Here is a 60948-nt window from a genome sequence, read left to right as displayed (position 1 = left end):
CACGTCCGAGTCGGCCTTTGTTTAAACTGTTTCATTCAGTCAGGAGTTATGAAAAACTATAATATGATAATTGACAAGTCGCAGATGCCATACTCAGCCCGTTCGTTTGGTTGTGGCTTGTCGTAAATGATCGTAAATTTCCAACCGAAACAGTATTTTTCTCTCACACAACCCAGCCAGCAGTACTTCTTCACAAACCAGCCAACCGAACATGCTAGTCTTCTACCATAAGTATATATATTCTCAACTTTGACTAGCTTCCTTATACTCCCTCCGTCCCAGAAATTAGACACGTAGAGGTTAAACTTTCTCAATTTTGACTAGCTTTATAGAAAATATGTGCAACCTTTATATCTTTAAATAAATTTATTATGAAAGCATATTTAATGATCTATCTAATGATAATAATTATATATTATAAATATCAATATTTTTTATATATAATTGATCAAAGTAAAAAAAAAACTTCTCAGGAAAAAAATGAAAACTACTTCTGTCGGACAGAGGGAGTATTCTGGTCGTACTGGTACGTTAGAACGCATGCATTTAATTATTGAGTTATTTTGATATAGGCCATTACAATTATATGAGCTTCGAAAAACACGCCATTATAATTTACCCATTCAGAGATCTGCCATTATAATTTCATCTCTCCTACATTCATACCATTTTATATGGCTAACGCGTACAAGGCCCACTGTCAAACACGTATACCTACGGGAAGGCATACGGACGTCAAGTCCCCGTCTCCTCCGTCAGACCGCGCGCAAGGGGGAGCAGCCGCGCTCGCCCGCGGCGGCCTGCACGCGAGAGCGACGGGGCGCTCCTGGTCGTTGGCCCTGCGGGCTGCAGGTTGTCGCCGGACGTGTCGTCGTGGTGGAGGTAGCATAGCCCGCGCGCGATCCGGGTGCGCGTGCGAACAGCTGCCGCGTGGGCGAGCAGCCAACGCCACCACCACCGCGGGCGCGCGCGAGCACCTGCAGTCCCAGCACGCCGATGCGGAGAATGAAGGAGAGGGCGCTGATGTCCGTGGGCCTCCAACCCCGTCCCATGCTGCCCATGGAGGAGACGAGGAGCACGAAAGAGCAGGTTGCGGCACCTGCTCCAACGCACCAAGAGGCCGCTGGAGGAGTTCGCCGCCGCCATGGTCCGTGGAGGGCACGTCCAGGCCTGTGGAGCTCTCTGTTCGTGCCTGTGGACGCGGAGTCCCCGTCCCTGTCTCCTCCGTCGAGGACGCGGAGCTCCCCGGTGACGTCCTTGTGCTGATGGACATGACGAGGAAGTCGACGATGGTGGCCGCGGTGGGGAGCTCGCGCCAGTTGTTGAGCACGTGCGCGATGGCGGCCGCCGTGGGGTTGCCCAGCGCGCGGCCACCGCCGCCGGCCCGACACCACCTCAACGGATCCGCCACGGACGCCACCTCCACTCCGGCGCTGAAGAAGAGAGGAGGCCACACGCTCTTAGTCCGAGCAGCGATGCCATCCAGTCCTTCAGCGAGGTAGAGGAGCTCCAAGAGGTTGGTTGGGTGCACGAACACGAGCTCGCCTATGCACATTTCTTCGTTCTTGTTACCTTTTCACAACGCTTACGATCAAGGAAATTATTCTGTTGTTGGTTGGTGGCGGCAATGATTTCGAAATTCTTCATGTAGTCATCGCCTTCTGAAAATCTAAGAATTTCTTTGTGGTTTTTCCGTGTTTGTTTTGTCGGAGCATTCCAGCGAGGCAGAAACTCCAACCTTCAGCAGAATGCGAAACTAAGAAGGAAATTCATCAGCCCAGGAGCGAGACACAGAGCTCCCTGAAGAAAGAGGCAGGGACTTGAACTCTGCTGCTAGCTGTTCTTCACGGATCCTACATTTTGTTCTACGCTAGCGCTCAGTGGCCTGCTTGAAAGAAAAGCTCCGATCCAACACAAAAGTGTGCCTGAATATCGCAATGTTGCAGATAACATGATGAACTGAACTGAACCTGAAGTTGTTTCTTGCTTTGTTTTTTTTATTTTTTGAAAGATAGTGTCTTGCTCTGTTTCTCGGACTGACATGATGCACACATGCTGGAAGTCATCTGCGGATGCGCGAGAAGAAGGGTGCCCGCGTCGCTAGGTCGTAGCAGGGGACCAGCATGGGGCGCCGTGTTGCGGAGCAACGCTAGCGCTGCACATGCGCCGCCCGCGCTGCCCGCGCGCGAACAGCAGGGCGGCCAGAACGCCCCTCGCGCCGGACCCCGTAGCCGCGTCGAAGAAGTCGGCGAGCCGCGCCGCAGGGCTGCCGGCGCGCCGCTGCAGCGCGGCCTCCATGCGCATCTGCGCGGTGCAGGCCAGGAGCCCGTCGACCGCGCGCGCTGCCATCTATGGAGATGACGCACTCCTCTCCCGTGCTGGTGGCTGCCCGTGGGGGCCAGAGGCCGAACGGCGGCGCTCGCCCGCGGCAGCCTGCGCACGAGCGGAGCGGCTCTCGTCCGCGGTGGGCACCACGTGAGGTGGAGCTCGCGCGACGGCGGCGACGCAGAGCGACGGCAACTCCTTCTAACGGAGAAACCGGGACTTAACGTCCATACACGTTTCTGTACATATACTAGTCTGACAATGGGCTCATGTACATTGAAGGCATAGAAAATGGCATGGATGAGGGAGAGATGGAATTGCAATGGTAGTTCTCGAAATAGACGGATTGTATTGACGTATCTCCAGACTTTAAAATTTGTAATGGCGTAGATCCAAAAAGCCCTCAATTATTTGGTTTCTGACTACTCTCGGCCACCGACATGTTTGGTGGTGTAGTCGACAGTCGTGTAGAGAGAAGGGGAAACACGGACTACTATGGAGCCGTTCGGCTGATCAAGAAGCCGGCTTGTTCGGCTTCTTTTTTTTAGCCGGAACAGTATTTTTCTTTCACAATATTTCAGTCAAAACATTGTTTTTTAGCATGAACAATGCATTTTTCACACCAGCCGACCGGGCCCTATATGCTCTGTTCGTTTGGCTTATAAATCATACTTTTTCAACTAATTAATAATATTTTTCTCTCACAACAAATCAGTCAATAATATTTTTAGCCATGTTTATCAGCCAAGCGAACAGAGCAATGGTAGTAGCACTGTATGGCAGATGTTTGTTCAAGTAGTAGTATTCCGTATATACATCCGGATTTATTACTTTCAGTTTCAGCTTTATTCGACTTGAATTCTCTAGGGACGATTTGAACAGTTGTAGCACGTTCATGACGGTGTGTTTTTAATCTTTTTTTTATATATTAAATCTACATCAGAATCTAGTATTAAAGTAAAGGGGGAATTATTTATTTGGCACTGAAACAAACCAGTGTTTCGTATTTGGCACTCAAAAATTTGAACTTTCTTATCTGACATCAAGTTGAAATTTCCTTTCGTAAATGGCACTGCCGTCCATTTAGGACAGTAACGGTGTTAAGTGGCTGGCAAAAAGACACGAATACCCTTGTTTACAGTAGAAACCCACGATGCCAAATAGGGAAATTCAAGTATTTTCGTATGGACGGCGCCGACGAGAAGGCAGCGCGCCATGGCCGGCGAGCGCGCGCTAGCAGGCCGCCACGCTGCTGCCGGGCAAGCGCGTGAGCGAGCTGTCGAGCCGCCGCCGGTCTTGCGCGCAGGGGTCGGGGGCGCTACTGTCGCGTAGATGGTGGTCGGCCTCGCCCCCGGCTGGCCATGGCAACGGCGAGCACGCGCGCCTGGAGCTCCGCTCCGCCATGGCCGTGCGAAGGTGAGCATGGCCTACATGAGCACGCCTGCTCCACGCCCTTCGTCAGCGCGCCGTCCAGCCCCACCCGTGACCGGGACCCGTACCCGTCCCCGTCCCACTTCTTCTTTAGCGCGCCGACCAGCCCCGGCGGCGGCGGCAAGGACACCATCCCCGGCGTCCTCGACTTCGACTTCGACTTCTCCTCGCGCTTCCCGTCGCCCTCCGCCACCGCCATGTCCTCCACCGACGAGCTCTTCCACAACAGCCAGATCCGCCCCGTCCGCCGCGCTGCTGCAGCCGCACCCGGACCCGGCCTTGCTGCTGGACTTCCCCCACGCCGCCGCGGACGCGCGGCGCGCTGACGCCGAGCTGGTGGAGGAGGAGGCTGCCGACGACCGCGGCCGCGTCCGGAGCCGCTCCCTGCGCCGGAAGGCGCGCTCGATGTCCCCGTTCCGCACACACCGGCGGACCGCGTCGCACGCGCCTGCACAACCCGTGCCGGAGGCCGAGTCCGCCGACGAGGCGCAGCATCCAGCGGCGGCGACCCCCGCGGCGTCGCGCTCGTCGTCGTCCTCGTCCACCGCCTCCTCTGCTTCCACCACGTCGTCCTCATCCTCCCGGGGATCCCGCCGCTGGGGCGGGTTCCTCAAGGACCTGCTCCACCACAGCACGTCGGACGGCGGCAAGACCACCCACCACCTGCAGCAGCATTCCCACCACGCTGCTCCAACTGCGCCAACCGCGGCGGCGAAGCCAAGCGCATCGTCACCATCTCCGTCTCCGTCACCCGCGAAGGGGAGGGGCGGGGCGCCGGGGCACCGCGGCGGCAGGAGGAGGTCCGTGCACGAGCGCCTGTACGAGGCGCGGCGCGCCGCGGCGGAGGAGAGCCTCGCACAGTGGCACAGAGCCGGGGAAGAAGGTCCGGGATCTGGGATTATGGGGGCTCGGCCAAATTTCAGGTTTCGTATCTAGCAGACGGATACATTGGACATACGGAGAAAAAACTGACACGGTCGAACCAGTCAACTAACAGATGACCGATGAAAACGGACGGTAGTGCCATTTACGAAAGGAAATTTCAACTTGATGCCAGATAAGAAAGTTCAAATTTTCGAGTGCCAAATACGAAACACTGGTTTGTTTCAGTGCCAAATAAATAATGTGACCTAGACTAACTATTTGCGACTGCACAAGTTAGAATTAGGAGCATCTATGATCGACAGTACCAAGTCCGAATCAAGGTGTGTCCAAAAAGTACGGCATATGCGGAGTGCAACTCCAACTCTCCAAGACGTATCGGAAGAAATGGCGTGATCACCGAATTAATCTTCGAGCCGTAAATCTTAGCGTGGTATTGCATAATAATTATGTATTTAAATATCGCCAAAGTTTCAACAAAAATTTTGGTATTTTAAAGTAGGATGGATATAATTGAACCCCATATATAGCGACACAATTTCGAAGAGAGCTATGAGCCGGAGCAGTCGGAGCCCTGCCAAACGGGACCTAGCTCTTTACCGTGGGATGGATTGATCATGTGGACAACCAGTCGACATCGATCATCGACATCGCTCAATATATATAGTTTGAGTTTGCACTGCACTAGAATTGTATTTACATAATTATAAGAAGTGAGTGAGACAGTGACTAGGAGTATATATACTAGCAGAATCTGAGGTGATGAAAACATGATGTTAGCGAGGTGACGCTTATATATTACTAGTATAGTGCCCGTGCTAACGCCACGGTTTTATTTCAGGAATGCACGTGAAAACAATAAAACAAATCAAACCAACATATTTTTCTTGCAGGGGGGAGGGGGAGTTTGATGTTTGATCATGCTAAACCAGTCAACATTGTTATTCAAACATTAAGATTCTTAGAGAAAGTGAGAAACCATATCTACTAAGAATATTAGTAGATGGGAAATGCATACAAATCGTAATCCTATACTGCCTAGCTTCTTATATTTCATCGGACACATGAAGATATCGATGGATAGGCAACCGTCCTTTGCACGCTTTATTTGAGCTGTCAGCATGCACATGGCTGTTCTTCGTATCAGTTTTGAATTCATATGCTTTCTTCATGGAAACGTAAGCCAATTACCTGAAATATGTTAAATAATATAAGCACTTATGGGTGCCATATACATCTTTCCATCTTGTCCAGTTAAAGTTTTCAAAGGCGTAAGGTACAGTTAAATTTTTTTTACGAATATGTACTCGATAATCACCAACAATTGAACTCAAACAAATAATTCATTTGATCTTGAAGAGTGGCAATAAAAGCAGACCGGTGGTACGTAAAAAAGGCGTGATCTCAGGTTTGGAGCTTAGAAAAATAGATTTTTTATTCATGAAAATGAAAAAAAGAAACAGTCTTTGCAGCTAGTAAAAAAGCACTGCTACAACCCACAGGCCGCAACCCAAATACACTGTACACAGTACCGAAAACATTACCAGAACATGACTTACCACCTTCACACCATTGCTTACTATCAAGGTAGGCGTTAGGGTATCCAAACCCTGAAAAACAAGATTCTCACAACTTAATAACCTAACATAAAGGCGATGAACAAAAAATCCAGAGATTGCTGTAAGTCATGATATTCAATGATCGAATGACATAAGACATAACATCATAATGTGCCATTGCGCCATCTAGAATAAGCCGTAGATCACTGTCACTTGCATGAGCATTCACTGCAGTCCTCAACTCATTTATCTGTTTATTTTGGTCCTCTAGCCATCTAGCATATTCAGTGTCAAAAGTCAACACTCCTGCAACAAGTTTATAATTTCAGATGCACTTCTAAGGATAAAGATAGCACTCAATCAAGATAGATTAATTAAATCCAGAAACACATAGAGGTACACAGATATAACAAATTAAAATATTTCCATTTCCACTCATGGCATAGGTTTGATCTTCAGAGCTCGAAATGAAGATTCCCTGAAAGTAATATCAAAGAGAGTCAAAATAACAGCACAAAGGTACTTTTCCAAGCACTCAGTAAACATACATGCAACTAAGAAAGTGTTACCTGCTGGTGAGCTTTCTGGAGTTCCTGCTCCAGTTGTGCAAGTTTCAGCTTACTGCTCTCCGGTTGCTGCACATATGCCTTCACCAAAGATGAGAAGCAAATTGTGATGGCTAATTTGATATATGGAGAACAGACGTGCATCTTGTTGCTCCAAATTAATTTGACATGGATAGCTCAAGGTTGCAGGTGAGTCTCAACGACGATGCTTTTGATTTGAGAACTATGAAGATGAAGCTAAACAGTATGAAGCTAAACAGTACGTTGTTAGCGTGTAGTTGGAGGAAAGCAAGATCATCTTATCTGAACTCAGTCATACACAGCAGCAGCAGATATACTTTATAAGAACAAAAAATATTGAATGATCAAGATTGACTGAAAAAAACACAAAATTCGTTGGTCCAACCAAATGAATCAGATTAAACTTCATTCATTCCGCCCCTGAGGACCAGTCAGTTTTAGGAGCATCTAGATTTCCAGAGGAAACGCTTAGTTATCGCTCTAATCAGAGCTTTATTTCATCATATGTTGTGCTATCTATAACATGTATCTTCAGGCTTCAACAAGTCTGAACTCAATCATACACAGCAGCAGCAGATACACTTTTATAAGAACTAAAAATATTGAATGATCAAGATGGCTGAAAAAAACACACAAAATTCTTTGTCCAACCAAATGAACCAGAATAAATCCTTTGGTCCACCAAATGAATCAGATTAAACTTCATTCATTCCCCGGAGGACCAGTATCAGTTTTAGGAGCTTCTAAATTTCCAGAGGAAACGCTTAGTTATCGCTCTAATCAGAGCTTTATTTCATCATATGATGTGGTATCTATAACATGTACCTTCAGGTTTCAACAAGAATTCCGGTTCTTATGTGTGCTGATCAATGCCGAGAGCAGGCCAGCTGATGCCATCAGCCGAGCAGCATGGAGCTTCCGAGCAGACCTCTATCAAACTAAAATCAATGAGCCAATTATATCCAATTTGACTTGCAAATTAACAATCCAATAATAGTAGCATCTTATGCAATGCAAGCAATCTCACGGAACAACACCACACCAACTTGCTGCGAAAGCTGAAGTGAAATCGCTGCAGGACAAACACGACACAGGACGCGTAGTGCTGACAGCCTGACATGGCATGCATAGTGGGGCAGTATGTATAACCTGCTGCAGCGTCTGGCCATCAGAACAAATAGTAAGGAAGCTAACCTTGTCGATCGTGTGTATGGCAAGAAGATTTGGTTCTTGCTCAGCTCCGCAAGAAGATTTGGTTCTTGCTCAGCTTGGCGAAATCAGAATTTAAAGGTGAGGTTTGTACGGCAAGATCAGGAGCTTCTCTGCTCGGCGAGATTAGGTACCTGTTCTGCTCGTCGAGGCGCTTCTCTGCTCGGTGAGATCAAGTAATTGTTCTGTTCGGCGATGAAATCCCAATAGCACCTTCTAGTTTTATATAGAAGATCCAAACGAAGAAAAAAGCAAAAGGAATTCGTGTAGAACGGGGAGTTTAATATAGAAGATCCAAACGAGATTAATGTTTGATCCAAACGGGTCGCGGCGCAGGCCGGAGGAACGTCAGCACGGGCACTATACTACAAGTTAACTGGAACGATCAGAGATCACTCCGTGGTAACTGGTAAGCTGCTGCTAGCAACCTACGCCAGCTGTTGTTTCCCAGTTCTCACTGGAAGTTACTCCGAATACTCCACAGCTATACTTCCATAAAAAATATTTTGTTTATTTTGTTATACAAATGCAGAAATGCTCGAATTAGCAACAAATTCATTTTAATACGAAGCGACAGGTCAGTGTCTTTGTGATTAAGCAATCAAAAGGACAAGAAATGTAAACACTCTGTAAATTATATTCTTGGAAAGGGCGAACAAACAAGAAATTGGTTAAGGCTTTGGCAAGATACGCTGACTGCTACTAAGCAACTGGAATATATGGCAAAAGGAACATGAACTTTGCTCTAGTTTGATATGGTAAGCTTTTAACTGCATGAATAAGCAATTCTATGATCTATTTACCAATCAGCAGGATAGATAGATAGAAGAGGAACTATGTTCAAAATTCTTACAACTTCATCCGGAAGAATCGATGCAACTTCATATGCAAGTAAAAGAAATGAGAATCTTTGCAACCAGGCAGATTATTATGCTACAACTACATGCCTGGAATCGATCAAAATTGCGTAGTAGAAATTTATCTCAAGAATTGGGATGTCAAAACAGCACGGAACTCACCTCGTGTAGGGGCACTGCGGCGGGGAAAGGTGCACGCCGTCGCCGTGCTTGCGTGCGCCAAGCCTTGTCGCGTTGTTCCTCGCGAAACCTCGCTCCACCACGGCGGCAACGTCGTCCGCGGACGCGCCGTACCAGGCGAACTTGGCGGTTCCGGCGGCGGCTCCGCGCGCGTCGGCGAGCAACCGCGCCTGCTCCTGGAACGCGGTGGTCCTCACGCCGTGCGCGATCTTGCGCACCGCCGTGATCGCCGCGCCGCGCTGCGCCATCCCGTAGCTGAGGAACAGCTTGCTGACGACCTGGTAGTACTTGTCGTTCTCCTCGAGCCTCGCCGCCGCGTTCCCCCACGCCTTCCTCCTCTTGGCGTCCACCCCCACCCCGGGGCTCTCCCCTGAGCGCTCGTCCACGCCCAAGGACGACTCGGCCTCGTCCTCCGCTGCCGGCGCGCCGTCGTCCCTCTTGCGCTTGTTCCTCCCTCCGCCGCAGTCGGCGGGCGCCGGGAAGAAGCAGCCCCCGCGGTGGTCGATCCACGCCAGCCCGGTCTCCTCGCCGGTGGCCTCGTCGATCCTGACCATCCGCAGGAAGTCGAACAGGTACGCCTTTCCCCCGCACGAGGCGTCGGCCATCGCCCTCCTCTCCTGGAACGCCCGCCGCAGCCGCGGCACCGCCTCCCCGGTGACGTCGACCCACTTGCCGTCCTCAAAGCAGAGGAACCTCGCCGGCGCGCCGCTCCGTCGGAACTCCCGCCACCCCCGCAGCAGCGTCGACGTGCCGGCGGCGGCCGCGGATTTCTCGTGCGTCAATTTTTCTCGCGTCAATATTTCTTTTTCCGCGACCCAGGGAGGGGAGGAGGAATACCATATAAAATATGCTAATTGTTGATCGTGCATGAATAATAAGAGAGAATATTGAGGACAGATCTAGGCGATGGATTCGAATGTGGTTGATTTTGTGTGTAGAATTTTTAGGATGTATTTAGGATGGCCATCTCGGCGGGGGACGTTTTTTTGGATGGACTAAGTGAAGAAAACTTGGTGCATTAAGAGGGTAGACTAACAAACAAGCGACGAATAATTGCTGTGGTTGTTTAGCACCACCGTGTCATGCATGTGTGGTGGTGGCTGGGGGGGTGTGCCGTCGCAATTCCGTCCTTGAATTCTTGCTCGTTTGCCGGCCGGCCTGTTGGACAGGATCGGTGTTCGGTGGTGCCGCGAGGGATTATGGTTTTGGCTCTATTCGTTTGGCCGAAATTTGGTTGATACTGCCGTTGATGGTGATTTTTTATGGGAGAAAAATATTATTCTATCGCTAAAAAATACTAACGAAGTAAGCTTTTGTTTAGTTGGAGGAATTTGGATTTTGGAGTTACTGTAGCACGTTCGTTTTTATTTGGCAAATAGTATTCAAACATGGACTAATTAGGCTCAAAACGTTCGTCTCGCAATTTCCCACCAAACTGTGTAATTAGTTTTTCTTTTCGTCTACATTTAATGCTCCATACACAGACCGCAAACATTCAATGTGACAGGTACTGTAGCAACTTTTTAGAAGTTGAGGTGGAACTAAACAAGGGCTAATGCTGAAGGAGAAGGGTCTTGTTTTGGTTCTCCTACGCCCGCGTGGGCCCGCTCATATTAACTTCTCCTAATAACTGCGCGCGGCAGTTGTTGTTTCTACATCGCTGTGATGAGTGACTGGCCATGGGCGCCTGCAACTCGCTCTCAGCTACAGGGTCGTCGTCGACGACGAGGATGAATGACCATCGGTTGGAGCAGCGGCGGACAAGTGCCGCTGCCGCCCACGCGCCTCCATGGAAAGTGGCCATCAGCGCCGCGCCGAGCCAGGGGCCAGCGGCCTGTTCATTTGCGCTGGTTTGGTTTATAAGCCATGGTTAAAAGTACGGTTGACTGGTTTGGTGTGAGAGAAAAATACTGTTCATTAGCTGATAAGCCAAATACGAGCAAGCGAATAGGCTGCATGTCCAACCGTCCAGGAACGCACGCACAGACACAGTCCGTTTGAATGGGAGCTGGCCAAACTTACTTGACTGGATGCATTCAGACAATGGCCATGTTCGTTTGGCTGATAAGACAGGCTAAAAAATATCGTTGACTAATTTATTATGAAAAAAAATATTATAAAAAAATACGGCTCATGAAGCCAGCGAACAGAGCCAATGCCTGGCGGAGATGCATTCAAACAGCCCCTGCCTGCGTGCTTGTTTTCACGGTGAGCCGAGCCGCGTGCGTGCCCAAATCAGGCCTCAATCGCCCGGTGCAAGACGGACAATAGTGGTGCACAACGGACAAAATTACTAGAGTTGTTGGATCACAGCCACAGCACAGCCGTCGGGCCCTGTCTGCTGTCATTATAAACCAACTTATCAGATATATACACGAGCAGCTCATACACAAGCCGCGTGTGCGTGCGAGGGAGAGACACGGCGCACGTGTTGCAAGCAGCAGTTAGCTACTCCACCGACGGGCGACGGAGTACCTGTGCCTTTGGCTGTGCATGGGCCCCACCGACGGTACAGAAGGAGGGGGAGGCAGTGGCACCCACGAACGGCAGGACGGCCACGAACCAAACCAAAACCCCTCGTCGGCTCGTCGCTCGGCCTCTCACGCCCTCCTCACCCACGCAGATGCAGAGGCCACGGGCGGGCTGGCCACGTGAGCAGTGACGGAGGCGACCCGGCGCCCCTACCCTACCCTACTCACTGTTTGGTGGCCTCCTCTATCATATCATTATTATATTATAGTAGTGTTTGTTTTGAGTCTGATGAGAAAGACTGTCAAGAAAGAGCCACGGACACGGATGAGCACGTCACGTGATGCTAACTACTCCAATGCCGCCTGGTTTACTTCCTCGCCTAAAATTTACTCTCTGTCCCATTAAATACTTAGACACATATATATAGATTATTAAATATATACTAAAAAAAATAACTAATTGTACAGTTGGTGACCAATTTACGAGACGAATCTTTTAAGTCTAACTAGTCCATGATTTGAAAACGTGGTGCTACAGTAACGCATGTGCTAATGATGGCTTAATTAGGCTTAATAAATTCGTCTCGCGGATTAGTGATGGATCCTGTAATTTATTTTTTATTAGTATCCAAGCACTCCATGTGACACCCCAAAACTTTACTCGTCCGGTTGTTCTAGTCTGGGAATGTGAGGCGACCGAGAGATTCTTTCCGGACACTGGATGGAGGTGGTGTCGGTAAATGGTCATTAATTAATTAACTAGAAATTTAATTTAGAGCCATAAATATAAATAGTATTCGCTAGAAATTTGACCTAACTTAACATGTAGGCAGCCGACGTCGCAACTTGCTCGAAACTTTCTCAATTTTTTACCAGGGCCTCCACATGTGATAACAAGACACATCGACAAGTTTCGTGATTTTCGGACATCGTTTGGATTTTATATAATTTAAATAAACTTCCCCCGCGAGTACATCGTCATGTTACGACAACATGATGCGCGACATTTCATGCCACTTCCTGCATACGGCCTCGACATAGCCTAAATATCATGAATACTATTTTTTGAATGACCAAATTCCATTATTTCATGTACCTGCAGTTCAAATTTGGAATAGTCGGAAAAATTCAATGAAACGGAAAAAATTAAGAAAATATAGTTAAAAAACTCATAATTGTCCAAAATTTTGAAATAGGGATATATTTACTGTAGCAAGTCCCCACAAAAAAATAGGGTAAAAAAACAAAAAATAATAATTTGCCGGGTGCCACCCCGGGCACCCGGCAAAGAAGCCTTTGCCGGGTGCCAGGTCATGGGGTACCCGACAAAGAAATTTAAAAAATAAAATAAAAAAATCTTTGCCGGGTGCCGTCGTCACCTGGCACCCGGCAAAGGCCCATGACTAAAAAGGTCGGCCCACGTCCAACCCTAACCTATTCCAGCAGACCCGCGCCTGCGCTCCGCCGCCGTCGCCCTCGCGCTCCGCCGCGCCAGCGCCTCGCCGGTCCGCCGCGCCCGCGCCTCTCCCGCGCCTCGCCCACGCCTTGCTTCTGCGCCTAGTCCCGGTGACCCCGCGGCACCGGCCACCGGCGGCCCAGCGCCCGCGCGAGCCGCGCCCACGCCCGGCGGCGCTCGGACCGGCCGGCGCTCGGCCGGCGCTCCTGCCTGGCCTCGGCGCCCCAGCCTCGCCGGTCGTCCCCGACGAGGCCGGCTGCCTGTGGTCCGGCCGCCGGGCTCCTCCCGCCGCCGCCCAGCAAGTAGAGGAGGTAGGTGGAAGAAGGGAGGAGGAAGGAAGAAGAAAAAGAAGGGGGAGGAGGAAGAGGAAAAAAGAGAAGGGGAGGAGGAAGAAGAGGAAGAAAGAGAAGGGGGGAGGAAGAAGAGGAAGGTGCCGACCCGACCGCCTGTCGATCCCCGCGCCGTTTCGACCGGCCGTTGATCCTCGCGCTGCTGCGGTCATCCCCGCCGTCGTCGCCAGCCCTCGCTCTTGCCGTTCTTGCTGCCAAGGTAAGCCCTACCCTTGTAGTGTTAGTAGTAGTAGTAGTTAGTAGTGTTAGTAGTAGTTAGTTGTAGTGTTAGTAGTAGTAGTTAGTAGTTTTAGTTGTAGTGTTAGTTGTAGTAGTTAGTAGTGTTAGTTGTAGGGTTAGTAAATAGTAGTAGTTAGTAAGTAGTAGTGGTTAGTAATAGTAGTTGTTAATAGTTAAGTAGTTCTTACTATTAGCATTGTTAGTAGTAGTGTTAGTAGTAGTTGTAGGGTTAGTAGTAATTGTTGTTGTACTACTTCAATACTTTCATGTGCATGGAAAGAGAACTAAAGTACATGACTCCTCTTGATATATTGGTGGTTGTTGGCCTTCGTGTCCATGTTTGGTATATATGTGGTTGTTGGCCTTCGTGCCATGTTTCGTATATATATGGTTGTTGGCCTTCGTGCCATGTTTTTTTGCAGGTTTTGGGAACCTCCCCGTGCAGGGGAGGTGCTGCCAAAATTTTGAGTCGACACTAACCATTTTTGCCCTTTTTTGCAGGAGGAGGGCCTGTGGGAGGGACTCGGCGACCCCAATCATCTTCGTCGGCGCTGCGAGTCTTCCTGCACCGCGTCGACTCACCACTGCACTGACTCTCCACCGCCCCGCTACCCGGACCTCACCGCCACCCTAGGTATAACCCCTCTATCCGTATGTGGTCTTTGGTCGCGTAACCTAGTTAGGTGTCTCCCGTTCGAAAGAGATACGGTCAGAGATATGCGGACCTTTGCATATCTGCGACCGTATCTATTTCGGATTGTCCACGCTTTTTGGACAGCCCACGGATGCGTAGTTGAGGTTAGTTTTCATGCTCCGCTCCGGTTCGAGACGATGTTTCGGCATCACCTCTTCGTTGTTCTCTGGATACACACTCTCCCTTGCAGGACGTGTATCGAGAGAACGGCGAGGAGGTGCTGCCGAAATTCCGTCTCGGATAGGAGTGGAGCATGGAAACTAACCTCATCTACGCATCCGCGGGTGGAATTAGGACCTATCCTCACCTATTAGAGAGTAGGGACACCGCGTAGATGCAATTGATGGTCACCTGTGGTGATGTTATATATGCTAGAGGATGGAGGACCGTAAGTGGATGTACACGGGCTAGACAAGTCAGGGTGATGCCAGCTATGAATGGATGCAGAAGACCAATCGTTTCTTGAATCGTGCATTTGGCAAGGCCGCAAAATTCCCAAAAATGGCTTTGTCCCTGCAGCAAGTGTGGTAACAGGAGAATGCTAGACAAGGAACTCATGGGTACACATCTGCACAAGAATGGGTTTACGCCGAACTACACCCGGTGGGTCCACCATGGTGAAGCCGATCGTATGAGAGAGGACGTGGTGAGACAACGCGTCGAGGCTTTCGATGCTGATGCTGGGGTAGCAGACATGGTAGAGGACGTTCACTAAGCACAGTTTGCTGAAGGACGTGAGGAGGCGGAGATGCAGGCAGCCGTAGATGCGTTCAAGTACATGATGGACTCGGCACAGAAACCCCTTCACGCTCATTCTGAGGTCTCCCAGCTGGATGCCATAAGTCGCTTGATGGGGTTGAAGTCCGATTTAAACTGGAGTCGAGAAGGCTTCGATAAGGTGTTGGCCGTGGTTGGCACCCTGCTTCCAAAAAACCACGTGTTGCCGAAGACCTTGTACGAGGCACACAAGCTCCTTAAAGCACTAAAGATGCCATATGAGCAGATACATGCTTGTCCGAACGGGTGTGTCCTATTTCGGGAAGAACTCAAGGAGGCAAAGTACTATCCGAAGTGTAAAGCCTCCAGGTTCCTGTAGGTAGAGTCTAGTGACGGTGGTGGCCAGAAGACCCAGCTTAAGATACCCGCTCGAGTCCTACGGCACCTTCCCTTCATGCCGAGGATTCAAAGGCTATTCATGACCGAGGAAACCGCGAAACAGATGACGTGGCACAAGAATGGCAAACGCTACCATCCTGACAAGATGGTGCATCCATCTGATGGTGAAGCATGGACTAGCTTTAATGACAAGCATCGTTTGAAATCCGATGAGGCTCGTAATGTACGTGTCGCACTGGCAACAGATGGGTTCAATCCTTATGGCATGATGTCTGCCCCTTACACATGTTGGCCCGTGTTTGTTATCCCCCTCAATCTCTCCCCTGGCGTCGCCTTTCAACGACATAACGTGATCTTGACGTTGATAATTCCCGGGCACCCAGGGAGTAAGATGGGTGTGTTCATGGAGCCTGTGATTGATGAGTTGATCAAAGCTTGGAATGAAGGGGTATGGACATACGATCGAGCTAATGTACGTCTGGTACCAGTACTCCATGCATGACTTCCTGGCGTATGGGTTATTCAGCGCCTGGTGTGTTCACGGGAAGTTCCTGTGCCCAATATGCCAGGAAGCTGTGAGGTTCATTTGGTTGAAGAAGGGTGGTAAGTATTCGTCGTTCGATCAACATCATCAATTCCTAGATTCCAACCATCCATTCCGACAGGACACCAAGAACTTTAGGAAAGGTGTCGCAGTTACGGACCCTAGACCGCACTTGAAGACTGGTGCCGAGGTTCATGCTCAGATAGATGCTCTCTTGCCCAATGAAGAAGGTGGTTTTATGGGATATAGTGAGCAACACATGTGGACTCATAAGTCCGGCTTGACGAGGCTCCCCTATTTCGATGACCTCCTACTGCCCCATAACATTGATGTAATGCACACTGAAAAGAATATCGCCGAGGCACTTTGGGCAACACTCATGGACACTGACAAGTCTTTGTCCACGTTCATGGCGTATGGACTGGCCCGTAAGGGAAAGACAACTTCCGCTGTCACCTTCAGCCCGGATGACCCACCCAAGTCGTACAGCAACCCAAGCGCCCACACCCGCATCAGCTCCTACGCGTCGGAGGCAAGGTCGGTCCAGGGGCCAGACTGGGATCCGAGCACCGACGACATTGATGGCATGACTGTCATGAGGATCGGACAGGGCAAGAAGCATGGGCGGTACTGGCTTGGCGATGGCATCCTTGAGTCCGGCTCTGTTCCCTCCCTCTCCTAGATCCGAGCAAGTACCCCGAGCGGAGGCCCGGCCATACGCCAACGGCCGTCCCCTTCACAGCAATGGGTCAACGCACTCCATGTTAGTCCAGTTTAACTCTTCGTACATTGATCTTTACATAACTTAGTTACCTTTACATTACTAAAACATTCGATTGAAATGTTGCAGGCCGATAACGAGAGGATGGCTCAGGAGCTGCGGGACCTGATGGCGAGGACCGAGGTGGCCGAGCGGGAAAGACAAGCCGAGCGGGCCGAGCGGGAGAGACATGCCAAGCAGCTGGCGGAGATTACGATGTTCCCGTAGAACTTTGGGCAAGTGAACGGTGTACCTGTGCCGATGTTCGCTCCAGCACCGCCGCCAGTTGTATCTAGTCCAGTGAGTATGAATCCATATTGCTTCGACTAGTGCTTTCATTAGATGACCCACTCTAAGCGCCTGAATCTCTTATCCTTTATGCAGCCTCCGTCGGCGGGTTCGAATAACCCATCTCAAGCGCAAGCAGGCGGTGCTGAGTTTTCTTCACCAGGCACTCAGTTTTCTCCCCACATTTAGTTTGTATCTCTTTTTCACCGCTTGATGGACATGTGATGCACTGTGATCCACTATCGACTTGTTTCAATGGTAATTGGACCTATTATGTTTGTGATGTCGTGTATGTGAGGTATCGTATTCACGATGTGATATATATGTGTGGGATTAAGTTTGTGATGAGATGGATGTGATATATATGTGCTATATTGTCTTTGTGATGCTTCAGATGTGATATATATCTTTTATATGCTGTGTTTGTGATTATAGAATCAAAAAAACAAAATAAAAAAAAATTAATTTTTGAGGCTTTGCCGGGTGCCCTGGCCCTGGCACTCGGCAAAGCTGGGAACAGCTTTGCCGAGTGCCAGGGCCAGGGCACCCGGCAAAGTTTTTTCAAAAAAAAATTCTTTGCCGGGTGCCCCATCATCTGGCACCCGGCAAAGAAATTACGAAAAAAATAAAAAACTCTTTGCCGGGTGCCCCCGCGGTGCAACACCCGGCAAAGAAATTATAAAAAAAAATAAAAAAAATCTTTGTCGGGTGCCTCCCCGGCACGGCACCCGGCAAAGAAATTTAAAAAAAAAATTAAAAAAAATCTTTGTCGGGTTCCTCTGACATGGCACCCGGCAAAGCAAGGGATGACGGAGCCGGCATTGTAACGACCACTTTTCTTTGCCGGGTGCCGGGTTTGCACTCGACAAAATCTTTGCTGGGTGTCTGATAAAAAGCACCCGACAAAAAAAATCTTTGCCGACTAATTTTTTGCCGGAGGCTCTTTGCCGAATGCTGCACCTGCATTCGGCATCCGGCAAAACGTCTGAATCCAATAGTGCACGATAGTATCCGAACAAGTGTCGATGTCAGCGTATTTGTTTCAACGCAGCTCTTCCACAGCGATGTCAGCGTATTTGTTTCAACGCAGCTCTTCCACAGCGTGCAAGCATCACTGCGTCACGACTCTGTAGTCAGTAGCCTCGCAGCCAGAGCCATCCACCTGCCATATAGTAATAATAATAATATATAAAAAAAAGAGAGCCATCCACCTGCCGATGTCAGCGTATTTGTATCAACCGTAAGTCTTCACAGCTTGGAAGCATCACGACTCTGTAGGCAGCCAGTCATTCCTCCCACCAACCGGAATTAAAAAGCCCCGATCGATCCAGCAAAGTGCGTGCATCACGCCATAACCTTTCCCGAAGTCCCAAAACCAACTCCTCGTCGTCGTCGTCTCCTCTCTCAGACATCGTCCCAGCCCACCGTCGTCCCCAGTCCATCGGCGGCCGTCGTCGCTCCGTGGATTCATTAACCCGGACGGCCGGCCGGCCGGGCTGCCCGTACGCGCGGCGGCGGCGGCGGCGGCGGCAAAGGTATAGACCGAGGCCGGAGCGGCTGACCATCTCGATCTGTGTGCACACTGGAGAACCCCACTCGATCAGCTCCAAGAACACGCCAACAAGCTAGCAGCAACTGATGGTAACATGGTTTCTTCTTTTTCTTACTTGTTAAAGTTTACGTCTTTATACCATCTTAATTCACCAAGGGTGATTATACTCCCCTAAAGTATCCCATAGGATGTTTGACATATGCATAAAGTATTAAATATAGACTAAAAAATAACTAATTGCACAGATTGTGACTAATTTGGTAGACGAATTTTTAAGCCTAATTAGTCCAGCTTTTGACAAAGCGGTGGTACAGTAAATACACATTAACATATGCTAATGACAGATTAATTAACCTTAATAAATTCGTCTCGCGGAGTAATAATGATTTCTGTAATTTGTTTTATTATTACTATCCGAACACTCACACGTGACACCTCAATGTGACATCTCTAAACTTTAGCCCCAGATTTAAACACCACCTAATAGAGTCATTTCTGTACTCTTTATATGTTCATCATCTCTTAGGCTACATCGTTCTACGATCTTATATCTAAAAATCCTCCGGGGTTTGAATCTCTCCGGTTTTGACGTCCTTAAGGCATGCCGTGCTCCCTATTTTATTCGTTTTTTAGCTTTGCTACAATGGTTCACAAATCTTATTCTCTTTACCGGGATTGGATTTGTTTTTCTTTCTGAAGCAAGCGACAGGAACTGAATAAAATACTGGGGATCAAAAGGCAAAAATAAACGAAGTTGTACAGAACTGAATCAAATAACTGAAGTTGCTGGCATGATCGTGATCCCCCAGAAACCCCTGCCATGCACTTGCACCATAGCAACTATTTTGGTATAGAATTTGAGTAACTATGTATAAATAATTTTAAACAAATGAATAGCAAGTAAGGTGCCAACAATGTTTCGCAAAAGTGCTGACAGGATAAAATGACCACATTCCCGTTCCCTATTAAAAGAACACCTTACGCAGAATCGGAGACGGCTTATTGACATCTCTATACATGATTGTACTAAATCGAAATGATACGATGATACAATATATCTAAATTTTATACTTCCTTGGTTCCATAATAGATGGCGTTTTAGTTTTGGCATAGGAATTAAGGAGGAGTAAAAAAATGTAATACAGAAGGAGAGAGATAGAGATGTATTTGTAAAAGAGAAATACTAAATATGTTCCAAATTATAGTTTGTTTGACTTTTTTTACCCCAATTTTGACCACTCGTCTTATTTAAAAATTTGTGTTAAATATCACTTGTTTTGTTGTGGCTTGCTTTATTAACAAAAGTTCTTCAAGAATGGACTTAAATTTGACTATATTTGCATAATTTTTTGAATAAAACGAGCGATCAAATTTGGGGTCAAAAAAGTCAAACGAATTATAATTTGGAAGGAGGGAGTATGCATTTTAAGGTGGGAATGACAGCTAATAATTCAAAGTGTAATAAAAGGTTAAAATACCAAGTATTATGAGTTGGAGAGAGTAGTATCTTTATTTCGATGCTATGATCGTATATACTATATAATAATTGATATAAGTAATTCTGTTAAAATGATTCAGCCGTGATAAAATTCTATTTTTAAAATTTAAGAGAAGTTGCAAATAATAACAAGAATTACACTCAATAAAGTTTAAAAGGTAAATAAATTAATTAAAATCAATAGTATAGGTTTAAATCTTTACTAGGTATCACAAACCTTATATAAAATAAAATATATATTTTGTAGTAAGTTTGATAGGATCCCGATACAAACGATTATACCTGGCATCCTTAATTCTGTCGATTGTAACAACTTTGGGTCGGCTCGAGATCGATTGAGAGGGGCACAGAATATTATTAGATAATCCGAAATCATCTACTGTGCAACCTAACAGCCGAACACGCCGAAAAGCGCATGGCTCACTGGGAGTCGTGTAGTGCTTTGGCCCATGGGAGAAACTCCACTGGGAAAGGTTCCTGCTGCCGCTATTTTTTGTTTGCTTCTTCTCCTAGCAGGCGTGGACCACGAGGGTTTGGGGATTCTTGTGTTGACTCCCCCTCCGGCCTCCCCCTCTCTCCAGAAGTTTGGGGTTTTCTCCTGCGCAAGCGCCAGCCGCCAGATGCTCCCGCATTGTTCGAGTTTGGATTATCTGGGGCCGCCGGGGCGATTTATTCCACGCGTTTCATCATCTTTATTTCCTGTCGCGGTATAGGCTTTTTCTTCGAAACAGATTTCATTCTTTATTTATTGTCACGGTATAGGCTTTTTCTTCGAATCAGATTTCTCATCTTTTATTTTACTAACTAGCGGGAATGATTCCATTTCCACGGGTGGATGCGTGTTTCTTTTTCCAAGGGAAAGAATGATAGATGCATGCTGCATTTGTTTTTGTTTTTGTTTTTCCCCTCTTTGGATAGTGGAGGACCATGAAGAAAAAAATGCAGTTATTGGATTGGTCCTGTCATGTTCGCTTGTATTACAGTTTCGTTGATCATGAATCTTACCCTGCAATTTCCTAAACCTTTTCATGAATCTGATTTTTTTTCTATAAAAAAAATGTTCTTTGACCTGACTACATTCCTGTGTTTTATTTAACAGATGGGCTTGAGGAGGACCTGACCCAAGCATCAGTGCAGTAAACATTGGACACATGGCTTCCCTCACAAGTTAGTCCTCTTTTTCGCCTCTCTCTCACAGCATCGTTATTGTGCTGCTCGTTGATGAGAACTCCTACAAGATTGGATATGCATGTCAGTTCTGTAACATAAGTATTCTGATGAGGGATTGCATATTCTTTGAAATTTATTATCTGCTAGGCTCTTGGATGGCAGGGCATGTGCGGGAGCCCATTTTGCTCCAAGGAAGCTTCAACGTCATGTGGATGGGAGGAAATATTCAACACCTCCACTTGCACGAATCATATCCTGGCGATTGGCATCGCTGCTCTGATCGTCATCGTTCTTGCAATCCAGCTGCTCGTCAGGATTGCAAAGAGCAGACAATATGCGCGCCAGCTCGTCGCGCTCACTTCGCCACTGCAGTTGGCTGCTGTAGTGTTCAATGGCTGCTTGGGTCTCATTTATCTTGGCCTTGCATTGTGGATGCTGGGGACCAACTTCAGCCAGCATGCTTCTGTCTACCTTCCACATCGGTGGTTGGTGAACTTGTCTCAGGGACTCAGTTTGATCCTTATCAGCTTTGCTTTCAGCATCAGAACACAGTTCCTTGGAGCAGCATTTTACCGGGTTTGGTCAGTTCTGCTAACCACATATGCTGCATTCGTTTGCTGTACCTCAGTTGTTTACATGATTGCAGATAAGGTACTAGGCATGAAGGCTTGTTTGGATGTTCTATCCTTACCAGGTGCACTACTGCTCCTTGTTTATGGGATTTGGCACGTCAGGGAAGATGGTAATGGAGGAGTTGAAAGTGCTTTATATAAGCCTCTGAACATTGAGACTCACGGTGATATGGCTGACTCTCAGAGTCATGTAACCCCGTTTGCTAAAGCCGGGATTTTCAGCGTGATGACATTTTGGTGGCTAAATCCTATGATGAAGATGGGTTATGAGAAGCCTCTTGAGGACAAAGACATGCCGCTTTTAGGTCCGTCAGATCGAGCATATAGCCAGTACTTGATGTTTTTGGAGAATCTGAACAGGAAGAAGCAGTTGCAGGCATATGGCAATCCGTCGGTCTTTTGGACTATCGTTTATTGTCACAAAAGTGCAATCTTGGTCTCAGGTTTCTTTGCATTGCTCAAAGTGGTTACATTGTCTTCAGGTCCAGTGATTTTGAAAGCATTCATCAATGTTTCACTTGGGAAAGGGTCCTTTAAATACGAAGCCTATATTCTAGCTGCAGCAATGTTTGTTATTAAATGCTTTGAATCTTTGTCACAGAGGCAGTGGTATTTCCGTACTCGGAGGTTAGGACTCCAAGTGAGGTCATTCCTATCGGCTGCCATCTATAAGAAACAACAGAAGCTATCGAGCTCTTCAAAACTGAAGCATTCTTCTGGAGAGATCATAAACTATGTCACTGTTGACGCCTACCGGATTGGTGAGTTCCCATACTGGTTCCATCAGACATGGACAACAAGTGTCCAACTTTGCATTGCTCTAGGGATTCTGTATAATGCAGTTGGTCTTGCTATGATTTCATCGCTGGTTGTCATCATTCTCACTGTAATCTGCAATGCTCCTCTAGCCAAGTTGCAACACAAATTTCAGAGTAAACTTATGGAAGCACAAGATGTGAGACTGAAGGCGATGTCAGAGTCCTTAATTCACATGAAGGTCTTGAAACTTTATGCATGGGAGACTCATTTCAAGAAGGTCATTGAGGGGTTAAGGGAGACTGAAATCAAGTGGTTGTCAGCATTCCAGCTTAGGAAATCATACAACAGTTTCCTGTTCTGGACATCACCTGTTTTAGTTTCGTCTGCAACCTTCCTAACATGCTATCTTTTGAAAATTCCTCTTGATGCTAGCAACGTATTCACATTTGTGGCCACTCTGCGCCTTGTTCAAGATCCAATTAGGCAGATACCAGATGTAATTGGAGTCGTTATACAAGCTAAAGTTGCTTTCACTAGGATAACAAAGTTTCTTGATGCGCCTGAGCTGAATGGACAGGTTAGGAAGAAATACTGTGTGGGCAATGAATATCCTATAGTGATGAACTCTTGCAGTTTCTCATGGGATGAGAACCCATCAAAACCAACTCTGAAGAATATAAATTTGGTAGTCAAAGCTGGAGAGAAGGTTGCAATCTGTGGCGAGGTCGGATCGGGAAAGTCAACACTTTTGGCTGCAGTTCTTGGAGAGGTTCCTAAAACTGAAGGCATGGTATGCATTTTATTAACTTAACATTTATGATACTTCTATATAGCTTTTTTTATTGCGGAATTTTTTTTGTAACTTCATAATCTTAACACTCAGCTGCAAGTGCATAATTGCCATGTAGTTAAGCAGTACAACACTGCTATGTGCACTTCATAACCTCGGTTTCTAGTTTCTTTCTCAAAATACAACATGCAACAACAATATCTTATGCTTGACAAAGTTGTTATAGTTAATTTGTTTGATGATATTGGAAAATTAAGAAAATTAAGCATGTTAATTGGTTCCTCCGAATTAAAATTTTCAGATCCAAGTTTGTGGGAAAATAGCATATGTTTCTCAAAATGCATGGATCCAAACAGGAACCGTGCAAGACAATATTCTCTTTGGGTCTTCGATGGACAGGCAAAGATACCAAGAAACACTTGAGAGGTGTTCTTTAGTAAAAGACCTTGAAATGTTGCCATATGGAGACAATACTCAAATCGGGGAGAGGGGTGTAAATCTTAGCGGTGGTCAGAAGCAGCGTGTTCAGCTTGCTCGTGCATTATACCAAAATGCAGACATTTATCTTCTTGATGACCCTTTCAGCGCTGTTGATGCTCACACAGCAACTAGTCTTTTTAATGTAAGTGGCTAATAACAATTGTGAAATTGCAATATTGATCATAGGCTGTTTAGAAACATTTATTTATTTATTTGACAGGAATATGTCATGGGAGCTCTGTCAGATAAGACTGTCCTTTTGGTGACCCACCAAGTCGATTTTTTGCCTGTATTTGATTCTGTTCTGGTATGTTTTCATACTTTATCCTAATCTCTCTTTAACTTTTCATACCTAAGACATTTTGTGTTTCGACTTTCTCGCTGATCAAGCAATATCCATGTTTATATTTATTTTAGTGACCGTATTTGTTTGTTGATGCCATCTGAAACAAGTGTTGTTTTTTTGTCAGTTAATGTCAGATGGCAAAATTATTCGTTCTGCACCTTATCAAGATTTATTGGCATATTGTCAAGAATTTCAGAACCTTGTAAATGCCCATAAAGACACTATCGGTGTTTCAGATCTTAACAGAGCCGGCCCCCACAGAGCAAATGAAATATTGATCAAGGGATCGATTGATATTCGTGGAACCCTATACAAAGAGTCTTTGAAGCCATCACCAGCAGATCAGCTGATCAAGACAGAGGAAAGAGAAATGGGTGATACTGGTCTCAAGCCTTATATCCTTTACTTGCGTCAGAATAAAGGCTACTTCAATGCCTCTCTGGGTGTTCTTTGCCATATAATTTTCTTATCTGGCCAAATATCACAGAATTCATGGATGGCTGCTAATATCCAGAATCCTGATGTTAGTACACTTAAGTTGATTTCTGTGTACATTGCAATTGGAATCTTCACAGTGTTCTTCTTGCTATTTAGATCGTTAGCACTTGTCGCTCTTGGGGTCCAGACATCAAGATCTTTATTTTCCCAGTTACTCAACTCATTGTTCCGTGCACCAATGTCCTTTTTTGATTCTACTCCTCTTGGAAGGGTACTTAGCCGGGTAAGGATACTTAACAAATTGTTCATCTCCCTGAGATATATTGGGTAGTGAGGTTGGTTTTCAACTTGCACCTCCTACATATTAGTTGTAGTGTGAACGACTCTCCCAGCAATCAAAGCGAATCTTTAAACTACTAGACAGATAAAATATGATAAAACCAAAGTTCTATTTTACATTTGGATATTTCCTATTGATGGATGAACTTGGAATTTTTTTATGCAGGTATCTTCAGATTTGAGTATTGTTGACCTTGATGTTCCATTTGGATTGATGTTTGCTGCTGGTGCCAGCTTAAACGCATATAGCAATCTGGGGGTATTGGCTGTTGTTACATGGCAAGTTCTGTTCGTCATTGTGCCGATGATGGTTTTGGCACTCAGGTTGCAGGTAATTTTGGGAAATTTGGTTGGATACAATTTGCTGTTATATATTATATATATATCATATACCAGTTAATGTGCTTTGCTGCTGTTTTCTACCAAGGAGTGAAATAACATGTCTTAAGTTCTTAATTACGACTGACTGAAATCTAATATGCTTGGTCATGCAGAGGTACTATTTAGCCTCAGCTAAGGAATTGATGAGGATCAATGGCACTACCAAATCAGCTCTGGCTAATCACTTGGGCGAGTCAGTTGCAGGGGCTATAACAATAAGGGCTTTTGAGGAAGAAGATCGTTTCTTTGAGAAAAATTTGGAACTTATTGACAAGAATGCTGGTTCATATTTCTATAATTTTGCAGCAACTGAATGGCTGATTCAACGTCTGGAGACAATGAGTGCTGCAAGTTCTTTCTTTTTCTGCCTTTATTATGGCTCTTCTTCCTACAGGAACTTTTAGCTCTGGTGAGCATTATAGAAGTTGCAATTTGCATGTATCACTAGTTCACCACATCTATGCAAAAACATTGGGTAAAGTTTTTTTTTTCTGAAAAAAGAGCCCAGTAAGTTCTGTGACAAGTTCACATCTTGCATTTGATGCGCAATAAATTATGCAATGTACTGCAGGGAAAATTTTACTTTGTCTTCATAGCTTCCTGAAGTAAAGCCATGAAATGTTAAGGTCTTTCTATGTATACCTGATAATGATGAATCACAAGTAAAATTATATTTGTTGCAAGAATGCTAGGCAGGATATTTGGTGAATAATGCATAATGTTTCTTAATCACATGATTTTGTATAAGAACTGCTGAACTTTGAGCCCAAGGAGTCGGAATGGAAACACCAAGATTAATTCATGACTATTTAAAACCAAAACTACATGCATTTGGTATTGTTCATGTTATGAATATTTCAGTATTGTCATCAGAAACACTAATCACTCCATTTTGTGCATGTGCAGGCTTTATAGGAATGGCATTGTCTTATGGTCTATCCCTAAATAATTCATTTGTTTTCTCTATCCAAAACCAGTGCCAGCTATCAAATCAAATAATCTCTGTGGAAAGGGTGAACCAGTACATGGACATACCAAGTGAAGCAGCAGAGATTATTGAAGAAAATCGACCATCACCAAACTGGCCACAAGTTGGTAGGGTGGATCTTAGAGATTTGAAGGTAAATCTATATAAACATTTACATGTATGCCTTACAACGAAACCTTTTTGTATTCTAGGTTCTAGAAATTAACATGAATGATTTTCACTCAACAGATCAGATACAGGCAAGATGCTCCTCTTGTACTACATGGAATCACATGCACTTTCGAAGGTGGAGATAAGATCGGTATAGTTGGCCGGACAGGAAGTGGAAAGACAACTTTAATTGGTGCATTGTTTCGTCTTGTTGAGCCAACTGGAGGGAAAATAATTATAGACTCTGTAGATATCACTACAATTGGCTTACATGACCTGCGTTCACGTTTGGGTATCATTCCGCAAGATCCGACACTCTTTCAGGGAACCATAAGATATAATCTAGATCCTCTTGGGCAATTTTCGGATCAACAAATATGGGAGGTACGATTGTCTTATAATATGCACGAATATTCATGATGTTTCTAGCCCCATTGTATTAGTTTACCAGGAAAAGAATGTTACTTTGAACGAACCTGTTGTTAAGTTGAAATACTGAGGCCCCTTCCTCTTACTGGGAAGATTCGGCACAATAAGTTTAATATAGTGCCCAATAATTTTAGAAATTTCAGAACATATTTTGAATGACCTGATGAGTAAACTGAATCATGAGAATATTGGTAACAAGCTCTCTCTCCTTTTTCTCGCCAACCTGCGGGACAATTATCTCTCGTTTGAATGACGTATATACCAGCTCAAACTTCAAAGCAATCACTTAAAGTGATTACTTTCTATTCTTATGCAGGTTCTTGACAAATGTCAGCTTCTTGAAGCTGTCCAGGAGAAGGAACAGGGGTTGGACTCACTTGGTAGGATTCCTTGCTATTTATACTTTGTTTTCCGGAACTCATAGCAAATTAAGGAATTCTGGATGGATCATTGTCAAACCAAAAAAATGTCGTGACACTAAATTTGCCAAAATATCCAGAATTCAGACTAGGGGTGACAATACATGCTATGGAGTACTATTTATGATGTGCACTACAACAACAACAACAACAACATAGCCTTTCATTCCCAAGTAAGTTGGGGTAGGCTAGAGTTGAAACCCACCAAGAGCCCCAAGTCACGGTTCAGGCACTTCAATAGCTGTTTTCCAAGTACTCCTATTCAAACATAGATATCTAGGTAAGCTTTCAAATCTCTTTTTATTGCCTCCCCCATGTCAATTTCGGTCTTCCTCTACCTCTCCCCTTATTATTAGCTTGGTTTAGGACTCCACAATGCACTGGTGTCTCTGGAGGTCTCCTTTGGACATGGCCAAACCACCTCAACCGATGTTGGACAAGCTTTTCTTCAATTGGTGTTACCTCTAGGTGATCACGTGTATCATCGTTCCGAACTCGGTCTATTCTTGTGTGACCACAAATCCATCGGAACATACGCATTTTTGCAACACTCAGTTGTTGAACATGTCGAATCTTTGTAGACCAACATTCTGCTCCATACAACATAGCTGGTCTAATCGTCGTTCTATATAACTTACCTTTTATCTTTTGTGGTACCCTCTTGTCACAGAGAATGCCAGAAGCTTGTCGCCACTTGATCCACCCTGCTTTGATTCTATGGCTAACGTCCGCATCAATATCTCCATCTCTCTGTAGCATCGATCCCAGATACCGAAAGGTATCCTTCTTAGGCACTACTTGACCTTCCAAACTTGCATCTCCCTCCTCCTGTACAACTCCGTCAAAGTCGCATATCATGTATTCGGTTTTAGTTCTGTTCAATCTAAAACCTTTAGACTCTAGGGTCTACCGCTATAACTCTAGTTTTCTATTTACTCCCTCCTGTTTTTTCCCTCTATATTGCATGTGCAAAATCTGCCCTACTTGTTTTTGGGAAAAAAACTCTTTAAAAAAATCATGACTGTGTCTTGGCAGTCTTTCATTAAGTGGAGATAGAAAAGTAAAATCAGTTACCCTTGTAAATGAGGTTCAAGTAAAATAAGTAACTTCTCTTTGAAAAGATAAATCGTTTATTTGACTTCCATAAAAAATATGTGTTTTCCATTCGCAGACACACAATGAATATAATATTCTTAGATAGCATGACATATGAGTTTGTCTTATTCTCTGTCCTGACTGAGACGTTGCTGTATAGTTGTGGAGGATGGTTCGAACTGGAGCATGGGTCAAAGGCAGCTCTTCTGTTTGGGACGTGCACTTCTAAGAAGATGTCGTATCTTAGTTCTCGATGAGGCCACGGCATCTATAGACAATGCTACTGATGCTATCCTTCAGAAAACAATCAGGACAGAATTTAGAGATTGCACTGTGATCACTGTCGCACACCGTATACCCACTGTTATGGACTCCAGTATGGTACTTGCAATGAGTGACGGTATGTTTTCTTCATGAACTTGCTATAGATACAGCCGTATCCAAAGTTATTGGCTATGAATCAACACGACAAGATCTGCAAAACCTAGGGATTATAGTAGTGATCTTTGCATGCCTGCTTTAAAAATAAATCAGAATTAAACTATTTAGATTGTGAAAGTCTGTCTCAAGATAGTATTTCAGCATTTACATGTGAAGATCCATGCTAATGGGTTCAACTAACTTCCAGGGAAAGTAGTGGAGTATGACAAGCCTACGAAGCTCATGGAAACCGAAGGATCTCTCTTCCGTGACCTCGTCAAAGAGTACTGGTCATACACATCGAATGGAAATATTTAGGAGAAATTATGACAGTTTACATGTTCCACTCGCTGCAGTCTCTTGAAAGGAGATACAAAAACTTGTGCTCGCACATCCGAAGAACTCTTTTATCTGAAGTCTGAAGAAAAGGCGTCAGGCATTGTCAGGAAGTGCATGTTATCAAGTTTTCACCTTACCTTTTGAGCAACTTTCTGATAGCTTCTGTTTTGGGTCATTGCTGCCCTTCAGGCGCTGAACAGAAGGAAACCTGTTCCTCGAAAAAAAAAAGATAGAGGACATCTTCAACATTTCTTTGCTCGCATAGTGAGCTAATAAAAGGATAAATGGGAGGTATGCGCATCAAGTTTGCAACCGTGATACTGCAGCAACTACAAAGTCTTTTCATAAACAAGTTGGGTAGGCTAGAGTTAAAACCCACAAGAAGCCATCAAGGTCTAAGCATGTGAATAACTGTTTTTCAAGTACTCCTATCTAAGGCTAAGTCTTTAGGTATATTCTATCCTTTCAAGTCTTATTTTATTGCCTCTATCCAAGTCAATTTTGGTCTTTCTTTATCTCTCTTCACGTTACTATCCTGGCTTAGGATTTCATCACGCACCGGTGCTTCTGGAGGTCTCCGTTGGATGTGTCCAAACCATCTCAACCGGTGTTGGATAAATTTTTCTTCAATTGATTCTATCCTTAATCTATTACGTATATCATCGTTCCGAACTCGATCTCTTCTTGTATTTTCAGGTTTCATCTCTATTAGAATTGTTAGATTTAATGTTGGCTTGCCACGTCTATCACAATTCTCTTCCTTTACCGGTGCTTGGGACGTACTAAGTTGAGACAACATAGGTGGAGTTGCAACCGTGATATTGCATGTTCATAAAGATGCTTAGGCTATTCCATTCAAATTTTGTGGTGTATACCTACATTGTACATTCCTACTACTGAAGTATATATGATGTTTGTGGGAAATAATGTCTTTTTCAGCACCTCTTGTTCATGTTTAATGTATATCCATCGGTGACAGGAGGCAACCAATTTGGTGGTAACTCTGTTTTCACTGCATGTGATGATTATAGTTTCTTCTGGCTTATATTTTTACACCACTTTTTTTTTTAGAATACGTCCTTGTGGCTTATGTAACTCACAGATTTATTAATAGGCACAGTTGGTTGAGTAAGATCTCACTGTTTATTTCCTTTTTTTTTTTTGGTTATATGGCGTAAACATATTAAGGATGGAAGTGAATGAGGTGTTTCGCGGTACTACGAAGTCGCATTTTACTGCAGTTCTGTTGTACAATAGCACTCCTATGTAAATATTTATTTCAATGAAAAAACTGTTAGTATCTGTTTTGATTGCATTCGTCATCGTTATACCGCACCTCGAGCAGCTGTACAAGTCTTTTGCGCCGCAGAATCTGAGGGGCCCTTAGGAACGCATCAACTGTATGGAAATTTCTCAGAAATTCATTCATTTTCACAGAAAAAGCACAGGAAAATGGAAATTTTCCCTTGCATTCCAAAGGGTCCTAAAAGAGAAGATTTTACCTTACATTTTGCTAGAACAAGAAAGTTTGATAATGAAAGGGACCGTGATGTCTAGGAGGAAAGTCAATTAGGCAACTTAAAACTCTAACTAAGACCTCTAATTTTATCTAGTCAAAACCTAGGCAAAAGATAAACTATCTAAATGTGTCACTACGGTTTTGCTAGGTGTGTTGCTATCTCTACCGTAAAAGAAGTTATGCAACATAGGTTCCAAACCTATCAACTAGCCTATTACTAAGCTATGAAAGTAAAGCACATATCAAGATTGTAATGTAAATGCGGAAGCTAAAGAGTAAGGTAGAGATATGTAAACTCCCGTCGACGACTCCGGTATTTTTATCGAGGTATCGAGAAGCGCGCAAGCTTTCCCTAGTCCTCGTTGGAGCCCCTTGCAAGGGCCAAGCTCCCGGCGGGGTAACTCCGTGGATAGCCTTGGGCCTTCCCCACGCGTAAGTGGGTCTCTGACGTGCCTTCCGGCAAGCCTCTCCTGGATGCTCCCCGTCGTCTTCACTATCAAGCTTCCGGATGAAATGCCACGGGCCTTGTTCCCTCCGGTACACGGTGGCGGCCACACCATAAACACGATTGGTGTGATCTCGCAAGACTACAAGCCCCTTCGATGTACAACAATGGTGCGCGCAAGCACCGAGTGGTAAGAGGTATGCATACCTCACTAAACACTAGGCCTAAACCTAGAGCAAGCGCATAAGCGGTGGTCTAATCAACCTAAGCACTTCGCAAAGCACCTATGCTAATCACCTAATGAATCACTAAGCATTATGCAAGTGGAGATCACTAAAATAGTGTATCAACACCTTTGGTATGTTTTCTCAACTCTACACCCCTCAAATGGCCGGTTGGGGGTCTATTTATAAGCCCCATTAAAAGCTCTAGTTTGGTTTTGGTGAATTAATGAAACCCTAAGTGATAACCTAGTTTATCAAATGATCATGACATAGGTAGCACATTCCAAGTGGTGAAGCAAATGAAGATCATGACATGATGATGGCGATGCCATGATGGTGATTAAGTGCTTGGACTTGAAAAGAAGAAAGAGAAAAACAAAAGGCTTAAGGCAAAGGTATAAGTGGTAGGAGCAAATTTATTTTTGGTGATCGAGACACTTAGAGAGTGTGATCACATTTAGAATTGATAGTTGTACTATTAAGAGGGCTGAAACTCTTATCAAAATGCGGTTATCAAAGTGCCACTAGATGCTTTAACTCATTGCATATGCATTTAGGATCTAGTGGAATGCTAACACCCTTGAAAACATTTGTGAAAATATGCTAACACATGTGCACAAGGTGATACAATTAGTGGTTGGCACATTTGAGCAAGGGTTAGGAACTTCACCGGCAGAGTGTTCGCCTGTAGAGTGCGAACAGTCCGACGGTGCCACCGACACCCTATACAGAAAAGACGGGGGGTCACTGTAAGTGATCGGACGCTGGTCTCGGTAGGACCGGAGCGTCCGGTCAGTGGTTGCGGTGAGCATGCGGTTTCGGTCTCATGACCGGACGTTGGCACAAGAAATGACCAGACGCTCAGGGTCTGAGTCCGGTCAGTATGACGTATGATGACATATGCAGCGCACAGGGGAACGATGTGTGACCAGACGCTGGGTGAGTCCGGTCGTGATTTTTCGCTTCTGGTATCTTACTGGAAACGACCGAACGCTGGTGTTGGTGCGTCCGGTCACTTTGAGCAGCGTGTCCGGTCACTACTTAAATGTACTGATGACCGTTGAGATCGGACAATCAACATTTGAAGCCGATGACACACGGCAAGCATCGGGCGACCGGACGCTGGGGTTCTACGTCCGGTCGATCTGACCTACGCGTCCGATCGCCCCGTGTTTAGTGCAGTGAGGAGCCCAACGGCTCTATTCATGGAGGCTCTCTATTTAAGCCCCATGGCCGGCTCTAGCTTACTCTCTTGGCCATTTGCATTGACATAGCAACCTTGTGAGCCTAACCAAAGCCCTTCCACTCATCTCCATCATAGATTCAACATCTTTGTGAGATTAGGAGTGAATCCAAGTGCATTGCTTGAGTGTTTGCATCTAGAGGCACTTGATGTTTGTGTTTCGCTGCGTGGTTCGCTTATTACTCTTGGTGGTTGCCGCCACCTAGACGGCTTGGAGCAGCGAGAATCGTCGAGCGGAGGTTGGTGATTGTCTCCGACTCCGATCGTAGTGATTGTGAGGGGTTCTTGACCTTTCCCCGACGGAGAGCCAAAAGGTACTCTAATGAATTGCTCGTGGCTTGTGTGATCATCATCTTGTGTTGGTTGTGCGGCATCCTATTGAGGGTTTGACGTGTGATGCCATTTAGCGTGTGAACCTCCAAGTGAGTGAATCACCACAACAAGAACTAGCTTGTCGGCAAGCAAGTGAACCTCGGTAAAAAATTATTGTGTCATCATTTGATTCCGAGGTGATTGGTCTTCATTGGTATTCATTCTTGTGATTGATTGGTTCACTCCTCGACTCGGCGGTATAACTATCTTGCTCACTCTCTTTATATTACCGTAAACTAGTTATCAAGCTCTTTAGTGTAGCTAGTTGTGAGAGCTTGTTAGTTTGGTTAGTGTGGCTCTTTAGTTAGCCTTTGAGAGCACACTAACTTAGTATAGTGGCATAGCCATTGTGTGATTAGAAACTATAGAAACTAGAATTGTGGTAGGTGGCTTGTATTTTTAGTAGGCTAGCGCAACACTTACTTCGCCTCATAATTGTCCAACCGGTTTGCTAAGTGTTATTATAAAAAAATTTTAATAGGCTATTCACCCTCTCTAGCTATTAGGACCTTTCACCCATGAAGAAAGTAGTTGTTGGGGGCGAAACCTAGCTTTCTGCTACTGACCGGACGCTGCTGTCGTCCTGACCGGACACGTTCGGTCGTCCCGACCGTTAGAGCGCGCGCGTTGATCGGAATCTGGACCGAGTCCGGTCTCACTCGATCGGACGTGTCCAGTCGCCCTGGCGCTGCTCTAGAACCTCTCTGGACTTGATCGGATGCTGTACTTTGTACGTCCGATCGTCCAGTGCCGCTACGTCCGATCACGCTGAAAACATTGACGTGATGAAGAATAGTGTCATCGGTGTGTCCGGTCACTGCTTCGCTCAGCGTTCGATCATAGCTGTTGATGCCTGCTGTTGCCGAGCAACTGATCGGACACGTTCGATCACTATAAGGGCCGCGTCCGGTCACCTTTACCGAGCTCGTTTCTTTGCGATCTTGTGTCCGGCTTGGTTCCCATCTTCGTGCTTGGACTATGCTTGATATATTAGGTCTTCTCTTATGCTTCTAGGGTCTTGCTTATGGTGTTGATCATGGGATCATCATGTCGTATTCGTCCAAGTCACGTCTTGTACCCTATTGAACTACAAAACAATTACTTGCAAATTCATTAGTCTAATTTGATTGTGTTGGTCATCAAACATCATAATCCAAAGTAAATAGGCCTTGGGTCCATTTTCCTTACAGGTAACTTACCAACCAAAGCATGGCAAAACAAAGAGGGAAGCGGTTAGAATCCTGAAGCAGTTGACCCAGTGCCAGCAACAACTCGGATAAGAGCTCGCCCGCCGACTGTCGTTACAGCGGCAGGGGCTATGCTCCTCCAACCCTTACCGACGAAACATGCTCAGGCACTGTCATCCTCCTTGGCCATCATCCATTGTTCCATCTCCTCCCTCCGTGGCCTGGCGTTGGCCACAGAAAAAGGAACTAAAGAACACTAGGAGCGAGCTCCGTCGCATCCACAGCTGCAGTAGGTCCTCCCCTCCTCGCCACACCCGCCACCTCAGCAGCCTCCCAGCCTCGTTCGCCCACCACAGCAGCCTCCCAGCCTCGTCCGCCCACCGCTGCAGTAGCTCCGCCCCTACCCGTCATATGCACCACCGCTGCAGCTCCAGCTCGACACCCCATCCCATCAGACGCCTGATCTATGTTCCATTTCCCGCTTATGGTCCTGCGCCTATGTCCCATGGATACAGGTTGAGCGCCCTGCGAGAGATTTGTCGGCACTGCATTTATGAGCCGGTGACATGGGGAAAAGCAGCAACACAACTACAGAGGGTATCAAGATCGCATCAGGAGAATCAGATTACAAAGTAGTCAAGCCGTTCCTTCGAGATCTTGCCAATGATTCGAAGCATGAAGCCAACCAATTCAAACTTGAACAGGCTGAGGGGAGGACTGTGGATGCATTTCAGGACCCCTTGCTGCAAGATATCCTTCTATGACATAGACCTCCTCCCCAAGCTTGGGATCCTCTTGCTGACAACAACATCAATCAATTTGAGCCCAACATTCAAGTGTTTGAAGATAACAAGAGGAAGGAATGCTCCTACCTCCAAAAGGACAAACAAAAGGCTACCTACTCAAAGGATCAACATCCAGGCCAGTCTGTGGGAAAGCTTTCAAGCTAGCATCTTTCAAGTTCTTTAGATGTTCGTTTTGCCTGCCCTAATCATCACTCGGCGTGGCATGCCTTTGGCTCCCACCTTGCCACCATGTAGGAGGAGACTTGTCAGTCTGCTCAACCCAAGGAGTCTCTGGTCATACCAAGAAGTTTGGCTTCTCCATTGGGTCTCAATCACTTTCATAAGTCACAAGATATAGCTACAGCAGGGCCATCTCAGCCACCCTCTCCACAATTCCATGCCATAGAGGCAAATTATGCATGGTCATCGATCAGAGCTCCTCCCACCAACGGGTGGAAGAAGGAACAGTGTCAGCCAAACCCACTTTCAAATATGCACCAATCAGATAGACAGAGAAAATTCCTTGAGCACGTTAAAGGACGCTGCCTTAATTGCCTATCTACCGACCATCGTGTGGCCACTTGCTGTCATAGAACAAGATGTTGGCATTGGTTAAATGAGGGTCATAGATCCTTCTCCTGCCCTAGGCGCAGACCTCACCACCACAACCGAATTGTGGAGGACCATGACTTGCGTCGGCGAGGGCCCATGGACGACTTCTACAACTCTATGGGTCATCGTCATGGCAGGGGCGATCTTCATGGGTCCCCTCCTCCTTGCTCTAGTCCTTCGTCCCCCCCTTTATGTGTACTGGGTTGCATAAGGAGGCCTTATCTACTTTGGCTCATGGAAACGACTATGGCTACGATAGGAGGAAAAGGAAGATAACCAAGCACGTCACCTTTGCAACTCCACTCTTCAAGGTTTGCAATGATGAGTTGCCAACACTTTACGATGACAGCAACTTCCTTTTCTTGGGTAACGCCTCTACTCCTGGCCAGAGCATTTACTCATATGACCCTATATTGTTTGAGTCACATATCTCTATGTCACCAATAGTCATTCCCTGTTCAACATCATCACCATTAGTACAGGTTAAGAGCAGAATCCTTAAGATGCTAGAGGTTGCAGCTGATTGTGCATGGTTTACTCCAACAGTGGGTGCCGTATCAACCATGGAAGTTGACCAAGTGACCTTGTTTGAGAGAGAGAAGGTTCCATTGAGCATACAAGAGGGCACTACAGCAGATGCACCTGAAGAAGTATAGATAAATGACTCCATCACAATGTTCCCACCACCACTAGAGGAGTTTACTGATCATCTTGTTCACCCACCAACAAATGAAAAGATAGAAGTAACTAAAGAATTGTTGGTGTATAGGCGCAGGAAAAAGAGCGTGAGCGAAGAGGAGCATGAGACACGCAAAAGTGATGATGGCAATATGGTGCCATCACTAACTCCACAAGAGGTTCATGTTGCGGCAACGCCTCTACTCAACAGGGCTACTGGGCTACAAGACTCTGAGCAAGTTGTGCAAACACAATCACTAACAAGAACTCTAATTATTGAGAAGCTACCTGAAGATATCATGACTATTGAGCAGTTTATCGACCATATCACTTTACCGATACCAGCACCTTTGTTGTAATTGCCACCAAACTTATCAGAGTATCATACGACTGAGCAAACACAAACACCCACAAGAACTGAGATAGTGACAATGCAAGATAGCCAACGAAAAAGTTGCAAACTAGCAGAGAAAGCAAAGAGAACACCAGGGAAGAACTCAATGCAACTAACACAAGATGTGGGTGCTAAAAAGTTGGGGGATCCATCTCCTTCCTCAACTGATGCCTCAAGCCCTAATGAGTTTAATCACTTAGGGCAGTACTTGGACCGTCCGCTAACCAAACAAAGCATGGAGGCACTCACGGCCCTAATCGAGCACGGACAACCCAAGAAGGTGAAGAAAACTCGAATGAGTGTGGCGTAGTTGGAAGTTTTTTCTAGGACAGTCCGGTCAAACTTGCCTTCAACATGTTAACTCTCTACCTCGCTTCAGGGATTCTAAGTCTGGTGTTGCTTTCGGTCAGAGGTGGTGGTGTTTCTTCTTAGTTGTTGTTGATCTCTGTGTTGTGTTCCTTTTTCTAGTTGTCAGTTAGTCATTTCCTTCCCATTGCAGTTGCTATACTTGTTTTTTCTTGTTTAGTTTGTGCAACTGAGTTGCTAGTTGGGTCGCTTTTGACCAAGTTGCCTTCAACATGTTAACTCTCTACCTCGCTTCAGGGATTCTAAGTCTGGTGTTGCTTTCGGTCAGAGGTGGTGGTGTTTCTTCTTAGTTGTTGGTGATCTCTGTGTTGTGTTTCTTTTTCTAATTGTCTGATAGTCGTTTCCTCCGCATTGCAGTTGTTATGCTTGTTTTTTCTTGTTTAGTTTATGCAGTTGAGTTGCTATTTGGGTCACTTTTGACCAAGTTGGCTCAAGGTCGAGCAAGTTATGGGGCAAAGTCATTAGTTGTTTGGGCGATGTTTCGTTGGTCAGGATTAGTGGTGCACTTTCTCAGTTGGTGGTTTTTTTATCCAGTTTCCACTTAAAAACTAGGTCGACACTATATTTTTATTTTCTTCGTCTAATAAAAATCGTGGTAAAGCTTTTGGCGTCCCTTCTTAAGAAAAGAACACTGGGAACCGGTAAAGCTGGCTTCTGGGGCTCTTTGCCATTAAACCAAAGGGAATAAGGGATTATGCATGATTACAGAGGAAGGGTACTGCTAACCTCCGATACCTCCGATCAGCCCAGAAGTGAGCCTTGGCATTTCGCCAAGTGCAGGCGTCTGCCATGGCCGCTGCAGCGCTGCTCACGCCTGCCATTCGCGCAAGATTACAAATGCATGCCCACGCAGAAAAACAAAGACAAGCAGGACACAAAGCTACTGCAAACCTCAAAAAAAAAAAAAAACTGTACACGGCAATAAATAAATAAAATAAAATCCTTTAAACGGCTGCGGAAATTCTCCGCCAGCAGCTGAACCACGAAATACTAACTTGCTCTACAGGCTAAAAGTTCACTGGATCGGATACGGACGGATATCACCGATATTACATTTGTTTTTATATTTCTGTCCGGATTCGGATTCGAATACGGATAGTGTCAACTATGTCAGATAGAATACGATTGGATATCGACATCATAAATATGCGATTTGAGTATTCAGATACGGATACGGTATCGGATGTTGGATATCCGGACTCGGATATGGACAGATCTCAACCCCTCTAAACGGATTCGGTTTCGAATACGGTCGGAAAATATCCGTACCGTTTTCATCCCTACTTACAACGATATGGCATTTGACATCCAGTACATTATTCTTGTTATTATATTACAAAGCAATGGCCATCTCAGGATGGCGCCGCGAATGGGTCACGAGCTGCAGCAGCTGCATTCAACACCCAACACTCCACCAGCATGTCACCCAACTCTCCCCGTAGCAGGCTGCGCGAGCATGAACCACCGATCCACACCACAGTTATGCACTGGACACTACAAACAGGAGAACCAGCCTGGTAAGTAATTTGACACGCAGGCATATGTCACGACACAAAAGAAATACTACCATTTTACTTGCAGATTCATATAAGAGAGGTTGTAGGTAACCAAAGAACTGGCATTCAAAGACAAACTACCTGTGTCATGTGCCCAGGTACGGCATCAAGTCCTCGTCGTCCACCAAGTCATCAAAGTTGAGCATCGGACTACTGAAAGGAACGAGGCTGAAAGGAATTCCACCAAAAGTGCTGTCTCCGGCATCGCCGAAGAAAAGGATCGTCCATGAGCTGCTGGTGGGTCTCACCAACGATTGTCCCAGAATTCCCACTGCCTGCCGTCGGGAGACTGTAAGAACCATTCGCGACGAGAGCACCTGTCCCCATGATAGGCGCTTGGTGATCCATAGGCAGTGGTAGTGGCTGCTGCATTGCCAAACCCTGATGAACAACCGGTGAAGGATTAAAACCAATAGGCCCAAGACCAATATCCTGCCGAAAGGAGTGTCCAGACCATGAATTGGCAATATCACTGCCTTCACAAGCCAGGTGATGGTCGCCCAGATAAGTGCTTGATTGAGCAGCACTTGCAGCCTGGTTGCTGTTGTAGTTGTTGATCACAGCACCAGGAGATAGAAAATTCCCTTGACAATCTCTGTGCTGCTGCAAAGCTCCAATTGTAGGGGCATGGTTAGGGCTCGTTGGCTGGTTAGTCATGCCCAACACATCAATTGGGTCAATAAAGTCCATATTATCAGCTGCTTTGCACACTACTTCTGGCTGATTGTCATTTCTTTGTGTCACTTCAACCTCAACCTCAGCAACTGGAGGACGGGCTGAGGGCCTTCTCTCCTGTTGAGATTTAGGTTTAGTCGTTTCTTCCTTGCTAATAGCTAGTTGTTTGGAGGGTTTATCTTGACGCTTTCTCTTAGGCACTCTAGTTGAGGTCTGCTCTCCTCTAATCTGCAAAACAGGCTGAGCATCTCCCTCATCATCTTTGGATGATGTAGAACGAGGAGGTTGCTCCAGGCGGTCGACATCATACTCGTCACTGCTGCTATATATGCCCTCAGTTCTGTCCTCTGAAGTACTATGCTGGGCAATCGGTAGTAAAGCACTGCCAAAACTGTGAATAGACTTCTCCTCGCGTTGTAAAACACCAAGCCAAATGAGGCTCTCTTTTGCAGTCATTTTGTCCTGCAGACACTTTGATTTCCTTACACGATTTCTGATCTTATCGAAGTTTGGGGCCATGTGCTTGATCACACCCGTCAGAACACCAACTTTCCAAACCTTCTTCAGATCATGTGGTTTCCTGTACGGAGGCACTTCTCCCTTTGGAAGGCCCAACGCAGGCCACCATGGCTCATTCCCTGATGGCCACCAAGGGGGCGGGACTCCCTTATCCAACGGATAGCTTCGCTGCTGTGGGCTGCAGTGTTGCATCAACGCTGAAAGTAATGAACCCAGAGTGCCATCTTGGAGGTCCATCAGGCTATGCTGGTTCATGGCTCCACTGCTCTTAGGATTACTCAGCATCGAGTGCTCAACCTCGTACTTTACAATCGCTGCTGGCCCATTCTTATCAAACTTCACCTTCTCCTTCCACCAGGCCCTAATGTTATCCGATGCGCCACTAACAGGCTTCCCTTTCTCAGGAATAATCCCATACACGAACCCCCGTGCATTGCACACCTCCATCAGCTTGAGCATGTACTTCAGAATCCCATCCTGAGCCCTCGTCATCTTCTTCCGGAGAGCTTGATCTGAAATCTTCTTTGTCTTGGACTTCTCCAGCTCCAACCGCTGCAAAGCGAGCTTCTGCTGCCTCTCCCTGATCCTCTTGAGCTTGACCTTGTCTTTCCACATTCGCCGGGCAAGCTCTTCAGCATCAATCTCCTCGTCACTGACATCATTCTCGCTTAGGTTGTCGATGCCATCAACCTCGAAATCTGTTGCGTCCCCTAACTCGGACGCAATAATAGCAAGATGGTCCGTCATGATCACTTCAAGCAGTCAGCTTCCTTAACCAAGTTGCATCACACCATCAAACTTGCAGTACTCAGTTGCTTTGTATTCTCGCTCATCAAATACCCGAATGAAGAATCTATCGCAGCAACCTGCCAAGTATATGCATGTGGTCAGAACCTTTTAAAGAAAAAAAAAGACTACAATGCAAGTCACTAAGGAATAGTCTTACTGAATGAAACTAAACAGCCTATGTTTTCTGGCAATCAGAACATTTAGCACACTGCAATGATCGAACTACACACAGTAGGCAAAAATGAAAAATTAACTAATCCATCCGATTCAGTCAGTTCAATGGGGACTCGGAGCAACACACAGTAGGCAAAAATGAAAAATTAACTAATCCGATTCAGTCAGTTCAACTGGGACTCGGAGCAACCCTCGCAGACTCGCAGTCCAAAGACATCCGTAGCACTGCTCGAGCCAAAACTACATGCATGACAGCTAGAAAAAACAAATCGATATTATTCTACAAACACGACCATTGTCCGAAACAAAAGGAACTTGAACCCGAAAACCAATCCAACGACCGCACCAACCATCCCCAACCACCCGATGATCCCTGGACTACCTCGGTCCGACAGAGCAATCCGAATCCCGAACGAACCCTAACCCACGCAGGGAGCGGAGGACAGGCACGATTCACCGCCCGTCGGACACCGCCAAAGCACTCCCCGAGAATCAATCGCAGCCGACAACAGGAACTGCTCCAACGAAGTCGTCGATTCGTACCTCGTCGAGGGGCGGACACGGACACGGACGCGGCGGCGGAATCCGCGAGGAGAATTTCGCGGCCGGGTTCGGAGGGGGGTTCGCGTCGCGCCGCCTCCGCTGCGGCTGGTTTTTATTTGGGAGGAAAATTGGAAGGAGCAGGGCGGAGCGGCGGCGGTGGGAACCACACGCACGAGCGCCAAAAAGGCAACCCGCATTCGTGACGCGACGAGCCGAATTTTATTTTTATTTCCTTATATAATAATTTTTCTATAAATAATATAGGTAGAAATAGAAATACAGCAAAAACACGGTTGGTGGACATGCATTTGTAGTAAAACAAAAAAAAAACAGAGAAAGAGAAAGACAGTTGGTGCTGGGATGCTATGTGCCGCGATGTCCGTCTGCGCACAGTCGCGTGTGAGGTAGGCCACACCGCATCTTCCACGGAAGATCCCGAACTACAGAGCTGTGTCAGCCGTGATATTGTTGTTATTTTTTATACCAGGGCCTTATTTAGATTGTAAATTTTTACAATCTGGATACTGTAGCACGTTTCGTTTGTATTTGACAAACTTTGTTCGATCATAGACTAACTAGGCTCAAAAGATTCGTCTCGTGATTTACAACCAAACTGTGCAATTAGTTATTTTTTTACCTACATTTAATGCTCCATGCATATGTCCAAAAATTGATGTGATGTAGAAAGAGTAAAAAAACTTAGAATTTTGATGGGATCTAAACAAGGCCCAGTACTCCCCTAGTAGATCCCGAACAGCAGAATTTCTTTCTATAAATGTAGAAAAGAATTGTTTGATTTTTTTTTGAATTTGAACTGTTTGATTTTTGCAGCGAAGAAAATTGTTCTGTTCTGCTTCCGTTATAACGGGCCAAATTTATCCTGGCCACAGGCATCTCTATACTTCAAAAGCGAGAAATCGACCGTCCGCTGTGTTCTCGTGATTCATCGAGGATCCAAGAAAGCTGTACGTGCTGCGAACCAGAGACGACTTCTTGCAAATTTTATAAAAAGAAATTAAACAAATTGTAATCAAAATTATCGGAAGAGCTTGGGGTCAATTTCTTGTGATTTGTGAACCCTCGGTGCAAGGACAGCTCAAACGCGGGGAAACCAAGCTGTTCTTGGTGTGTCGTGACGTGGGAGAAGAGTTGGCGTTTGGCAAACCTTCTCGCCGATCTCACGCACGGCATGACGGCGGCATTCCTGATTCCTCTGTTTTTTCGAGGCCATGGATTCACCGGATTTTGACTGTGAAAAAAAAATGCTCGTGGTTATCGCCTGCCATTACGACGATGATGCACTGCTGATTCAGTCTCCAACCATCCGTCGCATCTGCATTTTCCATCTACAGCAGTGGGCAGAGGTTCGTTGAACCTGGACACCCTTCCGAGTGACCTGTCGTCGAGTGAAAAGCGTCCAGGTTCGATGTATCTGCTACTAGGGACCCAGGAAGACGACATCGCTTGTTTTGGTCCGAAATGTAACTTCTTAAGGCCGGCCCATATGAACGTTTAGGGATGGATCCAGCTTCCTACAGTTTTAGGCCGTGTTGGTTGCATTAGGATGAGCTGGCCCAGGTACGAAACAGCGGTACAAGGCCCGGTTGGTGTTGCACCATCTTTTTCTGCTGCAAAAAGTTTATTTTATATCTCTCAACTACGTGTTGTTGTAGTATAATCGCCATATAGAGCTAAATATAAATTGTAGAGGCTTCTGAATAAATTTCGGTGGGACCTAAATATTTTATTTGGATTATCCCCATCTATTTCTATGTTTTTCCTGGAATTTTTAGAAGTTTATATACATTTTTATGTGGATTAATAATCTTATTTTTTAACTAAAAAGGAGAAAAAAAATCGACTTCAAAACTACTTCAAAAAGGAACAAGAGGCAATTTAAATCATTTTAAGAGTTCAGAGCTATGATGTCTAGGTTTGGAGTTCGAGCAGTAAAATCAGACTACCACAATAGTTAATGGGGTAAAATGGATTTTCCCCTTCTTTGCACTTTGATCAGCTTGTGTATTTTTTTTATGCAAAACGTGCTTGTGTGTTACAATAGGACCCGATACATCTTCAAATAAATTTTTGTACCATCGCTGGATGCGAGTCGTTCTAACCTGTATGAGCACAGGGCCGTGTATCCATGTCATGGGATGTGGAGGGCATAAGAGCATTTTGGAAAGTAAAAATGGCTATAAGAATCCATTCGCTCTTTGATATTAGATACACATATGGATATAGATATAAAAAAAATATACAAAAAGTATTATTGTTATGATACCTAATGGGTTCATAAACCGGGGGTCTCCAATGGACCCGCTTTTCCTGCAAAACCTGACCCAGCAGGCTACGCAGCGACAACGCGCGCCTGGACCGGCCCAGATACATAATGACAGGCCGAGACAACGATCCGATCCCCGGCCAGAAGGCCTGGTCAAGGTGGAACCACAGTCTGACTCTGACATTTTTCTCCGACCGAGGATACGTCGGACCTCTGCTCGTTGCTCTTTCCCGACCGACATGGTCGGGGCCGACTAGGAAACGACCGACTGGGGACGCCCGCTCGGTGAGGCCCCGGGGATCAGGCAGAGCAGATAAGGTAAGGCGCTTAAGTCAACCGTAATACCGAGGACCGTACTCTGCCATGTCCCTGCGCACCTACAGGACAGTGCCACCAGGCCATGCCAAACGGGCACTATACAACCTTCCAGACACGTCAGAGCACAAACAATATTATAGACGCGATGTTTGTCGTACCAGGTGAACACGATAGAGCCTGCCAGATGCGTCTGAACATAAACAGTATTGTGGACGTCGAAGACCATCTTGTACCCGATAGCGTGGGCAACTAGGTAGCACACGTATACACTCTCTCTCTTTCTCTCTGACTTATAAGGCCATCCCTTTCAACAATAAAAGGGGATACGCTCTCTCCCAGCAAAGGGGGCTAGACGACTCGAGGAACTCAATGACCTGAGGACTCGAACAGCTCAATAGCTCTAGAACTCGACGGCTATATAGAGCATACGCTCTAATACTTAGCAGCACGTTAGAGCACCCATCACTCTCTTCCATTCGGTTTAGAGTCCGACCGGACCTTTAACATCCCCCTTCTCATTCCTACTCGTTTATAACCCCACAGGCAAACTTCGAGCATCTGGGCTCAGGAATAAAGTCACCGATCGACTGAAACTGGACGTAGGGCACGTTGCCTGAACCAGTATAAATCATGTGTCATTGAGTGTTAGGCCACATCCGATCACAACGCACGACAAAATTACAAATATTTACTTGTTGGTCAAATTTCGCACCGATAATACCAAATAAACATCATTAGATAAATCACGTCATATATTTTTGTAGTAAACATATTTAAAGATACAAGTATTAATAATATTTTCTAAAAATCTAGAACGTTTAACTCCTCAGAGTGCGAGATGTGCACTTATTTTCGAACGGGGGTACAGATGAAAGACCTGGTACAAGGCCAGTTTGGTCCAGCTTTGCCATGCCTTGCTAGCAGCAGCAAGTGAGCTAAATTGGCTCTTTCGTGCCAGTTTCAAAAAAAAATTCTTGCCAACGCAAGTCTGAACGCAAGTTTGCCTATTAATCAAATTATATCCTTTTTATTTTAGCTGAACAAGGTTATGTAGATGGAGAGAACCAAACGCCCCCATTCTCTTTTGGCGAGATTGTTTTGAGGTACCCTTGACTGAATTCATCTTGACCTGATCTTGCTCGAACAAGGGCTAGAGAAAATAAACATGTGCCACTCGTCCTATCAAAGCACAGAGTAAGGGCTTGTTTGGTTCCTCTGGTTTGAGCACCTGGAATAATTCTAGGTTAGAATGGTTCACTAATTTATACAATCTTGATAAGCTGAAATTATTCCTAGCTCCTTCCTAGCCATTGTTGCGCCAGTGACGTGGTGCGGAAGCTCGACAGAACAATGGTTGTCAGCGGGTGGATTGACTGAACCGAAAGGAGGTTGCACACTAGAGCAGGGCAACGAGAACTGTTGTTAAGAGAAAATGAAGTGTCAGCTTGTGGGAAGTGTGGAAGTGCCACAACTGAGGACGGGAATGGATTGACCATTTGTCCACAATTATATAGGGAGAAGAGGGAGAGAGACGAGTGAGCAATCAACCATCCGAGGAGGACATATGCGATGTAGCACCGGTGTCGAGCACCCAGGTGTGTTGAAGCAGAGTACCGTGCCATCGTCCACTCTATCACCGAGTGCTGCTGGTTGCGCCAGCTTCTCAAGAGCTCCATCTACTCCTACCCTCCACCACGGTTGTCTTGTGAGACAACGACAGTGTTGTATACATGACCACAAACTCCGTCCATCACCACTGGACCAAACACATCAAGATTGACATTCACTTCGTCCGTGTCGTCTTGGCGTTTGGGCCAAATTTGGACGTGTAGCATGTCCTACATGTCTGCGCACATGTACACGCACATGCAAGTTTTTGTGGCCTGCACATGGTTCGTACCTTCATCCAACTTGCCATGTGCGGTTGTGGATCAATGCCTTGATCGCTTAAAACCTTGATTTCAAAATTCCTATTTTGATGCGTGCCAGAGACGAAGGCGGCGTTGAAGACCGACTTGTACTCTGATTATATTAGATTCGGCGCAGGTTGTTGACGTCACCATGGATGTATTCGCTGGCTTTCTCTCTCATATTGATCTTCGATGGATCGGAATCCAGGACTTGGAACTAATGCTACGGCCGATGGTCATCGTAGGCTGATGGCCTATGGATTAATGAACTCAACGTCTCCATGCACGATAGTTGTTGCCGCAAACTGGCTCAGGGTGCCCAGTTGATGATGTGAGCCGCTGCCCCAGAGTGTCCAATTATCGAATCATCGCAAGTCGATGAAAGTTGATCCCGCTGGCGACGTGGTTATGATCTTGAGGTCCGTCGAGCTCTCGATTGCGAAGTCACCAAAAGCCCCTACTTGGCGTGCTAGCTGTCGGTGTTTGATGACCGACAACTCATCACGGGGTTATCTAGAACGATGATTGAAGGGCTTCGGTGTACGCGGAACTCGACAGTAAACGCAAAGCGATGAATAGTTTATACTGGTTCGGGCCCTCGTGATCGAGTAATAGCCTTTACGTCCAATCGGCAAGTTGCCTTTTGTGTTGGATTGATTTGTATGATTGTTTGTCATGATCTGCCGATCTAGGGAGCCTTGCCCTCCTTTATATATCCCAGGAGGAAGTCTCCTAGTCGGTTACAATGTAAGAATCCTAGTAGGATTAAAGGGTAGCAATGCTACTAGAATTATATGTGGAGAATTCCTAGTCGGACTAGATCTTCTTCCTTTCTTACGGGGTACCCAGAGACTATGTCCCACACTTCGTCTGTGAAAAGGTCACCATCGGTGAAGTCCGTGTTCTCCATGTGCCGTCCTCGCATCAGTTCACCGATATCATGACTAAGGGCTTGTTTACTTATTTTTGTCCAGTCTATGCGTCTGTGAACCTCCCGTTACGACTGGGGGGTTAGATATGTATATATCTAGGTGTCTAACTGTAATCGTAATTGAGTCCTATGGCTGTATATATAAAAGCCACCCCTCCCTAATTGTAATTGTAATAGAGTCCTATGGTCGTATATATGAAACCACACCTCTCTCTATCTCTTACTTGTTTGGACTTCGTATCCACCAACAGTTGTTGCGCCCAAATGTCACTTGGAGATCCTCATACGAGGCATTGTGACTTAACATGTATATAGGAAGAAACCCAACTTCTCCTCCACCGTGATCCTTGTATCAACGACGAGCCTTTTCCTTCTAAGATAAGTTACCACTTCTTTGAAGATGTGTGGTTCCATCCTAAATGTAACTTGAAAGTTCTTAACATGTTCCTCAAGGAGTCGATGAACCTTAACCTCACTGTTTCTTCCAATGTATGACATTTCTTCTTTCCCCCTCTAGTAGAACCGACATAAGGCAAGGAAAAGAGACAGCATAATGTCATCGTCTTCTTCCTCCCTCCTCTTTCTAATACGATCTCACAATGAGATACTCATTCTAGAACTAAAGCATATAAATTTATAGTCAGATAGAAGCTAAATAGAAAAAAATGAAAGGCATTGAGATTTAGGTTTCATAACAGATGTTGTCACCATGTAAAAATGAAATAATGTTACATTGGAGAATCAAAATAATAAATTAGTAAAGACCCCATATCTACCTCATGGCGTTGCACCCATATGATGACCCTCCCAAAGACATGACCTTCACTTGGGATATCTCCATCTTCATAATGTTTTACGAATAGATTAGAGTTCTGCATTACAGCTAGAACTAACTTCCCATTTGGCTGACTGGTGAGGTTGTTAATCACTTCTGTCAGCTACCGAATTTTTCCATAGTTGTGTACATCTGAGCCCTGAAAAAACACAAAAAAAAACAAAAATAGGTTTATAACTATGTTGGTGTTTGATGACCGGCAATACGTTATGGGACTATCCGGAACGGCGTATGCAAAACTTGATGGTGAACTCAAAGACAAAGATTTATATCGGTTCAGGCTGCTGAATAGCGTAATACCCTAGTTCAATTATTGTGTACTCCCTCCATACCTAGATTAGTTGTCGTTCTGGGCTCTAGGCCCGTTTTCACAAAGAGTGTCGCTGTTGCAGTATGCAGTTGATGCTTGATGCGTATGCCCCTAGCCAAGCAGCCCGTTGCGCTGCGCGTCTGTTCCGCTGCCGCATTCAACACGCGCGTGCTCTCCTCGTTCGTCGCCCACATTCATCGCTCGCACGCGCGCCTCCCGTGACTCCCTTCTTCTCTGCAGCCGTTGCACGCTCTCCCACAACAAGTTCACCTCCTTCATCTCCCTCAGGACGCTCGCCGCTGGACGTCGCGGTGCAGGACATCTCGTCGGACTCCATTGCGCCGCAGGACGTCGAGCCATTGGACAAAGTCGAGATGGCACCGCAGGAGGAGCCGGACTCCGTCGCGCTGGACACCGTCGAGAAAACGAGAGCGCGCATGGTGCCATCCAACGAAAAAAGCGACAAAGAATGAGCTGTAGGCAAGCCATTCGAAACCGGGGAAAAACACGCGCGCGCAGGGCAAAAACGCGTGCACGCATGAGCAGCAACGCGCCCACACCTGACCCAGCGAGCGCCATGCAATCAAGCCCCAGCATAGTGCCATGCAAAATGTCTTACGACCATCATAAAAAAAGCACACCTACGGGGACTTGAACCATCGACCTCCAACCTCAGGCCGCGGCGGACTAGCCACTCGAACTACACAAGATTGTTGTAAAGGTGACACCCGCAGCGCTATTTAATAAGGGCAAAGGAGGAAAAATACCCTCTAATTAATCACTCCTTGGTAAGCACAATCATGTCCTAAATGACAACTAATCTAGGTATGGAGGGAGTATGTGATAATTATAAGGGGGTGCTCCTGCTTCTCTTTATAGTCTCGTTGGCAAGGGGGTTTGATGTATCTTCTAAAGGAAGACGTCGCCGCTTTTTATTGGGCCGAACTGTAAGTGTTAAGGCTGGCCCATATGGACGTTTACGGTCTGCTTCCTACGGTTTTGGGCCATATTGGTTGCATTAGGATGAGTTGGCGCATGTACGAATCAGATCCACTACGTACAAGGCTGGAAGGACTGGTTGGTGTTGCGCCATTTTTTTCTACCGCAAAAAGTTCATTTTACCTTTTTTCAACTATTGTAGTAGTATAATCTTACCATAGCCAAATATAACTTGTAAATGAGGCTTCTAAAGATATTTTTTAGTCTCTAAGCGTGTGTTTGGTTGGAGGGTCTTACTGGGTTGGGTTGGACCTATTTTTGCCCGCGTTTGGCTTGGAGAGATGGGGGTTGGATTCATCCCAGAGTGGGAATATTCCCCTCAGATGAGGGTTCGTCCGATTCCTATGATTCGAGCGGACCGAACGAACCCACACATTGCACGGACGCGCGAACGCACGGCTGAAAGGTCCTAATGGCTAGAGGGGGGGTGAATAGCCTAATAAAAATTTCTACAACAACACTTAACAAAATGGTTAGACAATTATGAGGCGAACCAAGTATTGCGCTAGCCTACTCAAAATGCAAGCCACCTACCATAATTCTAGTTTAGATAGTATCTATTCACACAATAGCTATGACACTACCCTATGTTAGTGTGCTCTCAAAGGCTAACTAAAGAGCCACACCAACCAACCAAGCAAGCTCTCACAACTAGCTACACTAAAGAGCTTGACAACTAGTTTGTGGTAATGTAAAGAGAGTGATCAAGAAGATTATACCGCCGTGTAGATGAGGGAACCAATCAATCACAAGGATGAATAACAATGAAGACCAATCACCTCAGAATCAATGATGAACACAATGATTTTTTACCGAGGTTCACTTGCTTGCCGGCAAGCTACTCCTCGTTGTGGCGATTCACTCACTTGGAGGTTCACGCGCTAATTGGCTTCACACACCAAACCCTCAATAGGGTGCCGCATAACCAACACAAGATGAGGATCACACAAGCCACGGGCAATCCACTAGAGTACCTTTTGGCTCTCCACCGGGGAAAGGTCAAGAACCCCTCACAATCACCACGATCAGAGCCAGAGACAATCACCACCCTCCGTTCAATGATCCTCGCTGCTCCAAGCCATCTAGGTGGCGGCAACCACCAAGAGTAACAAGCGAAATCCACAGCGAAACACGAACACCAAGTGCCTCTAGATGCAATCACTCAAGCAATGTACTTGGATTCACTCCCAATCTCACTATGATAATGAATCAATGATGGAGATGAGTGGGAGGGCTTTGGCTAAGCTCACAAGGTTGCTATGTCAATGAAAATGGCCAAAGGTGTGAGCTTCAACCAGCCATAGGGCTTAAGTAGACGCCGCCACGAAATAGAGCCGTTATACCCCTTCACTAGGCATAACGCGGGCTGACCGGATGCTACAGTCCAACTGACCGAATGCAGCACCGGATGCTCCAGTCGTGAATACCGAACGCGTCCGGTCGACATACCGGACGTGTTCGGTAGCCCCCAGACTGCCACGTGCCCAGTTCAAACCAACATAGCTGTCGGTGTTTCGTACAAGCACCGGCAAGTAAATTTATAGTAATGCGCGTTAGGCTCGGATGGTGCGCTAAAGGACATAAGATTTATACTGGTTCGGGCTGAATATCCCTATGTCCAGTTTGTTGCTACTCGTGTTATTAGCACCGTGAATGGTTCGTAGTAGGGGATACAAACGATCGAGAGAGGGACAGGTCCCAAGTCTCTGATGGAAGGGTCGAAAGGAAACCAAGAGCTTGGTAGCATCTTGACTATGTGTGTGTGTTGCGTTGTTTCGGTCAAAAAGGTCCGTTTGCTGGAGGAAGCGCATCCCCTTTTATAGATGAAGGGGATAGCTTTACAAGGGTCAGGGCTTAGGATGCGTGCTCTACCTAGCCTTGTGGCTCACGTCTACCCAGCCTCCTTACCCATTCTGATCGGTGTGAAAGGATGATAAGCGCCTACAATACTGTCGATGTCTCTGTAGAATGTCAGGATGGTTACAGAATAGTGCCCTACGCAGGGTATGGGTTGTAGTACAATGGTTTTGACTTATGAACCTCACCCAGCCTTGCTCCGCATGCCTTCTAGCTCCTATGAGTCTCTATCGGAGGGATGCGGAGTCGAGGTCCAGAGTAGCGCTGTGGGTAAGGTCCTTTGATTTGGTGGACCCGAGGGGTCAGGAAGCGAGCGCCACTCCCTTGGGTCCATAACATGGTGACGGCATGTCCGTCATTCGTAGAGATCACAAATCCTTTTCTGGAGTTTAGTGGTTGTCGTGTATCTTCGTCGGGTTCCATGTCCCAGAGCTGTGTAACACCTCTGGTGTTTTGACCTAGCACTAAAACTTGACATGTCATCATATGCATTGCAAATCATTCATAAAGTAGAAAATTTTGAATGCATTCACTAAATAAGCTTTATTTCATAAGTTGTTATTTTATGTGTGATGTGATTCAAACTTTAAATAAAGATCATGACCACAAGGGTCAAATTTCATGTGATCATGTGAGGCCATGTGTCATTTGACTCAAATAACCCTAATGGGCCATGTTACTGGTCAAAAATCAAAGTTAAAGTAAAAAGGTAAACAAATCAAATTTGAATTCAAATTCAAATCATAAAAGTTCTTTTTGCCCCTTTTGTTTAATTCAAAATCCATTTGGAATTTGGGGTTGTGGCAAAAAGAAAAGTTGAAGATTATTTTATAAGGATCAACTTTGGTATTCAAAGTTTTTAAAGTTTACATATACAATTTGGAGTAATTTTGAAATGATTCAAATACTCAAATGCACCCCAAATTCAAATTTCAAAATGGAGGCAGAATTTGAAAATGTTCCTTGAAGCAAAGTTGTAGAGTTTGAAAAGTTGAGCAACTTTCATTTTTGGAGATTTTCAACTTCTTTAGAAAAATTGGGAGTAATTTTGCAAAATTAACGCAGTGGCAATTCTGTAAATACTTCAAAAATCAAAATTAGCCGAGTGCCACCTCTCTGCTTGCCGCCGGCGCCACGCAGTTGTCGCCGCCGATCGATTTGCGCCGCTTCCTCACGTGTTGACACGCAGCAAGCTCCGTGGCGAGCTCGTGCGTGAGCTGTCGACGCTAGGCACGTTCTCCCCGGCTATAAATAGGAGCACCGCCGCCGTCGCTCTCCGTTTTTCCCCTCTGCTCTGCTCCGCCGCTCGCCGTAGCCACCATCGAACCCCGTCCGTCGTGCCCAACTACGCCAACACGATCGCCTCGGTCTTGCGCTCCTCTTTGGTTTGCTCACGTCGCTTGTGTTGGCCGGAATCGCCCGGCGCAACGCGTTCTTCCCCGAGACCGGCCGGAGCTCCGCCACCATCGACCTCGCCGTGGCCAGGACGTTCTAGTCCGTCTCTGTCTTCACCAAGCAAACCGGCATGATCGTGGTGAGCTCCTAAGTGTGATGCTCGCTTCGCTTTAGTCTCTACTGCTTTGTTGCCGGGGTTACGCCATGCGCCGTCGTGTCCGCGCCGCCATGGCCGGCGTGGAGCTTCCTCCGGTGTGCTTGCTGCCGTTTCGAGGGCTGGGTTAGATTCGCGGCACGTTGTAGATCATGTAGGTGCGGTCTGCCTCGCCGGAGCATCACCGCCGGCGCGTTTTGGCCGACCGGCGATGGCAGCGCCGTCGTATGCCTTGTTTGTGTCACTGACAGCGGGGTCGGGTTGTCAGTGAGAAAGAAAGAGAAGAACAGTAAGGTTTTGATATTTTCTGATTTTGAATAGTGCTAAAACTTTGGGAATTTGTAGGAAAATTATCATAGCTCCAAAAATTCTGAAAATTTGTGTGTAGCTTCTGTACATGTTGTAGTATGGTTTAAAAATATGAAACTTGAAATTTGAATAAATTTTTAATGTTCAAAAATTCAGTCCATTAATTGATAAATGCAATTTCCATGATTTTTGTAGGCCACTGTTGAAAGGTCCTTGTTTGGTTTTGGTAATTGAGTGACAACTTAGGTGGACTAATTGTGTTTATGTGAGATACATAGGTGATTAGTCCACAGGTACATGTGTGTGAGCAACATATGCCATGGAGGTGAAAATGGCTTGGAGATGTTGGAAAGCTCACACATGTGATGATGAAGGAGCGGTCGACACAACGGGGACTAGCGTGTTGGCAAACACGTGAACCTCGGGAGAAAAATCATTGTGTCAACCTTGTTCTTCCCGTTGGTTTGCATCCCCATTACACAAGCTTGCAATTATTTCTATACATATTAAGCTTGTGTAGTTGCTCTTGTAATTAGATAGCTTGTGTAGCTTGCTAATTATCTTCTTGCTTGTGTAGCATAGAAGTAGCTCCCTTGCGTGGCTAATTTGGTTTGTGTAACCTTGTTAGTCACATTGCTTAGTTTGTGTAGCTAAGTACTTGCGCTCTCTAATTAGGCATTGGTTGCCTTGTTATTGAGCTGTGCTAGTGAGCTTAGTTGGCTTTTTGCTTTTGCTTACTAGCATGTGTAGGAGCTCCCTTGTTGCTTAAAGTACTAGTGGCATAGGTTTGTGTGACCTTGCTCCTAGAATTGTTTAGGAGAGCTCTAGCTAGCCCGGCACCTTAGTTGCATAATTAGTATCTTTGCAAGGCGCTAGTGAACATATATAGTGGGGTATAGTCTTGGCTAGACCGATAGTTTTAATTCCGCATTTGTATCGGTTAGCCGACACGATTAAGTGTTAGAAAAGACTATTCACCCCCCCTCTAGTCTGCCATCTCGACCCTTCAACTGTATAATTCCAAAAAATTATGAAATTTGTTTTGGTACACTAATTTGTCATGAGGAAGCTTACATAAAATTTTGAGGTCTTTTGGAACAAGTTCATTTTTGGGCTTATTTCCAAATTAATTCAAAAATAAATAAAAGCAAACCCTAAGTGTTTGATTAGTGTTTGATCTTGTTTTGATCATGTTTTGTGACCAGTAGGATTTCAAGATCAGTTTGGTCAAGTCACTTGTGTGGTCCTTGATGGTAGAATTGCAAGTTTGTTTTGTTGGCTTGCAACTGTACCGTGAAGGAAAGTCGCATTCAAAGTGTTTTTACATTTCATGTACCATGAAAGCGTCATGTTTACATTATCATCATGTTGAAGCATATGCTATTATTTCATGTAGAATCCGAGAGTGAAACGATTCTAGTTGAACAAGTTATGGAAGAATCCCCGGTTGTCACGGGATTCGATAATTGTGGTACTGATCCAGAACCTGAGATCGTCAACGAAGGCAAGCCCCGGTTTATGCATTAAACCATTACCTTGTTTACTTTGAAAAGTTTATCACCTATGTTATATATTGCATTAAGTTGATTTATTCAAATGTTACCTACTTGATGCATTGCCTACCTTGTTAATTGTTTATCATCCTTGAAGATGTTTTCATTTACAAAGGCGTAGAATGCTTAGTATGCTTTATGGTAGGCTTTCAAAGTAAAAGTTTTGATACAATCAAAGATGGCATACTGGCCAAAGAAAGAAAGAAGGTAGAATGAACTAGAGACTAGTCGGGTGACTTATCTTGAATGTTGGGTAATGTTGCCGACTATGTCGCTTAAAGGCCACTCATTGTGGATCTTCTGAACGAGACACTTTGTAGTACTGGTCACATACTCCGGTAAGCCTACTTCGGCTAATCCGATACTAAGACGAATGCCCACGCACTGGGAGTAGAGAGATAGCGGGAGTAGCGTGTACCCTCATGGCTGGAATGTGGCCGGATTTGAGGTGTGCTGTGCTCTCGGGTGGCGTGGAGACAGCTTAGTATAGGAGGATCCAGTAGCGAGGTTGATGTATGCAAGATTAAGATCTACATATGTCGTGTGATAAGGAATCCCCAGCTGGGACTTGAATCAATTCGAATTGCCGGTGCTCCGTGGATATGGAGACTCGATTCATTATAGAAGCAATGCAGGACTGGTGAATTACTAAAATAAGAGAAAAGGAATGGAATGAGAAGGAATGGAACATGGGATATGAACACTTAGCTTGAGATAATGAACTAAGAAGACATAGGGGTAAAACTTGAAAATAGGATCAAGAATAGTAAGCTTTTGGCAAAGAACTTTTGAATCTTGCTACATCCTTACCTTGCCCCAACACCTGCATCTCCAAAGTATTTCACCCCCTTTTACGTCAGGTCAGTCTTGTTGAGTACTTTTGTACTCAGGGTTTGTTAACCCTTGTTGCAGGTGAGTCGCATGTGCAGGCTTGTTTTGGTCCCTGCTGCATGTCTGTGTTCGAAGTCAATGATGATGAGGAATGATGAATGGCCTCTAGACAAGGCACTAGTTTGTATGATAAATAATGTTAATGTAATATTATCCCGCTACTATGGTTGTATGACACTTATGGTATTGTAAGTTTGAGAACAACTGGTTTGTAAACTATGTTATCTTAAGACTTCCGCTATCTTTTACTTTGATATATTTATTTGAATAAACTGTTGTAATCTGCAATGACTATGATTGGGATCCTATTCGAAAAAGAATCATGGATGATTCGGGTTTCCCGAGGACACCCGACAGACCTGTTAAGTTGTTGGGAACTCGTGTACGCTATCAAAGGTCTATTGAGACAACGATAGATGCACGTGGGCCCGATTTCTTAGGAGGTTCTACCACAGCTGGTATCAGAGTAGTTCCTATCTAAGATCATTGTAGGTTACTTTGGAAAACCTTCAAATTGATTTGGATCAAAGAAAGTAAACTTGATATTTTAAAGTTCAAATTTCTTTCTTTCTTACCTTTGATCTAGCCTCAATCCTGTCTTATTTGAAAGTTTGTGGCGGATAATATGATTAGGTTTGTCCTATGTATTAAAAATCTAGTACTTATGATTATATAAATCTTTTGTACCTAGATTCATAAGATCGATTCATGCATCATGCTTGAACACCTTGCATAATAATTCCCCTTAAAAAGTGGTTGGGTAAGTAATGTCAATCCCATTCTTGCTAACCTCCATTATTCTCAACCTATTCTTATAGCCCTACCCTAAATTCTACAGGCTATAGGAAAGACCAAGGTAACCGCACGCAAGTCCACCGGACCTCATGGAGTCCCTCGTCACCAGTTGGCACCAAGAAACCACGAGCTTGGTGAAGGAAGTTCCAAGAACCTAGGAGATGAAGGATCTTCAAGCAACCCCGCCAACATCGAGAACCTTACCAAGGAGCTCAACACTCTTCGTCGAGCTCATGCCAAAGATCAAGAAGAGCTGGCAGAAATGCAAAGGGGCATCACCATGACCATGGAGCTGCGGAATGAAGCCTGGACACGAGAGGATGCGGCCAATGAACACGTCCATGAGTTGGAGTTCTACGTAGAAGACCTGGAGATGGACAATGCCATTCTTCATGAGAATGTCCACATGCTGTACGCTCAACTTCATCCTACTCATGGGGATGGTGAAGTTACAGATGAAGAAATGATTGTAGATCTAGGAGAAGTCGAGAATGAAGAAGAGGAGGAGGATCCTAAGGAGTTAGTGTACTTCTCAGATGATGATGAGGTTTCGTCCGGTATGGGCATGGACACCGATGACTAAGAGCTCGGAGTAGTAATAGTTCCTTTACTACTTTCCTAGTAAACCAGGGTTGTCTTGTGGGATACAAGACTTGTAATTTAAATAAGTAACCCTTTGTAGCATGAAACCTTTTAACTGCTTTCAATAAATAATAATGTAAATAAACGTGTTTCTCTAACAGATGCCTCGTCCTATCACCCGAGCTGGTGCTAGTGGCTTGCATGACGATGATGAGTACCCAAATCCTCCACCAATGCCTTCGACTATGGCAGATGCCATAGCCGCACTCGTCAATGCAACGGCAGAGAATACTAGGTTGTTAAGGGAATTGGCGCAGAACCAACAGGCACCATACCCTAATCGTGGCCGCCGTAATAATGGAAATGATGAGTCAACCTATGTTGATTTTACTGACACACGTCCGCCTGTGTTCTCTAAGGTAGAAGAGCCTTTAGAAGCTGACGATTGGCTTAAGACAATAGAGCAAAAGTTTGAGCTGATTCACTGTACCGAGATTCAGAAACCAAGGTTTGCGGCACAGCAACTTCGAGGAGCTGCTGGTGCCTGGTGGGCAAATTTGGTAGCAGTACAGCCCGCTGGTCACCAAATCACCTGGAGGGAGTTTAAGGATGCCTTTAGGGCACACTATATTCCAGATGGTGTAATGACCATGAAGTTAGAAGAGTTCTTGGCTCTTAAGCAAGGGGAGCACCCGGTGATGCATTATGTTGGGCACTTCAATCACCTATCGCAGTATGCTATAGAGTATGTGAATACTGACAGGAAGAAGAAGAATCATTTTCTTAGAGGCCTGAACACTAAACTTTAGACCATGATGGCAACTTGTGATAACGCAACTTATCATGAGACAATCAACATTGCTATCGCTTCGGAGGAGAATTACCGCCGACACAAGGAGACGAAGAAAAAGAAAATATCTGCTTCTGGATCGTCGAGTGGAAAGCATCAAAAGATAGTCTACCATCCTCAGAATCATGGCCGTGCACCATTCCGCCCACAACAAGGCCAAGGCAGGCAACAAATCTTTATTCGCCCTGCAACTTATACGCCTTATCCTCATCAAGCACCGCAATAGCAAAATAATACAAATAATGCAAACCACAATGCTACTTCCCAGAATCACAATTATCCATGCTATAATTGTGGTAAACCCAGACACTTTTCCTGAGAATGTCCGTATCCCAGGAAGAACAATTCTGATGCGTCTAAAGCCCTTGTTACTCAAGCTCAGAATCAGTATAAGGGCAATGCTCAGAATAATCAGAAGGGTCAGGCTGAGAAGAAAACTAGAAGGGTCTTCTATACTCAGGTGGAATCTATTCTAGAAGGAGAACCAGTAATGATGGGTATGTTTCCTATTGCTAAGCATCCTACAATTACCTTATTTGATTCTAGTGCATCCCATACACTCATCAATCGTACATTTGTTGTGAAGCATGGGATAGCTATTGGGGAAACAAAAGAACCATATCATATACAGTCGCCCGGGGGATGAATCTGTATAAGGGAGGTAGTTCAGCATGTACCTATTGATTTGGGAGGTTATGAGTTCCCTACCAATATGTTGATATTAAAGGATCAATATATAGATGTGATCCTTGGTATGAACTGGTTAACCCAACATGGGGCTATCATAGATATCCTGCGTAGAACCATAAGGGTAAATGCACCTGACAGCAAAATCCAACTTCTCATCCAATTTCCCTTTCCTAAGAGTACAGTGGAAACAGTCTGTGCAACTATTGTTGAAGAAGCCGAGAAAATTTTAGTGGTATATGAGTTTACGGATGTCTTTCCCGATGATCTGCCTAGTTTGCCACTAGACCAAGATGTAGAGTTTAGAATTGATCTGAAACCAGGAATGGCACCTGTGTCCAGAAGAGCATATAGGATGCCACCCAAAGAACTAGCAGAATTAAAAATGCAACTACAAGAGTTGATAGACAAGGGTTTCATTCAACCCAGTTCATCACCTTGGGGATACGCTGCTATCTTCGTGAAGAAGAAGGACCAAACCTTAAGGTTATGTGTTGACTATCGGCTGTTAAATGAAGTCACCATAAAGAACAAATACCCTTTACCCCGAATTGATTTGCTTTTTGATCAACTTGCTGGAGCTAAGGTGTTCTCGAAGATAGACTTGAGATCAGGCTATCACCAGATTAAGATCAGACGAGAAGATGTGCCGAAGACAGCATTTACTACCCGATATGGTCTATATGAGTATCTAGTCATGTCTTTTGGGCTGACCAATGCCCTGGCTCATTTCATGTACCGGATGAACTCAGTTTTCATGCCCAAATTGGATAAGTTTGTAGTGGTGTTCATTGATGACATTCTTATCTATTCTAAGAGCAAAGAGGAACATGCGGAACATCTTCGCATTGTTCTACAATGATTAAGAGACCACCAATTATATGCCAAATTCAATAAATGTGCATTCTGGTTAGAGGAAGTACAATTTCTGGGTCATGTGTTATCTGCTGAAGGTATAGCTATTGATCCAAGCAAGGTGGAAGAAGTCCTTAACTGGAAAGCACCTACCACTGTTCATCAAGTTCGTAGTTTTCTAGGGTTGGCAGGGTATTATCGTCGGTTCATCCCTGACTTCTCCAGAATTGCGAAGCCGATTACTAGACTTCTAAAAAATCAAACTAAGTTTGTATGGTCAACAGAATATGAGAAGGCCTTTCAGACATTGAAGAAGTTGCTGACAACTGCACCAGTATTAGCACAACCTGATATCGAGAGGCCGTTTGATATCTATTGTGATGCATCTGGAATTGGTATTGGATGTGTTCTTATGCAAGAAGGCAGAGTCATAGCGTATGCTTCCAGACAACTCAAGAAGCATGAAGAACATTATCCCACCCATGATCTTGAATTAGTTGCTGTTGTTCATGCACTCAAGATTTGGCGACATTATTTATTGGGCAATATCTGTCATATCTATACGGATCATAAAAGTTTGAAATATATCTTCACTCAGTCATAATTAAATATGAGGCAAAGAAGATGGTTAGAACTTATCAAAGATTATGACTTAGAAGTGCATTATCATCCAGGCAAGGCTAATGTGGTTGCCAATGCCCTGAGTCGCAAGAGTCATTGCCATTGTTTGACTGTAGAACCTATGCAATGAACATTGTGTCAAGAGATGAAGCATCTGAATTTACAAATTATAGAACAAGGTTCTTTGTCCAATATTGCAGTTGAGTCCACTATCAAAGATTAGATCATTACTGCTCAACAGAAAAGTAAGGGTATAGCCCATATCAAAGATAAAGTCAGATCTGGAAAACCAACATGTTTCAAGATTGATGAATCAGATGTTGTTTGGTTCAAGGATAGATTGGTAGTACCCAAAAATCCGGAGCTACGAAAGCAGATTCTTGATGAAGCTCATTCTACAAGATACTCCATTCATCCGGGTAGCAACAAAATGTATCATGATCTGAGAAAGAGATATTGGTGGACCAAAATGAAAATAGAAATAGCTCAATATGTGGCCAAATGTGATATTTGTCAGAGAGTCAAAGCGGTTCACACGAAGACTGCATGTCCATTACATTCATTGCCAGTTCCATCTTGGAAGTGGGAAGATATCTGTATGGACTTCATCGTAGGATTGCCCAGGACATCTGCAGGCTACAATTCAATATGGGTTATTGTTGATCGCTTAACCAAGATAGCTCATTTCTTACCAGTCAGAGATAAATATCGAGTGGAATAGTATGCAAAGCTTTATCTTGATAGAATCTTCAGTCTGCATGGGGCACCCAAGACCATTGTCTCTGACAGAGGGTCATTGTTCGTATCCAAGTTTTGGAAAAGTCTACATGAGTCTTTGGGAACTAAACTTATCCGTAGTTCTGCTTATCATCCGCAAACAGATGGACAGACTGAAAGGGTAAATCAAATTCTTGAAGATATGTTAAGAGCATGTGTCCTTGCCTATGGTGCTAAATGGGATGAATGCCTTCCCTTAGCTGAATTCTCATATAATAATAGCCATCAAGAGAGCATTAAAATGGCACCATTCGAAGCATTGTATGGCCGTAGATGCCAGACACCTTTAAATTGGTCAGAAGCTGGAGAACATTGGTTCTTTGGACCGGATGTGGTCAAGGAAGCTGAAGAGAAAGTTAAACTCATACAAGCCAATATGAAGGTAGCTCAATCCCGACAGAAAAGCTATGCTGATAAGAGGAGACGACCGCTAGAATTCAAAGTGGGAGATCATGTCTACCTCAAGGTATCACCGATGAAAGGAGTTCATCGATTTGGGATTCGAGGAAAGTTGGCGCCCCGTTATGTCGGTCCTTTCCAAATCCAACAACGATGTGGACCAGTCGCCTATCGCGTCAAGCTACCAGATCACATGTCAGCTGTGCATGATATCTTCCATATATCTCAGTTAAAGAAGTGTCTTCATGTACCTGACCAAGTGATCGACTTTGGTGATGTAGAACTAGAACCTGACTTGACTTATGCCGAGTACCCCATTAGAGTCTTAGATCAGAAAGATCGAGTCACTCGAAGATGTACAATCAAGTTCTACAAAGTATAATGGAATCAACACACTGAAGA

General features: G+C 45.3%; 1 protein-coding gene and 3 pseudogenes across 5 annotated transcripts; 2 read left to right on the top strand and 2 right to left on the bottom strand.

Annotated features, from left to right (window-relative positions):
• Nucleotides 1-3686: 3686 nt before the first annotated feature.
• On the top strand, nucleotides 3687-4692 carry LOC136500142 (uncharacterized; annotated as a pseudogene).
• A 754-nt stretch (nucleotides 4693-5446) lies between these two features.
• LOC136500790 (inactive poly [ADP-ribose] polymerase RCD1-like) lies at nucleotides 5447-10036 on the bottom strand. 5 transcript variants are annotated; one of them, XM_066496220.1, is made up of 5 exons: nucleotides 9013-10036; nucleotides 7610-7722; nucleotides 6767-6844; nucleotides 6198-6675; nucleotides 5450-5829 (listed from the first exon to the last, which is right to left on the bottom strand). In XM_066496220.1, exons 1-2 carry the CDS (start codon nucleotides 9897-9899, stop codon nucleotides 7638-7640), a joined length of 972 nt encoding a protein of 323 aa, XP_066352317.1. In that variant the 5' UTR covers nucleotides 9900-10036; the 3' UTR covers nucleotides 5450-5829; nucleotides 6198-6675; nucleotides 6767-6844; nucleotides 7610-7637. The 5 variants fall into 5 exon arrangements, with proteins under 5 accessions (XP_066352316.1, XP_066352318.1, XP_066352317.1 ...); XM_066496219.1 differs by having other exon boundaries at nucleotides 5447-6675; XM_066496221.1 differs by lacking the exon at nucleotides 7610-7722 and having other exon boundaries at nucleotides 5449-6675; nucleotides 9013-10035.
• An 11277-nt stretch (nucleotides 10037-21313) lies between these two features.
• Nucleotides 21314-30250, top strand: LOC136499207 (ABC transporter C family member 10-like; annotated as a pseudogene).
• Nucleotides 30251-38114: 7864 nt separating this feature from the next.
• LOC136500904 (ETHYLENE INSENSITIVE 3-like 3 protein) lies at nucleotides 38115-41408 on the bottom strand (annotated as a pseudogene).
• Nucleotides 41409-60948: the final 19540 nt, after the last annotated feature.

Source organism: Miscanthus floridulus, chromosome 13 (assembly GCF_019320115.1).
Source record: "Miscanthus floridulus cultivar M001 chromosome 13, ASM1932011v1, whole genome shotgun sequence".
Lineage (NCBI taxonomy): Eukaryota > Viridiplantae > Streptophyta > Magnoliopsida > Poales > Poaceae > Miscanthus > Miscanthus floridulus.
The sequence above is the reverse complement of the archived record's forward strand: the minus strand, read 5'-3'. Positions and strand labels throughout refer to the sequence as shown.

Bases quoted from the DNA above. Each gene is read 5' to 3' on its own strand.
- LOC136500790 (XM_066496219.1), bottom strand. From the start codon at position 9,899: ATGCACGATCAACAATTAGCATATTTTATATGGTATTCCTCCTCCCCT. The intron at 7,723-9,012 runs GTGAGTTCCGTG...CATTGATTTTAG, and splicing joins CCGCAGTGCCCCTACACGAG to TTTGATAGAGGTCTGCTCGG.